The sequence below is a fragment of the Emydura macquarii genome, unplaced genomic scaffold (assembly GCF_026122565.2).
Source record: "Emydura macquarii macquarii isolate MOO-44397 ecotype Brisbane River unplaced genomic scaffold, CSIRO-AGI_Emac_v2 contig_2297, whole genome shotgun sequence".
NCBI lineage: Eukaryota > Metazoa > Chordata > Testudines > Chelidae > Emydura > Emydura macquarii.
This window is the reverse complement of record NW_027132434.1, coordinates 2,590,223-2,662,311: the sequence shown is the minus strand read 5'-3', so window position 1 is coordinate 2,662,311 and position 72,089 is coordinate 2,590,223. Positions and strand designations below refer to the sequence as shown.

Genomic DNA, 72,089 nt, shown 5'->3' with positions numbered 1-72,089 from the left:
ACCCTTTCTGTAACATCTCAGATGTGGACTCCAGGCAGGCATCACACCTCCCTAGAAATCAGGTCAGGTTAACAGATGGATGCCTGAGGCCTGGTCTACACTGCCGGAGAAATCCAGTGGCAATCGACAGGAATTACAGAAGCTACTCTGCGTAGCTTGCATAATTCCCGTCAACTTCATAAATTCTGTTTAGCACACCGTCCCCACTGTCCTGCACCACTGAGAAATGCGTACCTGTCCATGCAGCGCTACGCTTTTTGGGGAGGCGGTTTTATTAAATCGGACTTCTGGATTGATTGAGTGTGTCTTCACTGCTGCTCAGCTGAACTGGAAAAATCGATCTGAGAGCAGCAAATTTGCTGCTGTCAGTGTAGAGATACCCTCAGTCTCCCTCAGAAGGGAGACGCTGATCACCACCATCCTACGTGGTCTCCTCTTGGATGTAGTAACCATGAGTCTCCCAGCCTTGTGGACAGGTGGCTCTGAATGTTCAGCCATTGTGGTCTGCTCCTCACCTCCTGTTGCCAATACAACATACCGGTTCTTGATCTCAATGGACTGGGGATCTGGGGGGAAGTGAGCCAGTGTCTTGCCTGAGGTGGCCAGCAGCCAGTCTCCTCCCCTTAGAGCATCTGGTTCTCCTTCCTTCTCTGATGCCACTGTAATCTTCTCTAGTCAGCTAGCAACCTCCATTCTGGACATCTGCATGTGCATCCTGTTCATGAAATCCTTGTACTACCAGATCCTATGCAGAAAGAAAGGCAGTTTATAACACCCTGGCAGAGTTACTGAATTGGACATTTCTCTTTCCCCTGCAAATGCCGGTAGAGACAGGGACATTAACGCTAGATTTGATACATCTCTTATCTAAAGTGATCATGCTTTTCACTAAAGTGATTTTGGAATAAAGAAGGAGGGTTTTTTTTTACCTATATCAAGTGATTTAATTCCTGAATTAGAATGATGTTTAACATTGCTGTTATCCTGTTTGTAAAACACAATTTGAAAAGTTTGGTTTTGCAATGTATGAATGGACTTCTGTTTAAAAATTAGTTTTTTTGTGGAGGATGGAAAGTGAAGTAGCAGCAATTGCGAAAGATGTTGCAAAAGATCAACTTATTCATAATAGAAAGTCAGGCCAAATCTTTTGAAAGGGTTTTTAAAAAAAAATATATCGACTTCAAAGAAATGACTTGTGGCATCTGTAACATCTACCAAACAGTGCTAGTTGAAGCCAGCGAAGCACAGTCTACAGCAGTACAGTGCAAGTCATGCAATTATTGGAGTTTGCAGTCCCACTTTCTAGAACAACATATGGTCTGCAGCAAGGAAGCCAGGATATTTTAAAAGAGCTCCTACAGTGTTTCCAACTTTGATTTTACAGAAGTGTAGGAAAAGAAACAGACTCCATCAGGCTCTTGTATTTAAATCCATGTGTTGTCGTTTTGGTGATTGAAGAGGCCCCTGTTTTACTCTTACATATGCAGAGTGAATTCTGGATTTTTAAGCAACAGATGATAATATAAAGTCACAAAACACACCCTCCTCATTCACAGTTGGTGAAATGTGGATGTAGTGCTGAGCACTACAAGACTGGAGAGGGAAGTGACACAATATCATTAAAAAAAAAATCCATAAAAAAGTCTAACTCGCCAACCTGAGTAAATTGCCTTTATTTTCTTCTCCGCCAATAAAAGTTTACCACTTCAGTGTGTAACGAGTTCTTTTGTTACAGAAACAGAATTGTTGATAATGTACGGCCAGAATCTATTAGCACAGAATCCTGTGCTAGCATGAAGTCCCACTGGAGTCTGAGACTCTGCACTGGTACAGGGGTCCACCCATACAGATTCTGATGCAGAACTAGGGTTCAACTGATGTTCTTCCCCAAGCAGCAAACCAGAAGATGTCAGATAGTCTCAATAAGCAAACTCACATATACATGTGTTAATATTACTCATTACAGCGAGATAGAGTCCCACTTGGCCCAATTTCCTTCAAATTGTTTATCTAAAAAGTCATCCATTTCTCTTATTTTTGTCAACCACCTTCCTATGGTGGGTATTTGGTTTCATAACCTCAGGTCCTACTTTTGCAAACACGTGACTTAACTTGATAGGGCTATTCACATTCACAAGTATTTACGGGATCAGAGCCATACTGCTGACATACTTTATTGGCTGCAGTCACAAGGATTCTAAGTACATATCACTTTGTACTTATTTTAGTAAATCAGGATATTCCTTAACACTGTAATAGAAATTTGGAGATACATCCCTGAAATGATTCTTGAATCTATTGTCTAAACACTCAGTTTTTTATTCAGGACAGTCTCAGAAGATTGGAAGATCATTTTGAACATATTTGGACAGCATGAATTGTGTACCATTGTGGTAGTCCCAGTAAGATCACCAGGGTTCAACCAGCTTCAGGGTTCAGACCCCAAGGCATGCTAAAATTGTAGGCCGTAACAGAATTTTATTTAAATCTCTCTGAGGACTGTTTTATGCACAAAACATCTCTGGTTCTGCAGAGCATGCTGTGGCCAACTCTTGTGATTTTATTATAAATCGTATGATATTTGGTGTTTCTCTTAAGGCCTCTGCTCCTGGCACCAGATTATTATGTGCGAAACTTAACTTTAAAAAAAAAAATGGTTCTAGCTCTCATGATTGTGGAGAAAAGCCTGAAAACATTAATCCCAATGGTTCAAAAGCCAAAAGGCAAATAAAACTTTTTATTTTTAAAATCTCATGATTCATTAGAGCTTGACTCATGATTTTGAACCCATGGCAATACTGAGAGAATGAAACAATCACAGAGTCCTTTCAATCTAAATTCAGAGTCTCCCTCAGTGCTGAACCCTGTAGGCAAAGTCCTCTTAGCTTGAGGTCCTTGTAGAGTGTACATATCCTTGAGCGCAAAGGCCTCTTCTCCCTCCTAAACTTTTTCTTCTAAAGGCCAGCTTCCTTAGCAAGGCTCAGAGACCAGCCCCTCCTGCCAGGATTCATAATCCCTTTGGGATATGGCTGGTGTAGTTCGTCCATTGCAGGGAAGTTTATTAACTCATTCTTACCCTTGCTGGGACAGGTTACAGACATCTTATCAGAAGCTCTCACGAACATAGGATATTGAAAATCAAATTCTGAACACCAAATAAGCCCTATCAATAACATTAAACTTATTGCCAGTCAAAGACACAAAGATTATAACGTATGTTTTCTAGTTTCAGGTGTTTATCATTAGGTGAATTGTAACTTGGTTTCAATTGTAAGGCTTTTTTATTTATTTTTGCACCATTTGTTTTCTTTGACACCTTCAGTATTGAGCTCCTAGAAAGTGTGTGAAATCTTTCACAGACTTCAAGGCTGGAAAGGACCATTATGATCCTCTAGTCTGAGCACCTGCATAACACAGGTCACAGATTTCACCCATTAACTCCCTCATCAAGCATATATCTTGTGGCTGAGCAAGGACATCTTCAGAGTCTATTGGCCCCAAGCACAGTAATTTATAGACAGAGATTCTGGAAAGTTTGTTTCACTGAGGTCTTTTCAGGATTAAACTAAAAAACATAAGCCCTTAAAATATATGATAACTAAGGGAGAACATGATGGTTAATAAATATCTGAAGAGCAGGTGTGATGGTCCTTGCTCAAGGGAGGAGTTTCACCCAGTGGTCAGGGGCTTAGACCCATGAATTTCGGGGGAAGGGGAAGGCGGGTTGTTGGCAGGGAAACCCAGGCTCTCCCACTCCATTGGGCTCCAACCCAGGGCCCTGTGAAGGCTATCAGTGATTGACGGCCAGAGGTGCTGTCCCTGGGCCACTTCCTATCTCTCCCCACCCCACAATTTTCCCATAGTTGCCATCTGGGTTAAGGTGGCATGAAGGGTGTCCTCTCACCACAAGGCATCTTCTAGCAGCTGTGTATGATATGGTAACTCTCTTTCTCTCTGTGGCAAAAACTGCCTCCTCCCCGGCGTATGGCCCAGCCTTCTGAGTCAGATCAGTCCTAAGGCTTTCCAGTGCTCTGTAGTCCAAACAAACCAAAAAGAATTAACAAAATTCAGTGTTCATACGACAGGGAGAGGGAGAGGGAGAGGGGAATGCTTCCCTCTCAGGCTGTCTCTGTAGCAGGCCCTCTCTTCCCTCAGGGAGGAACCTTTGGGCAGTTTTTGAGGGAAAAGATTCTACCTTTTCCTCAGCTCTTCTCTGCTGGAGTTGCAAGTCTGCTCTCTTCCCTGGTTTGCCACCAACTGAGCTGCTCCCCTGCCTTTTAATTCCTCCTCCAGTTCATGCATTTCCTACAGGTGTGGCAGGGTGAGGTTGGCTGGGTGCACAGCAGTACCTTAATCCCTTGTGGCCCAGGGTGGGGTTTGTATACCCCATCACGGGGGTAAAAAATCAAGGAAGCAAGGGAGTTAGTATCATACAAGAGGATATAATGAGGAATAATGGGGTGAAGTTGAGAAAGGGAAAAATCAAAGAAGACTATGTGGGAATATTTCCTCACAGTGAGATCTATTCATTTGTGGAATAATCTCTCAAAAGAAAGGTCTCAAGGATCAGGTTTGTCAGGAAAGTAGGCATAGCACTTCATTAGCTGCACATACATTCAGCTCAGTCTGACTCTGCTCAGGCTTCTAGAAACATTCAGTTCATTCTGTGTTTGCTCAGAATTAACTGGCATCAGCAAAGTTATTCTCTTACTCACACTAAATCGTCTCATTAAAATAGTCATTCCCATTCTAGTAACTTAATACCTGTTTTGCAACATTTTTGAATGTTAGCTAACTCCCAGTTAATAAGTCAAGACAGTTTCTAACAGTGACTGAAGTCATATCTCTCCTCTGCAAATGACTGTAGAGACAGACATTAATACTAGATTTGATACAGCTGGTATACTTAAGTGAATTTGTATTAAAGTGGAGGTGTTTGTTTTTACCTATATCAACTGTCTCAATTCCTAAATTAGAAAGAGGTTTAACATTGTTGTTCCCCTGTTTTTTAAAAACACAGTCGGAAATGTTTGGTTTTGCAACATATGAATTGACTTGCAGGGATCCATTTAGTTTTGCATTGTTGCTATTTAACTGAAGGTAATAAAAGTGGAACCTGTTTATTAGTTGTCATAATAAGTCTTGAGAATGATTTCTATCTCAAAGCACTCTGACTCACTTCAAATATAATTAATCTGATTTTCAAAGATGTCTGTGCACTTTTGTGCCGATAAAAATGCACATACAGCTGCCTGACTGATTTTGTGCACAATTACTATAAATGCATGTGGAGATAAGGTAATTGTTCTTGCTAATGACCAATTACAGCTCTCTTGCTTGTGCAGATACCAGATGTGTGCAAAAAACCAACCCCTCCCCCTCTGTAATTACACATGAAGATTAGGTGTGCAGTTGCACACAACATTAAAAATCAGTCTTAAAGGATTGCTTCAACTCCCTTTGAAGTGAACAGCATCATTTCCACTGATTTAAATAAGAAGAAGAGGCCCTTAATCTAATAAAAAATTCTTATGAGTTTTCATAAGCTTTTTATACAAGATTTTATTTCACTTGCATTTCAAGTATATTTTGACCCTACGCCCACTGACAAGGCTCTGTGTCCAGCTGGGAGAACTAAGAGACCTCTATTCTGCATCCCCAGTTGCTGTCACTCAGTTTAACCAGCTCTAGCTGAAAATACTATTTCAGTCCAGAATCAGCTAGATACCAAAATATCCTAATATCCTTGCCAACTATTGCCCAGCCTCAAATTTCACCTTTCAGCGAAAGAGCATTCAAAAGTAGGTGACAGGCCAACTCCAACATCTGACATTTTCTGGTTCCTCTCACCCATCCATTCAGGACCAGACAGGGTGATGGCCACAAGTAAACATCGTGTGTCCTTCATGGCAATGGTCAGAGGCCAGACACCTCTGCTGATTCTGCTCAGTCTTCTGATCACCTTGGATATAGTTAATCACAAGACTGTTGGACTTGGTAGAAGTGGATGAAATTGCATTAGAGTGATTCTGCTCCATTCTTTCAGATCATTCCCAGAGGGTGATTATGGGCAGCTGTTCCTTCTCTTTGAAGGGGACTCAGTTGTGAAGCACCTTACAGCTCAAGCATGCTGCCTCATCACCAGTTCAACATTTATATGAAGTCCCTGAAGAGTTCATGAGACAATAGGATCTACACTATCATCAGTAAACTGATTATACTTAGCTCTTTGGCTCCATTTCCACCTGACCCAGACCCCCTGGTTATGAGGCTTACCCAATATTTACAGAAATTGAGATTTGGGTGAAAGGCAGCTTCCTGTAAGTCAACGCAGACAAGACAGAGATGATGCAAATCAGCAAAGATAAACACTTGTGGACCTGGCAACATCAATAACTCTTTCATCAGCTGAGGCCATCTGTCTGACTACTGTCAGTATGATCCACAGTCTTTGAATATTATTCCAATCATTGCTGCTCAGACTGTAGCATTAGACAGAAGAACTTTCTTTCATCCGTGACCAGTAAAGAATCTATGCCCATTCCTCTCACATCTCAACTTTGTCCTTTAGGCTGGGATCCACGAAGGGTCTTAGGTGTTACAATGCTGAGCATCATGGTGCCTAGAAAATCCAGGACCAACACTGCCATCCATAAAGCTGTGCTAGGTGCCTAGGCTCACTCTACAATGAATGTGGAGAGACAGGTGCCTCAGAATGATATCCACAAAAGCCAGTGCGCAAGGCAGGGAGCTGCTTCAGCTAGCCAATAAGAGATGCCAAGGTGAGGGGTGTGTTCTAAGCTCCTCCCCTCTCTCAGAGAAAGGTGCCTATGTCCAAGATGCAGAGAGGTGCCTCGTTGTGATTAGTGATCCACCAGGTGCCTTGAGTCAGGCATTTCTTGCAGGAAATGAGTTAGGCACCTGTCTTACTCCATACAAAGTGGCTGGAGGAGGACCCCATCTTATAATTTGTGGGGATCCCTCAGTCTCTCCTGTTGAAGCTGTTCCACTGTGGCTAAATAATGAAAGTGTGATTGGAACAGGGGGACTGGACCTAGGGTCTTCTATCTCCCAGGTGGTTCCCTAATCACTGGGTTACAGAATCATTCTCTCTCTTTCTCTCCGACTATTTAAATATTTATTCACAGTGGAACAATCCCTGGGCCAGAAACAAAGAGATTAGAAATGGTTCTGTAGCCCAGGGGTTAGAGCACCCCCTGAGGAGAAAGGAGATCCTGGATCCATTCCTCCTGCTCCAACCACTCTCTCATTATTTAGCCACAGCAGTACAGTTCAACAAGAGAGACTGAGGAATCCCTACAACAGAATATGCCATAGCCAATGGTTAAGATACTCATGTAAGAGTGGCAGATCCCTGTTCAAATCCCTTCGGCTCATCAAGTAGGGAACATGGGGGGAATTGAACTTGGGTCTCCCACATCCCTCATGAATGTATTAGCCACTGGCTAAAAATCCTCTTCAGTTTTGAATGGGACCCAATTCAGAAGCACCTACTAAATTGGACTCCACATGCAACTTGGGCAGATGAATGCATCTTCCCCTGGTCTGTGGATCGCTCTGGGGCTTATATGGGAGATAGGTGCCTGGACACCTAGAGGGAGGCGGCAGTGTGTGTGCCCAGAGGCAGAAACATAGGCCCTAGGGAACTTTTACTCTGAAAATCTTAGGCACCGAATGAGTTTTGGCATCTACAGCATTTGGCAGGAGTTTTGTGATTTGCAGAAAAACCAAAACTGGGACTTTGGCACCTAAGTCTGAGGTTTAGTGCCTGAGTACTTTTATGGATCTCACCCTTTGCTACCACTAGACTTGCACAAAGCTGTACTTTGAACTAATTGTGCAGAACACTCAGAATCTTAGGATAGGCATAAAAGCACATGACCACCTGCTTAGTGAGTTAAGCCAGTGGGAGGAATCATATTCTACAAATGGCGTAGAGGGCCTAAGGCTGCTATTCTAACACAAGCTACTCCAGCCCAGGCTTTGCAGCCCTTTGCCTTAGACCAGGAAAATCACTACTCAGACCCTGCTCTATACCTCCTCCATAAGGCTTGAACGCATCAGTAAGCAGGCTTTATTCATGTAAAGGGAATATGGAATACATAGGATCAGCAAGAGAAGTTTGGTTTAGTGTAGATGAAAGTAACATAGGACGTTTCCATGGTTTCACACACACACACACACACACACACACACACTTATTGAAAATCTTCCCCTTAAGTTATACCCAAATATTGAATAAGTTATTAGTAGAAATTGTATAACATCATCTTCGATTCTGAAATCCTTTGACTATCTAAAACAAAGAGAAACATTTTGTGGAAAAGTATACACTGCTAGACTGGATTAATTAAATGTTAGTAATTTTAGCTCAGGTTAAAACATCTGAGCCCTTAACTGGAGCAAGGGCATAGCATAAATCAACAAAGTACGTTTCTAATAGAATTTGGCCTTTGGAAATTCTTCTACATATTTTTCTGGATGATATTATTGTTTTTAGGGAGTTTATCTACTGCCTTGCTGGGAACAACTATCCACTTTAATAAAGTGCCTAAAATATCGTAATAAACACACAGCTTATATCAATAGCATCAGATTTCCCCACATAGTATTGGTGTGTGGTTTAATTAGATGAAAGGATTACAGGAAAAGTTTGTGTCATAATGATTTTTTTAAAGGCAAACCATAGATCAAAGTTCATAGCTGCCAAATATACAACTTTCAAAATGAGCTCAAGTGCTGCTATTAATCATGGCTGCTGGGGGATTTGATGACAAAGATTATGCTGCTGTAAAGGATACTGCTGTGCATCAGATTCTTGTAACTGTCATCAAATACTTTGCCAACCATTAACAGGTCAGGAAAGTTGTCCAATATTTACTGCAGGTGGCTCTGTCACTACATTTTGTTAAAAAGTCTATGCAACAGTGAATAATAGCTAACAACAACCTCCTGGGCAGGGATTCTGAAACTTTTTCACAGTGTGGACCACGGCTTAGAGAGTCCCCTCCCCTCCCATTTGTGACTATGCAGATCATCTCCTTCCCATTCATAATCACATAATATCTCTGTCGGCAGCTACAGCAATTGCTTTCATGGAACATAATATTAGGAAAATATTTAATGTATTTTAATGCAGCTTAGCAGCAGAAAACAATGAGGCAAGCCAGAACCATGTGGCCAGCCAGCTCTCTCTGACCCACCAGCAAGTGCTCTGTGGTGGGTCACCACTAGCCCTTACACTACACTTTGAGAATTGTTAAACTACAGACCTGTACACCGATGCTGCTGCTGCTGCTGCTGCATATGGAATGCGAGAATAGTGCACTTTAGAAATGGGGAATCATGCATAGTTTAACCCCCGAAACAGCGTAAAACAGATACCAGAGTTTCTATCTAGCTGTCAGTGGAAAGTAGATGTGAATGACACAATATGCTACAACAAATAACTAAAGATCTAACCATACTCTCAGATGGGAACACTCAACAACCATTGGGGGAGTTTACATCTGGGTCCAAACTTCACAGCTGTAGACAGCTATCAAAGGAGCTTGTTTGTATAATGGGGTGAACCAAAACCCTCTACCTGAACACCCTGGAACTTCAGGAAAGTTTGGAGATACATCTGGATGTGAATTATTCAATTCAGATCCATCTTTACTAACAATATCTTTAATAGATCAACAAAATAGATTTTAAAAGGTGTACTAAATTCTAGATCACTGCAAGTGTTTCAGTGATTAATTTACCAACTAATGACCATTCATTCTGCAGGCCACTTCTCTTCCTCGCACCACAATTCCTATTGCTTGAGTTCTTAAAATGTTTAATTCTGCAGAACATGAGGAAGGGCTCTACCAGACTGATTTATTTTTTAATAATGATCATGGTGACAGCATAAACATTATATGTAACATGAAAAACATTATAGCATTGATAACATAAATTATTTTAATATATTAATAAACAAAAACATATTATAACATTATATTACAACATTATAACCGCTAGCTAAAGCTGTTTACTCTCTATTTATACCTAGAATTTCATTTATACACTCTTTATTTAAACATTGTTTTCACATGCTTCTAACTTGCTGAAAAACTTTTTTTGGGACTAAAACTTTCAGCATTAGGTCTCAGCCCACAGGCAATTTTATTTTTCAGAAAGTTTGAGGAACTCCGCTCATCCTTTTTTGACCTATACATGCTTTCTTAGATGAACCTCCTCCATGCATATTTGTTTATCACTATCACAAAAATGACTAAATTGTATGGGGAAAAGTTCCAAGTTTGGCATAAAAGTAGTCCTCACTGAGAAAGAATCTCCCACCAAAGGTTTGGGTACTATTGTTGTGGGGAGGGATCTGCTAAGATTTATGAAGCCACTGCCATCTCCTAGGGCTAGATACTGACATACACTCACCTGTAGCACAAGAAGCCACCCTCATTAGCACATCCCTAATGAGCATGGGCTCCTTAATCTGGAGAATGCCTATTGCCTTAACAGTGAGGTGTTTATTACAAATTTTTTTAATTATGAAACGCAACTACACACCAAGAGCTGCATTAAAGAACTGCTGCTGCTGTCTATAGAAACACTAATAGCCGTATTATTTTTAAGGAATAACAAGGTGACAAACTTTAAAAACAAAACAAGAAATATCAAATCAAACAAAAGTTATACCAGGCGTGCTCTCTCTAGCTCCCTGATGCTCAGTAGAGGTCTGATTCTGCACTCACAGAAGTCAATAGCAAAGTTGTCATTGACTTCACTGGGGTAAGAGGAGACTTATAATGGCAGACTTCCAAGGGAAGCAAATTCCTGAATTGGGAGCCCTCACATAAATGCCTTCCTTCTGGTCCTTAGACTTTAAGAGTTTAACTGAGGCATTTTTCTTCATGAGAAATATATTAAACACAGTAAAGGGGTAGGTTGTTTTGTTTTTTTTTTTTTTTCATTAGGTTAGTGGAAAATATTGCCATAGGAACAGAAAAAATGCCTTTTTTAAACTTTTCTCCTTAAAATAAAAAAAAAAGCAGTGAAAATCTTACATGGACAGTTCTCTGAAATGAAATGCAAGTACAGCATCCATTGGCAATTCTGTGGATAGTCTATCCTTTTTCAGTATGAGCAAGATTCTGGTTTGAAAACTGCACCTATATGGTTTTTTTTTAAATGTGGCTGTATAAACTGTGCATAGCATCCATCGAAGAAGCATTGCACCCCAATTCTGGCCAAAAGAATGCTCCTGCTGAAAGTAATACAACCACAGCTATCACATACTAAAGGCACTTAGCAGAAAGGGGTATGATTTAGGTTTACCAGCTGTAGTACCCCTAAAAACAACTGGTGCAATCCGCATTGAAGTAAACGGCAAAACCCCATTGAGGCCAGGATTTCACTTCACATGCATTAAGCTTATCCATGTTCCTATATCCTAGCACCCAACTAAAACACTCTATTCCAGAGATAAACTAAGTTACTTTTAGGAACTCTTAGGTCATGTTTTATCCCTCTCTACCATCCACTGTTGCTCAAAATGCTTATCATTTTGGCTTGTGGGCTCCTCAGAGGGAGGGAGGGAGACATATATTTGGACAGTGACTACCAAATCGTAGGTACTACCATAATACAAGAAATAGCCTATTTTAAAAAATGTGTATGCTAGGATCCTTAGGTCCTATTTGCCTTTCTGTCCCCATTCTTTCAGCGCCTCCTGAGGAGGAAGTGAAGCCCAGCTGTTTGTGTTAAAGCTGGTGCATAATTTCTAACTGTTAAAAAGAGTCATCAAGGGAAAAACGTACCTAGGTGTGCAGACACAGGAGGGTTTTGTGTGCATCCTAGTGGACTGTAGGACGTCAAACATTTTGCAGCTATTAGCTCCCTAATTGCCATAATGCCTTTGTGTGGTAGGCATTGCCTCCTTTCCACAGCAATGCAAACTGAAGTACAAATAGACTAAGGCCAACATTTTTCAAGCTTGAGCATATATAATTAAGCAAATAAATACTTCATTTTAGGTACTTAACTTTGAAAATTTCAGCCTGTCACTTGATAAAGCCCACAGAAGGGAGTCTGTGTCAGAGACGGGATTAGACTAGGGTAAATTTTTTCAAAGTGAGTAAATCACTTAGGGATGGGAGTCACAAAGGTATTTAGGCACTTAACACCCATCAAACACTTTTGTGAATCCCATCCTTAGGAACCTAAGTCCCATTTTCTCAAGTGATTTAGGCACCTGGAAGGCAAAATTTAATTTAAAGATAATTGAACTTCAGTCATTTAGGCTCAGATCTTAAACAAAAAAACAAATGAACAAACAACCAAAAACAGCATTTAGGCTCCTTCCATTGATTTTGATAGCGAGACAAGGTGGGTGAGATAATATCTTTTATTGGACCAATTTATTTTGGTGAGAGAGACAAATTGTCGAGTTTACACAGAGCTCTTCTTCAGGTCTGTGTAAGCTCGTCTCTCTCTCACCCAGAGAAGATGGTCCAATGAAAGATATTACCTCACCCATGTCGTCTCTCTAATATCCTGGGACTAACATGGCTACAACAACACTTCATACTTTGATTTCAGTGGAAATTAAGAGCCTAAATACCTTTGTGGATCTGGGCCTTATGCACTTTTAAAAAGCTTACCCCTTATTTAGGCCCCTAAACCAAACTGTCACTCTTCGTAGCCAAAGGTCATGCTAGCTGTTCAGAGAAGTAGCTGGTTCAGCTGCAGGCTATTAGCTGATAGGAGGCTTATTCTATCCAGCATCATCTGTAGTAGCCTGGGAAGTTCTGACCCCTACAGCTGTGAACTTGATCTGGTGTCTTCTCAAATCTCAAAAGACTGATGGATAGGAGGAAGCTGTGACTAACCTTTGATCATCAATAAGCTTTCAACCTTCCTGGTCAGTTTGCATAGATTTACATTTTACTACATAATCTTTACAAGGAAAGAGCTAGAAACTTGTTCTTATATTAAGGCCTAGATTCTTATCTCTCAGATCAAGTAGGCACAGGCTTCACATTCAGCATGGCTTCGAGACATCCCTCATCTAGACCCAAATCTTCTTGCAATGAAAAGAGTATGTTGGAAGATTTAAGTTTTCAGTTGCCAGATTCCACTGGTTTCAGGGTCCTCAGGACCAGTCTCTCCCAGATATTTTTAAAGGCACTTCTGTAGCCAAGTGTCACTAAGTGGAACAAAAACTGACCACATAAGATTTTATTCTTGTTGGTTAATGCGTTTTCTTTCTTATTGTGTTAATTTGTTTAATTTGTTTAACATTGGTAAAAAGTATTTAAACCAGGCTGTGGAGATTTTATTCACCATTCACTCAATGACAGCCTCAAGGAACACTTGTTAGACGAGCATATCATCTCATTGTGGCATGATAATGTTTTGAAATACTTGTGTAACTGATTAATGTGATTGAAAACAAAGCAGGACATGTATGTTGATCTAGCACTAGCAGATTAAATAAATTACCATATAGTCAACTTTGTGACACATACGTAGAAAAATATTGTACCTGAGCCTTCATGTGAATAAATTCAGAGCCCAGCTGGCAAGCCAATACATTTTGTCAACAAAGTTTAAAAGGCAGCCTAAAAAGACTAGCAATTCTCACTCAGTTACACTTATTTAATTGAAACGCATACTTGGACTCCAAACTAAACCTAAATAAGCATGCTATAACACTTTGAGAGAATATTCAGAAGAGCAGAATGACAAATTCTTTTAATATCCAAGTTGCTACATAAATCAGTAAAGCAAGTTACGCTGCAGCATTTAAAAAAAATACCATACTCCTATAATATAAAGAGCAATTAGGTCCACTATATTTACATGGAAACTTTAATATGGTTATGAAATCTCAAGGCTCCTTCTAGTGATGAAAGAAGTTTGCACTCATGAATTTCTCATTGTATAATTTACTGGAATTAACTCCAATGTCATGAGGTTAAAGCTACTCCTTCCTCCCCTACTTGAAATGAAGAGTTAAGTTCTAAAACATGGGAACTGGTTCTGCAATTCTTATAGCGGAAATATTTTTACTATAATCAATATAAATTTTCCATTCATGTACTGCCAGATCTGGCACAACTTATGACTGAACCCTTCAGGGCTGATTCTCTGTTTCATTTTCTATAGTTGTTTGCAACAGTGCAAAGTGCCCTGTAAAACACCACCATTCTGATTTGGTAGCATTTTGCACCGACTTTGCACAAAATGGTACAAAATGGCACCACCATGCACAAAAGTATTTTCAGATGTGTTTGTTTGCATGCCTATTGCCTATTGATTAGCAGCATGGTACAACTATTTGATTATGGTCATTTTTAAAGCCTTTGAAATCAAAGTATTTTGGCATTTAGAATATGCAAAACAAACTTTGTGGCCAAAGTGAGAGCATAGAGAGAAATTCTGCAGGGTACTAAAGCTCTCACTGAAGCACTTGTAGCAAGCAAGTGTTAATTTCCTGGATTTGGTTGATAAAGAGAGGCTGAGCTCATCCCATCACCACATCTTTTGGAATAAGTTCAGGTATGTAGAGCTAACAGGGCACTGACACTAGCCAGTCAGCCTTGCAAGCCACTCATTCTTGTGTTCCAAAATAAAAATCTCACTGTTCTGCTATCACTATTGAATCTTCATGTGCTCAACATTTGTCATGGCCTTCACCTTCATATGACAAGGGGGCTTTACAGCAGCTAGTTAAATTTAAACACACAAGAAATTGAATGCTCCCAACTTGTTGTATAAGTCTGTGGACATTAGGGCTCCCCCATGTTAAGTTCCTTTGTTTTTGTTCAAGTTGTGGACAAAACCCCCCCTAAAAAACCTTAAGTTTCCAAATGTAATAAAAAGTGTTTAGATACACACTTTAATATAATTTCTGTGGCATTTTCATAAAATACAGATATATAATTACAGATATAATGCATATATAGCATTTACTATATTGATAAAAAGCTAGTCTTTACCATGACACACCAATAACTATTTACAATTTGAATTTTAAGGAAGAAATGTTTCAAGCAATATTGTGAGGTTATAAGATAAAAATAACTTGAAGAGAAAGCAACCAGTAAATAGTACTGAAAAATTCCCAAACAAATTACAATGCAAATATTATCTCCACACACATACACACACACAATCCTGCAGTCCTTATTACAGGAGTTTCTCCAGGTAAGGTCTTGAAGGATTTCACACACCAATCCTCTCTTCCCCGCAATCCCATTAAGATGACACCCACTGTACGGAGAATTCTCCTGCTTATCTCTTTAAAATATAAAGTACATAGAGCATTGCATCCATTTAAAGCTTTGCATAACGGCAGGATTTCAAATCTTTTGTTAGGACAGAGACTGCTGTACACAAGTGTCTTGCAGACTAAATTGTCATAGCTCCATTGACTTCACATTTGTTGAAGATCTGTCCCTTGCCAACTGTATTTTCCAGGCATTTTACAACTCTGTATTTGCTTATTTTAGTGTGAACTTTAAAGACAAAGCATGGAAGGGAGGAAGAAAAAAGACAGCATTGTACTGCTATTGTTCTTTACTAGAGGATCTGTCCAAAAGGACATGAGTAAGTTGAAATCCAAAGCTAGAGATGGCCTTACACCAACCCCCACAATCTATTTAAGGTACTTATATGGCCCCCAGTAGTGTGGCACCAGAGCGCCTCACAGTCTTTAATCATATTTATTCTCACAACTCCCTTGTGAGGTAGGGAAGCGCTATTATCCCATTTTATAGATGGGAAACTGAGGCACAGAGAGGCTAAGAGCTGGATTTTTAAAGGTATTTAGGTGTGTGTCTAGTGGGATTTTCAAAAGCATCTGTTAAGTGCTTAGATGCTTTTGAAAATCCCACTATGCACCTAAATACCTTTAAAAATTTGGCCCTACATGACTTGCCCAAGGTTACACAGAATGTCTGTAACAAAGGTGGAGAGAACTGAACTCAGGACTCCTCAGTTCCAGGCAAGCATCCGACACCACCTTGCTATCTGAGCTTTAGAGCCCAGCTCTGCAGGTCAGCTCCATCTTTAACTATATATATTTCTTCCCCATACCCGGCATCCCCAGTGAAAACATATTAGCTATAATCAGTACTTCTTAAAATGTGAGCAGCTAAGTTATTGCTAGAAAACAGACAATGGCCCTGAGAAATGCAATGAGCTATATTTATTGAAATCTAAAACCATAACACTAAGGCCTTGTTTTCATTTACACTATGTCACTTCACGCTGCTTTGGCCCTCAAGAGTCTTTCAATTACATTTGCACTCATGGTAGAGGACTTTATACAGCCAGAATGGTAGAAAAATATGAGGCACCCAATCTTTAAAGATTAAAATCTTTTCCATAGTTTGTAAGGTCTAAAATCTGACAAGTGCATAGATAAGAATGCATCTCCAAACATGCCACTGAGCAACTATATTGATCATGACTGGGCTGCACAGGTGTAAATAAGGGCAGAAGTTTGCCAATAATCTTCCCTTTGTGACATAAATGCACCTCATTTCACTGTAAACCATGGAATCTTGCTAGAAATGGATTTAGGTCTCGGTACGTACAGACCAGCTAAAATCAATTAGGGGAAATGAACTGTTGAAATTCCATGGAGAAGAGTGTTTGAGAAACAAAGCAGTAGCGACTGAAAGGAACAAGAAAGAAAGAAGACTCCCACTGGGATGGAAATAATAGGCTGTAGGTGCCATGCTAAAAACCTTAAGCACAGTACTATGGAGGTTGTCTAAAGCCATCTTGTTCCAAATTCCTCCTTATTAAATGGGTATCTGCTCCCAGTGCATTCTACTCCCAGTAGCACCCATGTAACTAAAGGCAGAAATTTGGTCTAAATTGGACCTACGTACCACCACAGACAATTTCTTTGTTAGGATGCTAAGGCAGGAGGAAAATTTGCCCACTAGAAGGGTAAAATTGATAATGGAATTTCTCAGCCTGTTACCTTAACTTAATGGGAAACATTTTAAAAGACTTAACCTTGTGTTTTCTTTTAAAATAAACAAACAAACAAAGATATGTTAAAATATTCTATTCTCCAGAAAAAAAAAATTAAAATAAAGAATTTCTATAGAAAACATTTATGGAAAAAAAGTATCAAGTCTTTTCTCTTGACAAAAATGAATCTCTGAAAAAATTCACTCTGCACAGAAGAATAAGACAAGCTGATCTTTCTGCTGATTGTTTTAGATTACTCTTATCACCACCATTCGCATTTGCATTATTTGTTTTTAAATGATGTGACAACATTAGGTGAATCTAGACTAACAAAGAAATATCCTAATAGGAATGCCACATCACTGACAGGCTAGAAATAGCATAGCATGAGAAGGAAAGCAATTCATTCAATTTACTTTGTAGATAATCCATTGCTAACCTTCTATTTTAGACTGTACTCAGCATACTTAACACTTGAAGTCCAAATAACTACTGTATCTCTTATAACAGAGAAGAAAATTGTACTGTGTGTTTGCTGCATCAGCTCAGCACTGGATGAACATTGCAGGAAAATTTGCTAGTTCTGTAGGAAATGTGTTTTGTTAGTATCGTTTAATTCAGACCCAAGTGTCATTTCATTCTTTAAAGAGGTAAGAAAAGGGGAGGAGGAAAGGGGAGGAAGTCCTGCTTAATTTGTTGCATATGTTCCAATGTGTTATACAACTAAGTGTACTACACCAGAAAACTAAACGGACTGTGCAGCAACAAACTCAGCAGAACTCAAAACAGAAAACAATCTGACCATGAGCAAGTCAAAAGACTCAGTGAAACTTCCTCTCATATTATATATACATTTTATAAGCTACATTGTGTCCTTTCATATTCCAAAAAGAAATACATCGTAGACACCAAACATACTGTACTTTTACTTAAAAGGCTTCATCAAACCATATGTGCAGACACTTGAGATGATGACAGTGTTAAGCTTCCTAGGGTCCTAGAGTCAAAGAAATTCTGCTGCCCCCCACTGCTAAGTAAGTGAACTCCTTCCACGGGGGGCAACATCTGCCGATCAGTCATGGTTCCACTTGGTGAGGACCCCAAGAAACTTCCTTGGGAAGAAACAATTTTCTCTGGACTGGCAGCCAGTTTGGGGGATGTGGAAAAGTTATATCCATACAAAGCACAGGGACTGTGTAGTCTAAACGTATTGTAAGAGCCTTGGTGGGCTTGATTAGTGGTAAAGGCATTGCTTGATGGGGATGGCATGATGTACTGAAGCTGTGGAGACATCCCTGAAATCTGCATAGATAAACCAGTCTGTGGGCAGCTGAATGCATCACCATCATTGCCCGTCATGGACATGTTCACAGTTGTGCTACTTGACACACCCACATAAGAGGGAGTCCTTGGGGGTGCAAAGGTCTCACTGGTTTGGTTTGTGAGCCTGTTGTAGGTTTCAGCCAGAGAAGTGCTGTATCTGTTAAGGGTTAAGCCTGAGCGGGCACAAGCTGTATAATCAGCTGGAGCAAGGCTACAGAGCTGGCTAGTGTTGGGACCCAGGTGGAAGGCAGGAGAAGAGCAAGGGGACCCAGGTAATAGGTGTGGGTGGGTAGATGGAACTCCATTGCCAGATCCCTGGAGTAAAGTAGAGGAGCCTGCATTTCCTGGAAGAGAATTTTAAAACATAAATAGTATACTGGAAAAGGTTAACGTCTTAGACTGTGCAATTAAAACCTGGTCTCTCCTGTTACTAATCTCTGACCCAATCAGTTTGGTACAAAGGTTTTGCGTAAATGATGTAAATATCAACTCTTCAAAATACCCTATCTAAATGTGGAATACAGGTTGCCCAATGTTACATCAAAGGTTGTTGTCCTGTCGCGCTGTTTACAGTTATTTTAGTAGACACTGGAAACAAATTGTCAGGGCTTAGACTAGGGTGCTGCAAACTTCAACTCAAAATGTATCTTAATTCAAAATTATGAACCCTAGTAGAGTTTGCCCGGGATTATTTATAACCGGCCTGCCCTTTGGAGTGCATTTATAACCTACTGCTCAGTGTGTGTTACACATTCCCCTCTGCGTTTGATCTACAGAAGATATGTGTCTGTTACAGCTAGGGAACTAGTCCTTTAGCTCAAGATGTAGAGGCTCAAGTGTTGAAATAGTTCCATGAAAATCAAGGCAGAACATTCTAAAGTATTTCCTCATTCTTAAATCCCGATCATACCGATATGTATATTCATGTCTATACTGTACAACTGGTTGTAATCAGAAAATCTGTGTTATTTCTGAACTAGGTCGGAAAATGAATTTAAAAAATTGCACTACTTAATACAACCCAAGAGAGCTCTCAAGACTCTGAAAGTCTCCCTACCTGCAGGGGAGCTTAGTGGGTATATCTCCCTCAGAAATGACCACATAAAGCTGATTTTGGCTTTCCATAGTTACCTAAGCCAATGGCCCTTAGATGGAAGGATTCTACCCCACTCAAGAAGCATTTATGGCAATTGGCTAACTTGGGAGTGATGTAAAGAGACACAAAGCAATTTTTTCCCAACACATTAACAGTTTTTCAAGACAGGTATACGAGTAAAAATACCAGATTACCAGTGAACTTTGTCTGCCTCCTCCTGTTCTGCCCACAGTCCACTGCATCGACTACCACCAGACACTATCAGACACTCAAAATGCCAATTTAAAATGTACCTATTTTTCTCTCAGGCTGTGTCAATGTGCCCCCAATGTGAAAACAAGGTCTAACAGTCAAGATGCCATTCAGCAAAAGGAAAGTCTCAGCTCTATAATGGAGATACCAGCCAAGGAAAAGGAGGGGTTAGAGCTAGGATTTTGCCAGGGACCTAGCTCCCATTCTCACCATGTGTGAACAGCAATTGTAACTTCCACAGTCTGTGTGACCCCAGACAAAGAGAGAGGAGAGGACCCAGAACTGTGGGTTGTCATGTGTGGGAAGCAGGAAGTTTATTAATCTGAGCGCCCTGCTCTCAAAACAGAACTGTTGCTTAAAAGTAAAAGGTAGAGTTGATCTGCCTCTTGGATAGATTAGCCTTGTAGGCAAATAGCATAAACTGCCTTTGGGGGCTTATGTACTGAAGTATCTCCATAGTATGAAGTCAGCTTTCTATTGCAAGCCTTTTCACACACACACACACCCCTCTTGCCTGGCCAAAACTCTGCCAACCCACCTGAACTTTCACATGTATGATATTATGTCAGCATAGAATTATTCTGGAAAGTTTGAGGCACGTAAAACTGTGTGTTTTAGAAATACAAGGATTTTTAAAAACAGAAATATGATCTCACTTCTTGAACACTTACCTAGCCTTTTTTAGCTTTGTGTAACTCAAAATGGCTTGGCACAGAAACTCCAATTTTGTGTTTGGCCATGGCAAGGATTGGTGCCTGTGACTGTTTTTTTAGAAGGTGGGGGAGGAAAGAGGCTAGTTATTAAAAGTAGTTTCTATGTGTACTATGGACTCTGGGGATTTCTTAATGCTTCATGATGTGGATGAGACTGCCACAGAGGTTGGGGGAGGGGGCACGATTGCAATCAGGCAAGCACATGGCATCTGTGGGAAGGTACTGAACGCAGCAAAAGAGGTCTGGTTTGGGTGCGGAGGGGATGAGACATACAGTTGAACGCACAGAGAGATGGTTTGGGGAGAAGAGACTTGAGCCCAGATAGTTATCTAGGGACTGATGCCTCTGCCCAAGAAGTTCTATTTTATGTGCCCCTCCTTCACATAGCTCTCCCAACCAGGGGAAGAAGTCGGAGGCAGGGAATCATGAAAAGGGGTGTGGCCTAGATAGCAGAACAGAGAAAGCCACATGAAGAGAAACAGTCTCCATCTCTTTGCAAAGTCTTCTGGAGTCTCTAGACAGATTGTAAACACCACAGGGATTCCTTGCTGAGCAGTTCTTATGTTTTTTCAAAATCTGAGGTGTTTCTCCAAGAGAAAACTGGAGTTAAATATGCCAATATCTATGAAATTCTTAAGCACCCTCCCCCATCCACCCTTTTTTTAAAGAAAACTAAAACCACACATATTAGAGAGTCTGGAAACGCATGGTGAAAGTCACCTATAAACTAACTATCCCTGAACCTCTGCCCAAGAGCAGTCAAAGACCAAGACACCATTCTGTCCTTAACAACTTACGTCTTCAGCTTCATTAGTAACATAAAAACCAAGAACTGATTTAACTTGATCCCCTTACTCTTGTAGAAAAACTAAATGTCTACTACAGCAGCATTTAAACTGAAGTTCCTTCACCTATACTGCACTATCACATGCTACACCTGCTCACTTTTTAATTATTGCCCTTCTGCAGTCATTGGAAAGAGTCAGCTTTCTACATCTTTTCTTCAAAGGGGACCACACTCAGGACAATTCTCCAGACATATGGAATTTCAAATGCAAATATTATGAGACTGCAAGATATACAGCTACAAACCTCTTAAGGGCTGGACCAAAAGACTGACAACTTATATAGAGAAAGTGGGAAGACATGCACAGCACAGACACTTACAACACAGACACACAAAAGTAGCCACAAAATACAGCCTTTAAAGTCTCTATCTAAACCTGATTTAGCAAAAGTCCTTCACCAGAATATATCCATTTTACAAATAAGGTGTAACAGTTGCACAAGAAACAAAGTGGAATGGAGCAAACTTAAAATAATTTGGGTGAACTTTATTATGCACTTCCATATTTATTTTAAATGTAGTCTTTACTTTGAAATTTCTGGCTAACATTTGTGGGTTTATTTGAGAGAATCACAGTGTTTCTCTTAGGGCTCCCCCACTTCTTAAAATATTCCCAATTTCAGCTCCAACTTAATGAAGGGTTGTTGTTGTTGTTTTTTTTGGGGGGGGGGAGGTTGGTTGGGGTTTTTTGTGTTTAGTAATATGCATATTAATCTTGATTTATGGATTTGGGATTTTTGAAGGCTTAATCCTTGGTGAAAAGCAAATTAAGTACTGGGAAAAATGTTCGAGTTAATGCATAGCTGCATCAGTAATAGTGTATGACTCCCTTTTATAATTACTGGAATAATGTTGTAGAATAGTAAATTTACCAAGCAATTCTGTATTGGAAGTTATAATAATAGATCTATTTTGTCCTATTCCCTGCAAATATGGTTAAATTAGCTTTCTATATCTGAAAATAAAAAGCTTCCATCTGCATTTGGATTTAAGCTTAGTTTTTCTGTAAGAGATACACAAATCTAGTTTTTCGTAAGGAGTGGTAGCAAATTTTATCTTTAGACATTTTGTTTTTTCAGGACTACAAATAAGATTATTACCTTGTTTGGGGATCCCAGGTATATCTTCAAATGTAAGTGTCCTCAGTGAAGGTCTCCAGAATGCGTAGGATTCTACTAAAGCTTCCAGTCCCATTCTAAATAGAACAAAAACACCACTATGTGAAAAAAAAATTTTGTATTTATACTATCACTTTTTTTAGTTAGTTCATATCTCAGTCTCACACACACACTAATGTTTCAGGAAAAAAATATTTTTAAAACAATGTTTCTCAGACTCTGGTCCATGGACCACCAGTTATCTGCAGTGAACATCCTGATGGTCACATTGAGATGGCTGGTCCCATAGTGCTGGCTCTTCTTGTTTCCAGCTGCTAAATCATTTAAAAAAAACAAATAAAAGTACCTTCAGTACTTTCCTAGTAGGACTTTTCCACATAAGTCTAATACCCAAAAGGATGATCTGCCATCTTACATTAGAAGGAAAGTGATCCATAAAACAACTTCTGTTAAAATGTGATTCAATGCTATCCTTGACTTAGAAAATTGTGCTTACAAGATGTTTGACTCATGGATATGCTGCTCTTTTTGAGATTGTTACTGGGCACTATTGGATAAAAATTTCTTTAAAAAATAGTTTCAATAGTTTTCTCTTAACCTGTATAAGTTTTTGGCTGACAAATAGAAATAATTGTCTAACCAGGCATCTCATTGGATGTGCCAGATAAATTTATCTAAATCAGTTTGATCCAATACCAATATACAGGTAAGGGTCATTCTTTTTGTACCATGAATTCACAAACAAAGCTACTACGTCAGCACACCGGTATAATTTTGCTGCTACTTTTGGTTGCTATACTCATAAGGCTTGTTAAGTGTCAACATCAAGCACATACCAAAAACAAATGCTTGCCTTTGAACAGTAACACTTTGTAAACTGGAAATATGCAAATGGTCTGATTTGAGACTATCAACATTCTCTTCTGATATTGCTTTTTTCACACTGCCATTCCAGCAGGATCACAGATATGTTGCAGGAAACGGTTATAAAGTATTTATTAGCTGAACCTGGACTAAAACATAGCCTTCATTTTCTGCATTAATGGTGATTTTTCACTTCTAGTTAAAGTGGAGATAAAAGCCACCTCCTGGAGGAGTGTAGCCAAGGCGATAATTTATACAAGATGCCTTCGAACAATTTCCACATTTTATCACCACCCTAATTTATGCTATTAAATGGCCTAGTTTATTTAACAAAACAGTTGTTTTTCCTGAAGTATTTAAAGAAAAGAAATTTGGGTACCTTCCTGTGTAAAAGTTTTTTATAGGGTCAAACCTAAGGCCTAAACTATTGAAGAATGAAACTATTCTCAGCACATAAATTCTGTTTCACTTTGCAAAGATACAGAGGGTGCTTTTAAAGGGCAAGGCTACTGATCTTTATAAAACAGCCTGTGAGACTGTAAATGACCTGAAAGGGAGCATTTTTTAATTAAACAGAATTGTTTTATGTGGTGTTATAGGGCAAGGTTATTGCAGCACAATATACAATTAAAAATGCACCCAAAAGGAGAATGCAATGATACCATAGTATTTTAAATTTTCGGTACAGACTCTAATGCCAGTGTAGAAGACATACTAAATAGAATGCTGTAGAAAATAAAGCCTTTCCATTTAGACTCTTCAAAGAAAAAACATTTGCTGCAAAAGGAGTTAAAAATATGAACCACATTTCCAAATGCATTTCACCAGGTCCCCAGTGTGTGTAAGTCAGCATAGCACTATTGATTTCAATGGAGCCACACTAAGTTGTAGCAGCTGAGGATCTAGCCCAATAAACATCCTTATTGCAATGAAAGGGATTTTTAGATTTTATTTAAAGCCGGAACAAAACCACTTACAAAGAGGACCTCTTCAGTGGAATGAGCTCACCATTCCATGCCACCAAGCCATCACACTCCCCTCATTCAAAATCACACTTTGCATTTAACGCCTATATAAAGAGAGTTTAATTATGGTTTTAAAAAACCCCAACACAACCAGGTCCCAATCCAGCAATAGGATCTGTGTTGTTTGGCTCCTGCGATTGCACAGAACCTGAGGAAAGTCAATGGCGACCTATCCATGCAATTGGATAGATGCAAGACTGGTCTCCAACTTATCCCCACCTCTGGATTCCAAAGTGCATCCCATCTTCTGCAGGAGTCTCTTGGAACATAAAGAGTGAAATCTGGCCCCACTGAAGTCAGTGGAAGTTTTGCTATTGACTTCAGTGGTGTGAAGATTTTCCCCCAAAGGTTTATGTGCAGGGACAATTTATTGTTGTGTATTTGACAGCACTGAGAATAGTGTGGGTGCTAAAGGAATATCAAATATACCATCAGATGGTCACTGAAGGAATTCAGAGGCATGCAGAGTGAATTTCTCTCTCTTATTAAATATATAACATGGAATTCAGCAAATTTAATTTGCTTCTTCCTTCACTAACTCTATCTGGAAGTTAATTGTTTACTCAATTCTAAGATAAAGGACTAAGTTCACCAAACCTTCCCCAGACCTGAAGAGCTATGTGTAAACTCAACAACTTGTCTCTTTCAACAACAGCAGTTGGTCCAATAAAAGATATGACCTCACTCACCTTGTCTCTCTAATATCCTGCTACCAACATGGCTACAACAACCCTGCAAACATAAGTTCACAACTGGCATATTCAGGCATCACTCCCTTCTGCCAACGGAGTGGGGCCTATTTCGACCCAAGGCTGAGTTTGGCCAATTGTTTCTAATCAGGAAGACTTTTAATCCTTGACAGCCGCAAATGCTTGGTGTAAGATTCTTTGTAGTGGAATCCTATCAGTCATCTCTCCCCTTCTATTATTAGTATTATTATTTGCATTACCATAGCATCTACGAGCCCTAGTCATAGGCCTGGACCCCAGAATGCTAGGTGCTATAATGGTTATTTCTTCCTCTTCCAATATCATGCATTTAAAAAAAAAAATTCTGATTTGCTCTCCAAAAGTGAATCTGAGCTCTTCTGCAATTTGATGTGAGCCCAAAATGCTAGTGCTTCACCCTTCTACTAAAATAGAAGCTCAATAAACTGGCAGGCACACACTGAACATTTTTACTGACACAGTTTGTTCTCTTCTTTGGAAGGTCAAGTCATAATAAGGCACTTGTAGAAAACAGGCTGCAAAGTGGTCACTGAAATTATGGCATCACGCACAATACAACTAAATGCTTTCTTTTTCAAGTGGAAGGGTTTAGAATGCAATTCATGAAAGAATCACCATTCAAACAGTGTGCAGGTTTTTTTCCATGTTCTATTTCCATAAGCTGCAGTGTGTATTAGGATATGAATCAAGCTAAACAGACAACCTTCAAGGTTGTATACTATTCTCTACATGCACAGAATTGAGGTGTAATTCTATAACTCTAGGGCTAGCACAGTTCTTACTAGTTTGAAAGGTCTGTAAGAACAGAAGCTCCTTTTTGGTAGTATCCATTCTTTAGATCCTTTAACAAACTGATTTTGTCCCTGTAGACAAACTCATTTTTCCAAAGCTTACCTGTTACGTCCAGAATCTCTAAATCCTTTGGCAAATGGATTCCTATCAATCTTCAATCGAGTGATCTTTAAAGATAATAAAAGAAAGTGATGGCAAAACTTTTACCAATTCAGTTTAAGTGATTATGCATAGCAAATATTTCCACCAAACTTGAGCTGTCATTGGAATTTTCAATTTTAACTCCATTTAAGGATTATAAAAATTCAAGTGGATCTTTCTTCCCATTTGCAGGTTGAATGTGCTTTTCTTTTTAACACAATTAATTAAGACCTAATCTTGCAATCATTCTCTGCACACATCCCCAAAGGAAGTCAATGGGTGTTTATTTTACACAAAGGCTGGTTGGGATTCTTGAAAGAAATTGTCTGGAAAATGTTGTTTCTTCAACTAAGACAGTACATAATTTCCTTGTCTGTGACAGAGTTACATAAAATATATACAGGCAGAGAAGGAGATGCAGAACGAGAAAGATTTCTGTTAGGCTACTATGCTCACAGGCACATACTATAAACAAATGTAACACAAGAATATAAAATACTTGTAATTTCTTTAAATCCACAGAATAGTTGCCAAACAATGCTAGCCCACCAATCAAATGACTCTCCCTCTTTAAATTTATATTGCATCATTAAATCATATTGATTTCTACTTTCTGAAGAAAGTAGGCCATTAATAAGCACAAACATTATAATTTGTATACACACACACACACACACACACTCATCAAAACATAATTCTGCTAAATTATTTGGAATGAATAAATTGTACTGTACAAAATATGATGTCATTGTGCGGTATACTTAAATAAAGTGCTTAGTGCAGCAGAGTAGGAGTCAAGTAACCTAGGTTTTAATTTTGCAGCTGATTGCGTGAACTTGAAAAAAGAGGTTTATGAGCCAATCTTGCTCCTTTAGAAGTCAATGAAAACTATTAATTACTAAATTAAAACTAATTTTGCCTTTTATAAATTGGGGTAGTAATACTTGACTAACTTTGGGGAATGCTTTGAAATCAATGAGTGTTAAGTACCTTTGGGATTTTCAGAAGTGCCTATATACCGATCTGCATTTTTAGGCACCTTTTTTTTAGGCACTATCTTTACAAATCTGGCCTTTGGTCTCTTTGGCCCAGATCCTCACAGGTATTTAGGCACCTAACTCCCATGGGTGCCCCTCAATCCCTAGCTGTTTAAAACAAGGATAGAATTTGTTATGCATTTGAATGAAATTGCAAGAATTTCAGGGCAGGAACCACCTCTTACTATGTTCAGTGCCTTGCACACTGGGACTCCAGTCTCAGTCATTGTCTCTACACATTACAGTAATACAAAAATATATTAAATATGTAAAGAGTATTAGTCAAATGTCATATTATTAAGTGGTAAAATAAAAGTTTCTCCTTTTCATCTCTTGTACTCTTCTGGCATGCTCTGAAAAGCAAGTACATATTACAAGAAAGCCAAAGTTACCTGTTGATTCTGGTAGGCTGTTACAGTAGTGAAAACAGTTTCAGGAAAGGAAAATGCTTTGACGCCTTCCCCTGAAGGAATGGGCTTGACTGGGGACAGATCATCTCCGCAGTCTTTATGAATGACATGGACGCGAGGCTGGTATTTATGCATAGAATGAAGGATAATCTACACAAACAAAAGCAAAGAAAACAAATTTATTAGAAAGAATGGCCTCTTTCATACTGAAAGCATTTTGGAAAAAGATTATGGCATGTGTTGTTTATCATGCAATCTACTGGAAATTAAGTTTTCTATAACTTGTGATGGGTCTCATTCCAGTAGTCTACTCACTATGTACTTACAACATTGCCATCCCTAAGCATTCAATTCAAGAGTCAGGAACCCAAAAACTCATGAGATTGGCTTAAAAATCATGGGTGAAATGCTGGCCTCACTGAAGTCAGTAGGAGTTTTGCCACTCACTTCAGTGGGGACTGGATTTCACCCTATGAGATTAAAAAAAAAATCAGTTTGCCTTCTGTATTTTGAAACTTTAAGAAAATCTTTAAATGCTCCATGTGTGGTGCTGGTGGGTTAGGCTGGTTGTTTTTTATGACCAGGAGGGCTAGAAACATACTTTTTTTTTTTTTTTTAATGAAAGCTGTGATTCTCATGACTCCAAGAGCAGCACCTATAAGAAAACCACCAAATATCACAATTGCAAATGTTAGCAATCGCGTATTGATAGTATGTAAACAGATACAAGGAACATTACTTACACAGGAATAATAAATACACCCCCCACAATATACACATCTGTCATTTTAGAAAAAAGAACAATTCTCTTTACTAAGGATGTAGGCCCCGATCCTAGAAAAATTTTATGACTACAGGGACTATTGACAGTGCATCAAATGAAGCATTGTTTGCAGGATTGCTGTGCTATTTCTACATTGTGGAGGAGGCTTAAAACATAGAAGATTTTTCCTTATGATTTATTCTATTTCATTAAAAGTAAATATACTTTTAAAAGAAGATTTCTTTAAAAAAAAAAAATCAGAAGCTTGACTACTTTTGGAAGGTCTAACCAATAAATAAATCACCAGTCCCATAGCTACTGTCTTGTACAAGCCCTAATCAAGATTCAAGAGCAATCTTCTTTAAATTTCCTGCTTCTTTAGCAGCCACAGCATGCTTATGCAATCAGTCAATACAACATGGAGCCTTTAACTTCACAAAGCCTAAATAATGCCAAATACCATGAAACCTCAATTATCCAAATGAAAATGGGGGACATTACATTAGCTTGCATAAACAAGGGTTGGCTAGGCAGAGTACTTTTTAATGCATTTAGTCTTGGCTGGGGGACATCATTCTGTTTTGGATAAGCAAAGTTCCCAGATAATCGAGGTTTTCATTAAATTGCAATTTGGTCATTTTGACAATGACATCAGAAAAGCTCTAGTAAATGACTTCAGGCAGTCCCCTATGGATGTTTTAATACAAGATGACTTTCCCAGCTTCTGTAGCCTTGCATTGAGCAAAAGGCCAGAGACTGGCTTTGTTGAAGTGAGTGTTTAAATATGTCTTCCAACAATCCTTCCAGAGTTTCTGTGTTGGAAAAACTCTGTAAAAGAAGAGTTAGGAGATCAATAAAAAAGAGCAGAAGTCTGATCTTGCATTCCTTGCACATTCTAAATATCTGATGATGTAAGAGAGAGCAATGGGTGAATTAAGAATGCAGGGTCAAGCTAAAACTATACACGAGAGCACCAGTTGCCCATTGTCCTGCACCCGCCTAGTCATCTACACCAGTGTAATTGGGTATAAATTGCTTTTCTACTATTCTGATTAGGCAGCAGTTTACCTCCCCCTTTCCCTCCTCCCAGCCTTTGTACTTGGTTAAATGACTACACAAGGTACAGGGCAATGGTGAAGTGGGCCCAAGAAATGTAAAAGGACATTGCTAATTTCAATAATAAATCATACCTCTCCCTAAGAATGTTTTACCCTCTATCATTGTTAGTAATACCTATAATTACTATCATGGATTAGAGAAAAGAAGCTCTATGTTTTCAGTTTGCTTCCTCTGTGCCTTTAATAGCCTTGATTAAGCTGGCTCTACATCATTGTCCACACCAGTTTCTCCTGTTTGTGTGGGTCTTTTGAAAAACAGGAAATATGCAAACTGCAAAAATGGCCAAGGAATTGACATTACCTTGAATTTATTTTTTTAAGTTGGCTGCCTCCCTTTAAAAATTCATTACACAGCATGACACAGTCAACGATACCCATCTCAGACCATTCCATTCTTTATTTAAGATAATTAAACTCAAATTGACATGGCAAAATGATCAGTATAGCAACGTATTGGTTCAGTTCCTGTAGGTCTAGGCCCTGCTCCACCTTACGAACAGGAGTAAGGAAGTCCAAGGCAGGCACGCCAGTTCTGGTGGCAGGGTGAGGGACAGGAAGCAGGCTCTGCAGAGCCATATATCCTCTGACTTCCACAGGTGGGCAGAAGGAGCGAGGAAGTGGGATAACATAGTGGCCCTGCAGTGCTTTCACAATGCATCTGCCAGCACAGCTGCACCTGCACCCAGCTGGCACGTGCTGCAGTGGAGACTGACGGGTTGCAGTTTACTCCCTCTTCAGAGCAGCAGGGAGACTGGGAAGGAGCTGGTGACTTGAGGAGTCCCAATCTCCCACCTAGGCTGCTCCAGAGATCATGCAGCACCACACACTGCAATTGCAAATTGACAGTCCAGTTCTTAGAAGCAAGTTGGCTTCCCACAGACTTTAATTATACTTACGGAATAGCTAATCTTAAATATTAATATCATATCATTAGGATTTTTTAAATAGCTATTATGTTAATAAGTATTTTGTTCACACTCTCTTCCCTTTTGTTCCCCTTAGGCTCATTGGTCTTGGACTGATGTCCCATTAATGTCTTCAGCTTCCTGACAATCCTATGTAAACAAATATTCCAATGGTACCATGAGAAAAGGCACAGCAACCTGTGATGGAAAGTGGAGATCAGTGCACCACACCATCATTTCTCTGGGGGCGCTATCATTTCTTGCAGCATTTAAGCTTTAATTTTAAATTACTTAGGTGTCTACCCCTATAGCGGTGAAGATACTGTTCTTAATGTGGAATGACACAACACAAACTGCAGACAGAAAGAACAAAACACCAGCACCAAAGAACAAATGTTGGTCCCTTCTATGGGTACAGCTGGCCCTAAACAGCAGGGAAGCCACTGTTACCACTCCATGGGCATGCACGCTATGGAGAAGAATTTTGCTGTAACTCCACTTTTCCATACACAGTGACAGTGCCGGGTATCAGCACTGTATGATGGATGCACAGCTACACAGGACATTTTTGTAGATGGGACTGTCTTTTTAAGGCATGTTTATGAAATGACTGACACCATGGAGCCCAATGACAGGACCCTTACGCATTACCATACGACAAATAATCAATAATAGTGTCACAATAGGGATCTTCACCCCCTTGGCCTGTTGCCCAGTGGCACAAGGAACACAGCCACTTTTCTCGTAGTTGCAAGGTTCCTTTTCCCATATCTTCAAAACCAAGCCAACCAACTAAACAGAAATCCTCTTTGACCCTTTGTACAAAGCCTGTTTATTCAGGCTTTATATGTGGGGAGAAACGTTTGGGGCTAAGATGTGAGACCTGGCCCCTACCACCTTCGCGAAGCCTAGCAGTGCAAATTTAAATGTCAACATTTTCAACTTTTCATTGCAGGTCATTTCAACAAAAAATCTACAGCTACTCCAAAACATGAGATGGAACTTGTGAACATGGGCAGGACAACAGCCTGCCTCCACCTGAAATCTGACCTCTGCATTAAAGAGGGGAGACAAGAGACAAGTTTAATTCAATTTAAATACTACAGATGGGACTCCATTTTGAGCTAGGGGCTAAAACAAATTACTCTGCATCAAAAGTAGTTATTGGAAAAGTGTGGGAAGAGTATCAAAAAATACTGAACTTTTTCCCATTGAAATCTTGACCAAAAAGGTGTAAAAATTTCAACCAGTCCTAATCAAAGAGGATTGATCCTACCTGGGAGCCTCTATTCCAGAGACTGAAGGGGGTGAGAGGTTAGTATAAGAAAGAGGGAGTATGGACGTGTGAAGAGTGCACCATTTTTGTCTATCTGTGTGAGTTGTAAAATGATTATTTCATTTTTGTCATCAGAAAGTCTCCAGTTAATTATACTGATGTCTTTGTAAGGGACGTCATTAAACCTCAGTGTCTCAGTGAAGATTACTTCCCTAAATAATTTTACTTACTTTAATTACTTCCCTAAATAAAGCAGTCTGCAACAAATTAACTGAGTGACTCACATTAAGTCCACAAGCATCACATTGAAAATGTATCTTTACAAACTTCAGCTGACCCTCTACTTGTTTTGCACGCAAAATTTACATGGGGGGGGGGGTCTATGTGCAAAATCACTTCGAGATCTGGTCCATGTGCCCATTTATACAACAGCACTATAAAAGTGTGAAGATGTAGACTCCTGATCAAAATGCTGTTGACGATATTAGCAAACAGGAGTGTTTACAGGAAATGTTCAAATGGCAAAGTGAGTGGCCCTAAAATTTTAAGAAATACAGCCATGTTCAGTTCTAAACAAAGGGCTAAAATTGGGACAGGGACTGTCACTTTGTACAGTGCCTTGCACAATGGGACCTTGACCAGACTGGCTATTAGTTGCTTCCACAACATAAATATTTACTAATGATACTAACTTGTCCTCAGTTCACGTATGTAGCCCCTATTCACATAAATGGGAGTTACACATACAGCTTGAGGATAATAGCGCACCTGGATTAGTATTTTAATGTGTCCCTTAAGAATGTATAATGTTGACTGGGGTATTTTGCCTATTTACTAAGTGTCATTGATTAGTTGCAACAACAAGCAGCTTTCTGACTGAATTATAGGTGAAGTGTGATGAGCCCTGCCGACAGGGCCAGCAAGTTAGTCATTGTAACGTTCAGTGTACATTAAAAGGCCCCCGCTCATCTCACACTATTATCACTCCGTGGAGGTCAGTGGAGTTAGGTTGCTGAAGGATCAGAATCAAGCCTCAGAATTCTAGAGGAGAAATTTGCATTTAAACTGGCCACATTTAGAATGAACACGAGTGATTGGAAAGAGCAAAAGAGCAAAATCAACAGGGTGTCAAAACGCAGAACTGGACACAACACATAAAACATGTCCAGAGGCAAAGGCTGAGGGCTAATTTCTGTCTCCCCTTACATCAACCACAAGACGTAAGTGGGGAGCAGAACTGTAGAAGCAAAGTGGAGATTCCTCCAACCCCTTCTGCCTGAGTAAAATGAAAATAAACTTTGCAAGAGTATAAAATCCACCAAATTAAGGATGTGAGGAAAATAGATTCAGACCTTGAATATAAAAAATATATTGAGGGGAGGTGTATAGGCCTGACTGCTAGCTCTTTTTATCTACCACCCGTCTCCTTCTCCATCCAGCAGAGAAAAGTAGGTCCTTCCCACTTATGTGAAACATAATTACTTCTTATATTCATCACAAAATATGCAATTATTCCTTTTCCATTATTGCAGGAGGCACTCAGAGGCTACGTAGCCAATTCAGCATTACATGCTACCTTAAAAGAAAAAATGTGCCCATTGAAAGAGACACTTTTCTGCTTTCTGGTTTTGCCGTTTCTGGTAATGATGAGTGTTTGCAATTTCCCAGATTTTAGAAATATGAATTTTGCAGTCAACCTTCTATTGTCTTTTTTTAAAAACTTAAATTTCCATTTTTTGTTTTGTTTTGGTAGGGGGGATATTGTAATTCTGAATCAGTTCAATGTCTCTTGAATCCTTGTAAAAGAATACTACTTGGCTGGCTTCCAAATTGAAACTCTTTAATAAATAAAGAGTTCTCCAGTAATTTTTAAGTTTCTCTGAACCATGAATAAGAGTGGGCTGCAAACCCTATATGGATTTCAGCTCAGGGGGAAGAAAGCCTGAAATGTGGCCTTACACAATAAAGTAATTTAGCTCTTTATACATCTTCAAGATTAAATCTTGTGTCCCAGTCCTGCAACTGATAGCACATGGGCAGATTGCTGTGCCACATGTAGTCACACTGAAGTCAATAGTCACAACAGTCTGCCAGAACACTTGGCTACGTCTATTCTTGGACGTAGGGGTGTGATACCCAGCTAACGTAGACATTCTCTTTATAGCTCTCACTGAGAGAGCACACTAAAAACTGTAGTGTAGTGGCGGTAGCACAGGGCAGCAGTGAGGGGTGGCATGGGATTGCTGCCTTCAGTACAAACTGTCTGGACCCCATGAGTAGGTACTTGGGGAAGCTAGGTCAGGCTGCCACTCACTGCTGTGTATGCTACCAAGGCTACACTACTATTTTTAGCACACTAGCTCAATGAGAGCTAATGCAAGTATGGCTACACAAGCTGGGAATCACACCACTAGCTCTAAGTGTAGACGTAGCCAATCAGTTGCAGAACTGGAGTCTTCCAGAATAAAGCAGTTTTTAAGCACTTTAAAAAAATGTAGGGTTCAGTTGGTGCAACCTTTGTTCACATTAATTGCAGTTACATAAGTAATCCCACTGAAGACGATGGAACTTCTCATGCTGTGTAACATTTATTCATCCCAGGACTGCAGAATCAGACTCACTGATCATAAATCCAGAGATAAACAGTGTAAATATTGGGTGGGGGAAGGGTTAAATCCTAAATAAAAATATTGTTAATTCAAAATCTTTTATGGACATATCTACAGTATAACAGCCATCTAACTCCTGCAATATCTGATAACATACTATGAAACTTTCTTGCAAACAAGTGGGAAAAAATAGTTGTTCGTACCTATGTAACGCAAAGGATAGGCAAAGAACTGAAAAAAGAGTGCAGAGATAAAGAACAAGGCTAATGGAGGCAGAGTTATTGGACCAGATTTATCCCTGGTGCAAATCCATTATTTAATCAGTTATGAATTTGCCCCATCACTTTACTCTCCCCTCCCATTTACGGACCTTCAGCATGGGCTGTACAAACCCACCTGGAACCCTGGTCTCACTGCTCCAGTAAGCAAGCTAACTAGATTCCAGCTAGCTCAGTAAGTCCACCCAGGCAGCAATCACACCCTGTGATTGCAGTATAGACATGCCCTAAGAGACATATTTTCTTTTGGAGAAAATGGGGTTGCTTGTAGAGTTTACAACTGGGCCCACATTCTCCCACCGTTCTGCAAGGAGCACTCCCATTTACTTCAATGGGAAATGGTCACAAAAGAATAGTAATAGCATCTTCACATATAGTAGTTGGGGCATTTGATTGTATCCCTTTTCGTGACAGAGGAATCATCCTGTTTAATAAGTCTGGCCACTTTAGAGTCAATGGAACCCACATCCGGTCTCCAACTTGCCACTCAAGTTCTTAAAACTCCAGGCACTTTGAGTTCAATGTTCCCTTTGAAAGAAAGCCAACATTTGCCATATATTACTGGATTTGTCAAAAATAAAGACTTCATCCTGTCTAAAAACAATTCTTGTTTTTTAATTATTTCCTAAGGTGTCAAGTACAACTATTTTAGGGATTTTTGGAAAGACACTGGCTTACATCTGTCATGTTTCAACAGTTTTCAAGAGAAAAGGAAATATGAATATAAACACATTTTGTCACATTAGATAATGTCATAACGAAACAATTCAGAGCTTGCAAACAGAACACTCATACTGCAGCAGTCTGCCAGTTTTTTCAGAAATAATGAGCCTCAGCTGTGAAAGGGTCTTGCTTCATAAGGTATGTAATAAATCATTATCAGAGTGAACCCAGCTCCCATGTTGTTCATTTTGGACTGCAATTATTAACACCGCATGGGATTTCACACAAATGTTTAGGTTTGAAAAAAACAGTTAAATATACTTTTTATTCACGTAAACTTATTACATATTACTAACATTTATTCTAACTACTTGTGAGTTTAAGTACACTTTTGGATACAAACTGAGTAGATAGATAGATAGATAGATAGATAGATAGATAGATATGGTGGTAAAATGTAAGATCAGTTCTGTACTTTTAGTTTAGTTAATTCAGCTTTGCACAATTCTACTTATCCAGTGGACTTATATTTTTGAGAGGCAAGTAAACTAGCATCCATTTTTAAAAAATCATCAATTAATTATCAAAGCAAAAAAGTGAGCCGATTTTGTATCTGTGCTGGTCAATTTTTATGACAGTTTGGCAAGGCTGAGTTCATTTTTGTCAGCAGGAAGATATACATCATAGAACCTTTAGGTGATGACTGATGAGCTAGTTCATAATATTGTAAGAGACAGGATACTCACATGTCCTTGATCATCCAGTTCGTTGTTCGTAAGTTTTAGTTTGTCAAAGCTGATCACTTGCCTCATCCAAGTTTCCCCTGAGGCGGGTGAATCAGGGTGAATATAAACACGAGGAGGTACTGGTGAATCAGCATTCCCAGCCACCATCCATTTAGAGCTATGGTAAACATACCTATAAAAAGAAGCCCAACATCTGTCAGAATGAAATTGGAAATAATTCATCAGGCTGATTCATACTGATATAGCAGGCCTTCGTATATATAGAACACGTCAGTCTACAAATGTTGAGGGACAGTAATTATAACCAGTGGGTCACAATAACCCACCGAGAAGTGATAATTTTGCCAACAGAAAAGAAAAAAAAAAAAGAAAGAGGAAAAAAACAACTTAAAAGAAGTGTATAAAAATGGTTAGGAAATTCAACTGAGATTTGAGGAGAAAGGACAAGTAAGCAATACAAACAGAGACACAGCATTTTGGGGACCCTTGTTCCCCATCACAACTGCACTGTTAAGAACGCTCTAAGAACTGCACTAAGAAACACAGCAGGCTTCTTTGCTGCAAATAACATGTCTAATTCACTTTCATTGCAATGTTCAATTTTCAGTTGCTGCATACAGTTGAGTTACAAAATATTAGCAAAAGTATCTACAATAGGTAAGACCAAATTCTGCTCTCATTTAGAGCCTGATCTAACTCCCATTAAAGCCAATTACAGTCTTTCCACTGACTACCAGTTATGCTGGGATAGATCTATTGATTTCAATGGCATCACTAGGGATGGGCTCCAGTATAACAGAGCAAAATCTGGCCCTTAATTGATACGACATAAACAATTCTTTACATGACTCACTTAGCATGTTATTTTTAACATGAAACAGTCCACAAATAAAACTATTCCAGATACAAGACATCTTGGACAATGAAAAAAGAATGAAATTAAAATGAGATTTCTGAGAGAACCAGATTGATCTTCTTGACAGTACCACAGAAATGTTTAAATAAAAAGACCACATCCTATTATGTTTCTTTAAAAAAAAAAAAAAAAACCAAATAGTCATTCTGCAGTAAAAGTAATTTATCCTTCAGAAAATATCTTAATCTGAATTAATCTATTTTGTAGGACAAGTTTTTTTAAAAAATCCCACTAATTAAAAACCATGTAAATAAATATGTCGATAGACATGCACCCTTTAGAAAAAGAGCAATGCCCTTAACAAAAAAACAAAAAAAGTTCAATTTAATTTTAAGAAACATTTTTCAACACTTTCACCAAGTATGTCTCTTTGTATGATTCTCCTCTTTAAGAGAAAAAAGAATATGCAACATTATCAATAGTGGAAACAAAATTATTCATTAAAGATATGTATTGATGTAAATCATGCCAAGCCATAAATATGAAATGATATATACTTTCTTATGATTCCTTCTTTTGGGGCAATATCCTTTACCTAAATCATGCAGTTAGTTATCTGTTTTAATATTTGTATCTGATTTTTCTTATTGTATTTAATTTGTAAATGAATTAGGTTTTATCATTTTCTTTACCTATTTTAAAGTGTGACCTTTACAAATTGTACTTCTACAAATATATTTAAAATATTTTAAAACAATGCCTAACCTTTCAGATAAAGTTTAATTTTGCTAAGTTTAAATATAATTATCCTGAGCTGTTAAAGTTTTGTCATTTACTTCAATAGGAGCAGGATTGGGCCCAGTGTACAACTGTTTTAGTATCTCTTAGCTATTCAGATGTTTGCAGGCAGTTTGTAGAGTAGCAAGCACAGAATTGGGATGAAAAGAATAATCAGTTAAAAGAATACATCCACTGCATAACAGGCTTGTTTATAGAAAAGTGAAATCAGGTGAAAATAGCACCACCATTTACCAGGAAGATAAAATAAACATAATACTAAATTATTAACAAAAATATGTTTGCCAATCATGAAAATACTGCACTTCATGTACATTTTTGTAACTTGACCTGAATTTGTTGTTTTGGAAAATTAATAGTAAGCAGTGCAAACAGCAAGGACTATTATAAATACATACATATTTAAAATGAAAGAGAAGAATTAATTGTTTAAACTACTAATATCTAATATTAATTTCCTCATTTTAATATCAGAATTTTAATGTTATTCAAGTGCTGACATTTATCTCGCTATCTATAAATATTAGAAACTGCATACTCACAATACTGTGTAAATTTATATTTCTGTTATGACCAGTTGAAAAAGTCTTAATTTGAACCCAATCAGCATTAAGATTTTCCATTTTAATTGAACTACTCTGACCCAGAGAAAATGGTTTTCTTCTCTACTATGATGCAATCCAAAACACAAACAAAAAAACAAAACAAAAAAACCATCCACTAGACAACTACTATACGAATTGTTCTCAGTGTTTATATTGTCACCCTGCTGAAAAATTCTCTATAAGCAAAACTAAAATTGTCAAAAATGTGCCTGTGGAAGAAAGAAATTACTGTTAATGATTTTAAGGTACACAAGAAAAGTAGTTCAGACCTAATGTTGGTATGGTGAGAAAAAAAGTATTCCCTAAGAGTAAGTGTGTTCAGCTTGATCTTCTTTCCCTATTAAGTTTCATAGTTCTACAATTAAACCTATAGTGAATTGGTTTACTGAATTCTTCTAACAATGGGTTGAAATAACCAAAACGATAATATGTAAGGGTCCAATCCTGCTTCCACTGAACCACTTGGTAAAAATCTTCTTTGACTTTAATGGCACATGAGATGAGGCCCTTGATTCATAAAGTTTCTAAACATGCTAATAGTAATTACTGTGGGCCTAAACCTGCAAACATTTAATCAGACCAGTAGTCCTAGAGGAGTGGGACTACTTACTTAGCCTGGGACTGCCCTGGTAAAAGTTTACACAAATATGACCCTGCTTTGAAGTGTTAAAGGTGCAATTACAATAACTGGCCAATCATTACTAAATATATTCTTTAAAATATGAAGTTTCACAGACAGAAATGCCATTAATTAATTCAAATCAAAACCACTAAACCTGTTACCCCTTTTTAATCTGAATCCATAACACAAGGAGTGGCATTTATCATAAATCCATTTGAACCATAATTCAAGAACTTTTAAATGCTTTACGTGTTAATGTAGTGCCACTAGAATACAGTATTTTAATACTTATTCATTCACAGGAAATAACTACAAAGTAACTCAAAATGGATTTATGTAGGCATATACTAGGAACAAAATACATTAAAAATGTCTCTTTGTGGGGCTAAATTGCAGTCTGAAAGCAAAAAACACCTGACTGCTCACCAATAGTACATATACAACATAAGCCAAATGTAGAACGTACTTCAATAAAAACTGCAGTTGTTCTTGGATACTTGGCAAAACAACTTATCTGTATGCTCTGAGATGAAAATAGGAATTTGGAAGAGCATTAAACTCTATATTCTGTTAATATGTATATGATTAAATATTCTCTTCCAACATCCCTATCTGTATGGTTTGCATCCCAAGCTTTGTGTTTTAAAATTACTGTACCTGTATCTTTTGTTATCCACTGGTACAATGTCCATAGCAATGTAATATTGCTGATGTGGGTCTAAACCTGAGATCTTCACTCTCATTGCGGGGAACATCCGCCTGAACATAGAAAAAGGGAGCTCATTTTAATATGAAATGGCCTTGGGAACAGTTGTACAGCAAAAGGAACCAGTTTGTGGGTTCTCTGCCCCCTCCCTAATACACAGAAGTCTGGAGAGTCTTTTTTTTTTATCTTTATGGCCGTGAAATGGTCCACTTGATAGGTCACATCAGAGTACTAAAGTGCATTTTAGCTGAACAATGCTTCATATGTTTTGTGATAAATTTTGAGTGCAAACATCACCACTTCATTTCAGCGTCATTGTTAGATAGTAAGTCATTTTGTTTTGAGACTTAGCTGCATTTTTATGCATATTTTATGCATGTAAAACATGATGTTTTACTAGACATATATTACAGGAGATATATAAGTAACAGCTCTTATAAAGCAAGATCATGACTTGCAGAAATTTTAATTGTCAGTTGAATTCTAACTGACAGCAGCAAATGGTGTGTCACTTATATATCAGCAAATTATACCATTAAGGACCTGGTGATACCAATATAAAACAACAAGAATGCAATTATAAAATGCAATGTGCCATGTTATAACAATATGTTCCTTATTGACACAGGACTTCCTGTCTGCAACATACTAATGGTGAAGGGCATGAGTTGCTCTATGTTTGAAAGGTATAGTAAAACTTCTTTATTGAAAGCAGAAACCAAAGTACAAAGTATGTTTATAAATAAGTTCATAATTTAGTGGTCAAAAATGAATTAACCAATGTGGAGATTTTAGATAAAAATTCATGTTTCAGTCAGTGTATGTTTGACATTTGCCTTTTATATCGAAGTTCATTCTGAAGGGCAAAAATAAGAAACTTTATAGCAACTAGTTCATTTCATATTAATGAAATTAATTACATAAATCCAAATGCCATCTGCCTTAAATTTCATTTTTTTGTTGTTGTTGTTGTTCTAAAACAATTAGAGAAATTAAAAGTCGTTTGTAGAAGGAAAAATATGTTATTTCCATAATTTTCTAAATAAACAGCAGGGTGAAACAGTCTTGGCTAACTGTTCTTACTGTTTTTTCAGTGCACCTGTAAGATAAAAAAGGAAAATCTTTGGACTGGACCGTCAAGACAAATGTTGCTTTGTGCTGGTTAAGACTGCATTTCAATCATTAATAAAGCCTTACTGAAAATGGAGAAGGTAGCATATGGATTCAATAAAATATGTTTTTGTAATTTCTAATAAGTTCAGATACTTTTATACTAGCCAGGTTTTTACCATGTGTATCCACTGGAAAGGGGGGAGAGGGGAGTTTATTTTAGAAGAACACAACATTCATAGACTTCATCCTAATGAACAGGAAACCTAAAACTCCACATGCTCCTGTGCCCATCTAAAATTATTGTGATCTACCTAGCTCATAAATCAATTTGCTTTATCCACTTTGATGTATTTGCAGATTTTAGATTGTGCCTGCCATGTGTATAGTTATTATAAATTAGCTGTCCAAAAGCGCATAAAAAATCTGGCTTCTGCAGCATCAGATTTTGTATTTGATTAACATGGCTGAACAAAGCTATATTATGGGACAATGTGTTTATCCACCTGAAGGAGAGCATATAGCATAAATCAAGAGGCGACTGTTAGGATAGCCTGTCTCATTTGTATTCAGTCTGATCTTCCTTTGTCAACGGACTCCTGAATTAATTGTAGCCATATTAAACTCCTAGAAACTCCAGCTTTTCCCTAGTTCCAAGAAACAACTGGGATACCAAGAAAAAGAAAAATGTGCCTGTTACGCAACTGTAAATTGGACGAGAGACAAGCCAGTTCATACTATTCATTTGTTGTATTTATGGGTGTGCGAGTGAAAAGACTAAGAAACTACCCCTTTCTTCGGGGACCCGCGTACAAAAGCGCTGCCTACGGGAATATGGGCCTGAACTCTTTCGTTTTCCCATCGCGATTTGATTTTTACGGGGTTGTGGCGTCTGATTTTCATTACCCCTAAGCGACTTCTCCCTCTGCTGTACTGCTGCGCCCATCCACAGGTGCGGAACCCGTGCGCTGGCTTTCCGCCTCTCCCCTGAAGTGTGCAGCAAAGCCCAGCGCAGAAGTTGCCCAGCGTTGCCCTAGTGCCTCGCATTTGCCCCGGAAGGGAGGGGGGTGGGTGGGACTGGATGTGTGCGCTCCGCGCCTTTACCTTCCCGCCTTGGTGATGATCATCTCGGTGCCGATCTCATGGAAGCGCTTCCACAACTCGGCTCCCTGCAGATCTACCCGGGGCGCTTGCGGGGTTGGCAGAGGGGAACCGGCCCTAGACCCCTTGGGGGAGCCGCCGGGGGACACTGGCGGAGAACCCCCCAGGAAAGTCTCCTCGCAGCTGCCTGGAAAGAGAGCCGAGAGGAAGGGAAGCAGGAGAGAGGGTGTCAGGCGGAGAGCAACCGATCGGCAGGGCCCGGGATCTCTGCAGCCACAGCTCCCAGGGGCTTTGGAGCTCCTCGCTCTTCCGTAGCCGGAGAAGAGCCTGGGAAGGGGCTGCTGGAGCCAGCCCTTGCCCCAAAAACACAGAGAAAGAGCAAGTCAAAAATCTCCCCCCGCCACCCGCTGCAGCTGAGCGAGAGGAAAGAAGCAGCGTGAGGCCTGGAGCATCTCCCGGGCCTCAGCATCGCGCCCACGCTGTCCCGACCCAGGGCGCGTCATTCCCAGCGTTTACACACAGCGCGGACACGGCTCGCTGGGCAGCTGGGTCCTGGCCCTCCCGTCTCTCCTGGTGCTGGCCCACCGCAGACATCCCTGGCCTGGGCAAGCGTGTGTCCCAGCGCGGGGTGACAAGTCAGCCGGGCTCATCTGCGAGCTTTGGCCGAAGACAGCCCCGGGGGCGCTTTAATGGAACAGACCCGCCCGCTGTGTTTTAAATAGCCGACACAGCCGGTCCTACACGGGGCACTGCCCGGACACCGCCAGGGCTAACCACACACATGCAGCGAGCTCCTGGCACGGATGAGGACAAATAGGTCGTCTTATCTTCCTGCTGCTGGGGCAGACAGAGGCAGGCCGTTTGCTCCGCTTTTGCAAGTGGTGCCTGCCTGGAAATGAAGCGGTGTCGCAACGCTAACTGCACATTTCGTTGGACACGGAGACGTCGGATTTTTACCTCGGCGGGGTTTGTCCTTCTGTCTCTGACACTAATGCAACGGTTTTTTAATCGACATGAATCCCCGTTGTGCCGCCCCTTGGCTCGTTTAAAGTCTAGTGTTCGGGTTAGGGTGTTAACCGCACATCAAATTGTCAAAAAGAGCAGGGAAGGCACTTTTACATTAAAGTTATTGCCCCGCACCAGGACATTGGTTTGCCAGGAACCGAGTGCCTGCAGAAGTTTAATTAACACATCTCCACCCTGAGAGATATTTTATTACCAGATCATTGGAGGAAGGGATTTTCCCCCCATGGTGTTAAAGAGAAAATAATAATTGGAGGGGGGGGGGGGGGGCAGAAGAGTGTTGGATCCGGAGCCAAACAAGCTTCAAAGGGGAGGAGGAGAAAGAAATGAAACTTGAAAAGCTCGGAGTCTGTCGGAAAGAGTCAGCCTCGAAAACAGCGTGGGCAGCCATAGGAAGAAGCCAGGAGCGACTAACCGGGCGCAGGGCGGTTTACAAGGAGCAAAGAGGAGCCACTCCGGAATTAGGCTCGGAAATAAAACCCACCCCCTCCGCCCCCTTCTCCGTGTGAGCGGACACGTTCCACGGGCCCCGGCCGACGCGTGGGGACAGCGGCTGCTTTGACAGCTTTGTGCGGGGCTGGGCGCCCAGCCTTGGTGGGATGGGAGCGGGGAGGAGACTCACCGGCCGGTCCCCGGGCGCCGCAGCTCAGCTCCATCTCGCCGCAGCCCCTGCCCGGCGCCGACACCGGCCCAGCCCGGGGCGGCGAAGGGGCGCTTTCGGCTCCCTCGCTGCTGGAGCCCTTTTCGCAGCCGCTGGCCCCTTCTTCCTCCTCCGCCGCCGGCTCCTCCTGGCCTGCCAGCTTTCGCCGCTTCGGCTGCTTGTGCTGCTGCCTCTCGGCGCCGATCAGCGCCTCCACCGAGAAGGCGTGAGCCTTGAGACTCATCGCGGTGCAGGGCGAGGCTCGCCGCTTCTCTGCCATCCCCGGCGCGCGCGCACCCCCCCTCCCCTACCGCCGCCGCCCCCTAGACCCGGCTCATAGACACACAACTACCCCCCCGCCCCCGGCACAAGCAGCGCCGCGGCGCCCAGCCTGGGGAGCCTGGCTCCCTGCCGCCCTCCCGATCACCCAGGCCAGGGGCGCGGGGCTTTCCGCGCCCTCCTTCTCCAGTCCAAGTGAGCAGCCAAGTGGGTCTAAACTTGTCCTGGTCGCAGAGGCGCTTCGTTCCGCCCCCTCCTGCGCCGAGCTCTGCCTCGTCTGACGGGCCGGAGAGGACTGACATGGGTAACAAACGCTCGGCGGACACAAATTAGGGCTTGTAATTGAAATGTGTTGCCTTGATCTGTCAGCACTTCCCGAGCAGGAGGCCGGTGGGAAAGAACTCGCTCATTAGTGTCAATAAAGTGACTGGCGCTGGGCGGAGCCAGAGAGGGGTGGGAGGGAGGGTTGTGTCAATCAAGCCCTGGACGGGCCAATCAGAAATTGGGGATTATCTCGAGCCGGGTCCTTCTTCCTTACAAGGTTATAAAAGAGCAGGGTGTGGGGGGACCGAGCGTGTTGCTCTGTGACTCCGCGGTTCGCTCCCCTCGTTCCCCCTTCGTGGTATGTCACAGCCCAGCCCCGCCTTCCCGCAGCGAAAGGTGTGAGGCTCCTTCCCTCGAAAGTGACAGCAGCGTAGACAAGTCCGGGTAGAGAATTCAAGAGGCTTTTATAGACCAAAATAGGTTCGTGCCCCTGCCCGGTTACAGCTCACATCAAATAAACTCGGCAATGAGCAGGCACGAAAAACAGGGACCCGTTGCTTTCTCTAGCTTGCAAAGTTCCCTTTTGGGAACACATGCAAGCCTTCGGGGAGGCTCGGCGCTGCATCCATGCCGAACAAGGGCGTGGAAAGACACCGGGTTTTATTAGCGCGGCGGAGTTCGTTTTGTTCTGCTCTGCGCTTTCTCGTGGCCAGGAGCTTTTCGTTCTGTGGTTCAGAACCTGATCACCTGATTTAGACTTAAAACTCCCCTCCAGAAATCTCCTTTGAAATGGAGAAAGCTGTCCCACGGCTTTAAATAGTGTCCATGGTATTCCCTTTCTACAGCAGGTCTTAGTGAGAAAAACCGGGTTTAAAAATATAACGGCGGGCTTTCTAATTATTCCGCTGCTCTGAAAATTGTGACTGTCTTATTCTGCGGTGAGGAAGGATGTTACTTAGGGATTCACTGAATTGTTATTAAAACAGTGGCTGACGTGGGTTTAAGCACAAACACTCAGAGCCTCCGTTAAAATAATCTATTGTAAACTGACGCTATAAAGGAAAAAGAAAAAGGTAATTAAAGGAAGATTTGTATGAGCACTGCCATATCCGGCCGCAATAACTTTAATAAAAATCATATCCGCAGGTGCGGACTATGGAAGGGATCTTTTACGGTTTGGGGTTTTTTCCTATGAAAAGAATACCAAACGCTACGGATCTGGGGCCAGCATTTATATGCTCTTTACTTTCCCAGTCAACTAACAAATAGCTCGCCTAAAATCTTCTTTAAAATACAGTTACATAATGTTTCCCCTGCCATATTCAAGAATTTCATATAGTTAAACAGAGGAAAAAAGACTTCTTATGTAATGAAGACTACGGGGAAACGCACGGTTTCATATAAGAGCGATCAAGGATTTATGGCACCGTTTTAAAAAATCGTATCAATATTATGTGGTTGTGTGAACACATTTACCTTTTGTATTTTGAATGTTCTCAGAGCTATTGTCTGAACTATTGAGTAGCAAATCTCATAGGTTCTAAATGTCCAGATACCAGGATTTTACATGTCACTGAAATGTAAATCCATCTGTAAACTCGATAAAGAGTGGGCTGAATCCCCAGAAACTGGAGAAAGGGGGAGGATTGCCTAGCAAATATCCTAGTGCTAAATTAGCCTTTCAAGTAATTTTAAGTGTTAAAACTTTAGAAACGCGTTAACTATATGACAATATAGATGTCCAAGACACATTTAATTAATCAAATAAGCAGAGGCACTATCCAGCCCCCCTACCCCCTTCCTTGGAGAAGACAGTAACTTAAAGCAAGTCACAAGTAGGAAAATCCCCCTCCAGTTGATGTGATTTTGAATCTATAGGATAATGTAAAATGGCTAGTGTCAGTCACTGAACAGTGCTGTGGAGTTGGTTTATCTTTACATTCAATCTGGGATATATTAACTGTTCCATAGTCTAGAATCTGTCTGCTCTGCCTATTCCAACTGAGATTGAATCTGAAGAAAATCAGATGTGCAGAGTGGATGAAAGTACTAAGCTAAAAGATCTTGCAAGAGTTTAAACGTCTTCAAGATGGAAATTAGATCAGTATATAAAGAGAGAAGGAAATGGATCTGTGCATGCGGCGGCTGAGGGGATATCCCTGTAATTAGGACCCTGCCCGCGGATCACCAAAGCACCTTCCCCATCTGCAGAGATCTCACCCTCATCCACCCGTCTGCAGAGATCCCATTCGAGGGGTCTGAAATGACAGGACTCACCCGGGCTCCCACCGAGGAAGCTGCGAGCCATTCATCGGACTCTGACTGGGAGGTATTTTTCAGATCATCACCCCCCTTATCGGCAGGCCCTATTTCAGGTACTGACCCACCAACGCATATCCTTTAGGCTGAAAATACCGAGATGTTTCCCACCCACCGTTATGACTTTGAGACGGGGAGCAGCCTGCCCGCTGGGTTTTCCTGGCAAACGTTGCGGAATGTCCTATAGGTCTGGTGAGAGTGACAGACAAGGGCAATACACAACAAACATCACAGACAACGGGTCTGTGTTTAAAATGCCCCTGTTGGTCTCAAAGTTGATATAGATGTTTGAAAATTGGCGAGAGCCCAGGTAACTTCCGCGGAGAGCAATGCCAAAGGGCAAGCTATGGGGACTGCCATGCGGGGTTAAGGTTCAATGTGACAATAACTGTCCAGAAATGTGCTAAATTAATCCAAACAGCCACCAGTTTAAGTGGCTACAACCGTCACCAGTGAAAACGGCTGCTCTGTATTCCCAATAACTATAGCGCGTCTGTTTAAGGAGCCTGGCATGCACTCCACGGAATCCGGTTTAGAAGAATAAGCGGGACATATTTCAAAACGAACCAATCAAAACCAACCAGTTACAGATGCCGTAGCCATACATGCCATGCCCAGGAGTTATTAACATAAAAGTTTCTGATCAACCCCAGTTCCCGTCTCGTTCTTCTAGGGTTAAATTATTGTCCTTTACCAGAGAGGAGTCTAACGTTTAGAGATGCACGGCTACAGTGTACTTACACTAATGAAGTGGTTATTGCTCTTAATCTGAGTGCTTTGACATCAGGTATATAAAAATCATCCAGTATTTCAGGGCGTTTACTTTTTCAGTTTTCTGTTGCATATCTGCGATGTGACTGGCTGTTTTCTTTCTTTTCTTTTTTTTTAATAGCTGGATTTATTTAAATGTGTTGAACGATCTGTGATCCATATGGCTGTAAAAAAAAATTTTTTTTTTTGAGGGGATGATGAAAAACACACCTTCATGGTGTCTCTCAGCATAAAGTTTATATTTCTAGACTTTAAATGTAGATGGGGTTTAAGTACTGTATTTCTTTATTCAGACTTATCACAAATTTAAACCTGAAAATATATTTAAACGACTTGACATTTCTTACACTGTCTGCATATTTTGAACACATATAGAGGTTTGTATGACTGCGGTTTGTCGTCATTCAAACCTTTTCTTTCTGCAAATGTATCTGAACATTAAACCCCGGGTATCATCAAAGAGGGCAAGAACATAAAAAACTGCAATTTCTTTTCTCTTTAAGGACCCGATTCCGTGTATCTTATACGGCCAGGGAATCCAGGATCGGGTCATAAGAAAGTTGTTTATATCATTTTATAAAAGTTTTCAAGAAAGTAGGCTCCTTCCCCCACAAAAGTTTTATATACAAATTTAAGCAGTTATTTTAGCTCAGCTGCTTTGTAATAGAATAAACGAAATATGACAAACTACAGAGGATTTATTGATTGATCCGAAATTCTCATGACATTGCAGTACATGAGACGTGGTACCATCACTATCACGTTTCTAGCTTGTTCTAAGAGAAGGAAAGTTAACACCTCAGTTAAGCCATCAGTACAGTATTCAGACAGAGAGAGGGAGGGGGAACAAAAAACTCTAGACTGAATCTCCCAGAGATCTGTATCACCTATAAAAACACGCTAAGGTAAGGTTAAGTACGTTTACATTTAAAACCGACAGGAAAACTCCCTTAATCCTCGTGGTTGTGCGGGGGTATTACAATTTTTCTGCAAATTACATGGGACTATATAGGCCCAACTGTGGAAATTAGGAAGGATTTCAAGCCTCGGTTCTGTTTAAATGCTCTTGCTGTTTAGAACCAAGTTGTTTTCACCCCTCTTATTAAGCTACCTCCTCTGTGTTTAATGTTAGCTTAAAAGAAAGAGGTAAACATAATAAATAAATACATACACACATAAATACATACATAAATTAAATAAAAAGATGTCTCCAGTGACTGAATTGCTGCTCTATGGTAAAACAAATACAATCGATCAATCAATAATGGGCCTAATCCAGCTCACATTGGAGATCAGGAGGGTTTTGTCATGGATTTCAGTGAAAACGGAATCTAGCAATATGTCTCATTTGGCTCAGTCGCTCACCTGTTATTCAGCCAAAAACTCCCATGGAACACAGTCACAGGCTTTGGGGTTTTGGTTTTGGGGTGTTTTTGTTGTTGTTGTTTTTTGGCTGAATAAGGAGGGCAGAATTGGGCCTATATTTGTTCCAGGGCCTGTCCCTGCTTCCAGTCAAGTCAAGGGCAAAACCTCCAGGGACAAAGTACATGCTCAATTCAGTGGGGTTTCACACGGTGTGAATCGGGACAACATTCACACTCCCTCGTCGTTGACTTCAGGCCGAACAGGATCCGTTCCCTAGTCTTTCAAGTAAATGGGTGCAATTTGCTTTGCGCCCGAAAGTGGGCTGGGCTCTTTGATTTGCCAAACGAGGAGTTAGGCAGGGGCACGATTCCCACTGATATTAATGGGAGTTTGTGTGGCTAAATCTCCTGGTCAGTTTCGAACATCTCACCCCCAATTTCTGAAAGGCTTTCGTTAGATTAGGGGTCGTTGAGATTTTCCCGAGTTGTTGTCCCCAAGTTTAGTCCATTGTTTAGTTCAGCTCAATAGCCGAAAAACGGAGCGCATAGAAATGTTGATACAATCCGTCAAATCCTTCTGTCTTTACTGATTCTACCCTCGGACGACACTTTCTGGTTTAGGACACGCATGAGTAAAGGCTAGGTTCTGATGTCAGTTACCCCGTGTAAACCTAGAGTAACTCCATCCACTACAGATTTCCATCCTGCAACAGATCAGAATTTAGCCCTGACTCACGACCTCAGGATTTGAGCCAGTATTATCTGCGATGGCTCTGGCGAATAAAATGCGATTCGTCAGCATCCAGTAACTTAAGAGTCAGTAATACAACCCGTGGAACTTCAGACGTTGTGTGTATAAAGTTTAGCAGGTTGGCCTCACCCATTTTATCATTGAAAGCTGGTCCCTCCAATGCTTTTCGCAACTGATCCGGCCCCCATGAATATACCTAAACGTTATATTTACGACACGACTATACACAGCAGCAGGTCTCATCTTAGACTGTTAGAAAGAAAGAAAAGGATGAAATCCAATAAATTAAACATGCAGCTATTATTGTTAGCTACCCAACACACTTGCTTCAGATGCTGCACGCCAAGATTTCAGAGTAACCTGAAACAATGAAACCTGTGGAAAGGAGCAGATTAGATTCCCTCGGGGAAACACAGCGAGGATCCAGCCTGTCTGATTTATTAAATAACCAGGTGTCCAGCGATTATTCAGTGCACAGGCAAACCTCCCGTTGATTTCAAAGAGGACTGCAAAATCCGGCTTCAAATCCATGGAAGTTTTGCTTGCATTATAGAATTGACCTATCTTCTCTCTTTCTGTTGCATCTGGACAATTGTTTTGCTTAGTCTCATGCTCTCTCAACACGCCGATCGACCTATTTTTAAATTAATTGTAAAATGGCCAGTCTCTCCGTATCTCTCCGTAGTTTCGGTTTTAAAAATGAGGAAAATCCATGTCTGCATGCTGCTGAGTATAAAAGCGGAAATAAACACGCGGTCACTTTTAATTAGTTTCCCTGACTGATGAAAATTTTAAGGAATTGCATTGAAGAATAAAAGATACGCTTTAAAGCCAGCAGCCAACATTGTCTTCATTGAGTTTTCAAGAATTTTAAAATACTACACCAATTTGGAATTATGCAGCCAAAAGCATTAATCATTTTAAAGGAAATCTATAGTCTTAAATATGACTTTGCCACTTACATTTCTTGTTAATTTCAGACAAATGATTTAAAAACCAGCCTTTTTTTATGACTCTAGCCACAAAATAAGAGAAAGCAAACATTAAATGAGGGCTGAGGAAACCTGAGGCTTAACTTTTTTATTGCGTTACTATAAATTTAAGTAATATTTTCACTATTGTCCCAGGAAAAAATATTAAAACATGTAGGGAATTAAATTAGGTGGTCTTAAATCACTATCGTTTAGGGCAGAGGTACTAATTGGAAATATTTATGTTTGTGATTTGGGATTTCAACAGTAAAAAGATACAGTGTATATCCCAGTTTTATCCTAACGTAGGCCCACAAGAACACTATAGAACAATTGTAAGTAACAATTTGGAGTTAAATAGCATTTTTAGGCAAGGCTTGTGTTTTTATGGTGACCCTCAGTCTTTAGTCAGGGCTAGCTCTCATATTACATGAAATGTACTTTAAGAAGCACTACCTGCTCTAGCTGTCCAGGAAAAACTGAATTATGGAACAAGGAAACATATGGCAGTTGCATATTGCATAAGTAAGGTACATATGAAAGTTATAAATTTCTTTTTTAAAGTAACCATTGTAAACGGATTTTTATAGGTTTCACAGTATGTTTTACATCTGTAATTTTAATTTTTGCAATATACCTTTTTAAAGATACCTATGTTTTCTGTCCCTCAGGGGAGGAAATGCAAAGAGACGTTTATGCGTTATAAATGCTACAAGAAAAACAAACAAGCAAGGTAAATAAATCGGCGAAGTTTTTAGTCCAGGCTCCCTTACAATGGAAAGGACACTATGCCATCTATTGGCAAAGGAGTTATTTACGAAGCAATAGGCATAGAAAAAAGTCTCTCTCTCTCTCTCTCTCTCTCTCTGATTTCCGTGCAATCATACTTTCTGCATTTTGCAAAAAAAATATCCATTTAGGTTAACAAACAAACAAAAAATCAGACAAACAAACCCGACCACCACCAACAACAAAAAAATAAGAGTGAATGTTGTGAATTTATACAGAACAAATTAGGTTATTATCTCCCGGATGGGGGAAGAGGGGGATTTGCCACTGGTTGCAAACTCTCTGCCTGAAGCGTTTGAACTGGGAAGGTTTAGTTTTTCGATCATTTTAATTTTAAACAATGTACAAGGGATTTTCTCTCTGAAGCCTAAATGTGAATTTAGGGTTAGCTAAAAGCCTTTAAATGGACTTTATAGAATAAGAAGACACAAAACAACCCGGAAGATTATTAGTGGGCACGGCCTTGCCATCTTTACTCAGACAAGATTTCCACTGACTTTAGCAGGCGTTTTTACTGCAGGATCGGGCCCCTTTTTTCTGGTCATACTGTGGGCATCAGATAGCTCGCCTGAAACGTGAGTCTGTTGTGAAATGCTGTATAAAAGAATAGGCGTAAGTGCAGGTAGGACAAAGATGAGGCCATACAATTCCATAAGCCTAGCAAGCCAGAGGTCACATCATTTGGTTTGTTGCCAGAGAATTATTTGAATTTCTCTGGAGTGAAGGAGAGATGCATTACATAAACACACTATTAAGCTAATACCATACTTTTATTCCTTCGGATTTTTAGAAGTAAGACTCTCATAAATCAAAAGAACAATATAAATATACGATATTCCTTTTTTCCAGTGGGGGAGGAGAGGATATTTCAACATCAGCTATAAATAAGCCAGAATAATTGTATTATGGAAAGAGGAAAGTTATAGTCTTCTGTTCCAAACGCAGATCAATTGTTGAAGGAAAGTCACTGCACTGTTCTCTGTTCGCCTGCCCTGAATTGGCTTTCTTCCTATTTCTCCCACTTGCCAAGGACTTGGGTTTTTCACTGTAATAGCTAGACTTATAGCGCAGTGGGAAATACGAGAGCTTTTTGGTTTTTGCTTTTCAACATTGTAATAAGCCTTTAACTGTACCGCAGACTGGGGCTATAAATGGTCTTCTTGTCCGAGTATGAAAAACGTCGGGGGAGAATTCTCATGAGCACCTGTATTCCTTTGCTTGAAAGGTTGCTCCCTTTCTCATAGAGAAAAAAATAAAATCGCCTCTATCTAAAACTAGATCCCTCAGGAGAGGAAATTATAGGTTCAGACCACGCACTCAGACACTTTTATCACTCTTCTCAGTGTAAACTTGTGACTAGATTATGTTCTACAAAGTTGTCTGACTTTCTTGAAAGGCCATTCTTGTGTTTATATGCGAGGGGAATACAAGGAGAATTGCAACCGACCATTGACTAACGCACGTTCACTAACTGATTTTTAATCTAGCATTTAATGCAGACTTTAGACCCAAACGTCTCTGTTAATTTCGCTTTGGACTCTCATTGTGAGATTTTCAGATCAGTCCTCTTTGCCTTTTTTCATAACCGAGGACAAACTAATTTATTGTATGTCTGAGAATACAATTAAAAAAAATAAAATAAAAAAGTCCGTATGACTTCGCTGAATATGCCTCCGAGTTTTGGTGCTTTATCTTTGATGCACAATTATTTTATGGCTGCTTACGTTCAAAATGTTCAGGGTGATTTTTTTAAATAAAATCTCTTAGGGAAGAACAATTGTGTAGTCTTTGAAAAGAACAAAAAAGAGAGCATTTGTATAATGACAGGCACACCGCTGCGAAATCTGGCTCAGCGAAGCTGATACAAATAGGTTTTTCACGTATCCGTGTACTAGAATCTAGGAAAATTCTTTAAAATCAAAGCCCCGCAATGAAACATTTTGCAATCGCCTTAAAACCTGTCCTGAGCTGCCTTCATTGAGCCGACAAGACAAAGCGCCGGTTGTTTCTCCGGTTTGTTTGTTTGTTTGTTTGTTTGTTTAGTCGAGTGCTTTGAGAAAGATTAAACCGGATAAGAATTAAGAGTGGGAAACATTTATCTAGGCGGAAACTGAATTCCGTCCTGTCAGCAATTTTGCAAGCAGCCCATCAAACAGATTTTTGCAACACACACAAATAAAAGTCCGTCGCTCTCTCTCTCTCTCCAGTAAAAGGAATCGAGAAATGCTGTTTGGGTCCAAGGGGAAAGTTTGATTTTTCATTTCACCTGAAAGAAGGCATTTGGCTCGTCAAAACTAAATTCCTTTACAATCAGCCAAGACCAAAATACTTTCATAGAAATTTATAGATCGTTTCCGTGGAGCTCGCTATCAAGTGTTGCATGCATAATACATCTTTTAAATATATTGCTCTTTCAGTGTGGTGAAAGGCAGACAGTTATTGAAAACGGGGCTAGCATTCTGCTTGTATAAGAAAGCATTAAGTAGGATGAGGCACCAAACAGCTCGGTATAAACTACAGTTACGTGTCGCGAACGATGTCCTTTAATGGAGCCACTTTATGGGTGATTTATTTATTTTGGGGTTTTTTTTTTGGTACAATCACTGGCGCCTTCATCAGTTTAAAAATAAACAAATGTATAAATCGACTACATTCTCTCCGTTATTTTTGCAGGACGCCTTCATTAATTTGTTTCCGTTGATAAATGCACAGGACATTTCTTTTCTTCCCAGTGTAAAGTGCACAGTAAGTGTGAAGTATATATATCATCTCCCGAGGAATTTGTCTTGAAAAGTCCTATCAGCCCCCTGGTGTTCAAAGACTGAAGGATGATTATTGATTAGTGCACTAGATCCCACTCTAAATTAAAGCAAGGAAAGCAAACTGAAGGTTTTTGGAGCGCTCATATAACGTTCAGAGTTTATTCCGCGGAATTCACACAAAGAAAATATATCAGAGCAAGAATATCGGACTGAAAGTCTGACTGTATAATGTTACATACATGCACGCACACGCTGTAAGTGTGATATATGCTATACATAAACCATTCAGGAACGCCAGCTTGAACCTTCTATTAAACCCGAATATCTTTTAAACTTGAAACAAATGGACTAGGAATAGCTCGCTTTTCGCTTCCCTATTATTTATGATCAAAATAGTGTTAGGGAAGTTTGGAATTTTGCCTCGGCCTCTTGATCATAGGACTATTCAATTCGGATCGAATCCTGCTGCCTTCTGTCAGGGTAGGAGAGTTTGTTTGGCTCTGGAAAGCGAATTGTTATGTTTGAAATGGGGCCGATTAGCGGACCAGAATTTGCAAACCCCATTGAAAGTAGGGGCGGCCAGTCTAGGATAAACCGGGATTTTACGGGGAAGGGGTTTTGTTCTGTCAATTTCTTTTCACGCAAGAAACAGCCCCTGGCTTACAGCTGGACCTGCTGCTGCTGCTGCCAGGGAAAAGGCTTGGCGCGGGAGGCAGGGCTAGCACAGAGGCAGATGCTGCATTCTCCAGGCGGTCTGTTCCCTTTGGCTGGGGAGGGAGTCAGCGGGAGCCTGTGTCGCTGCGCAGGGAGAGCGAGCAGGGTCTGTGCCCGCCTGCCACGCGTGTTCTCCTCGCTCTCACCCAATGAACCGGGCGTTGCACGGCTCTGCTCTTCGCTACCCATAGACAGCGCCAAAGCCTGGCCACCACGGTCTCCGATCAGTCCGCTCTTGTCTGGACCCTCAACACTATTTAACGCAGGGGGTCCCAGAGGAGCATGCATGGCGGGGGAGGGCGGAGGGGTCAGCGCGGGCTTCAGCCGCACGTTTTTATTCCTTGTTGCTGGGCTTCGGCCCCGCACCGAGCGCGAGGCGCCGCAGTCCCTAGGAAAGCGGCAGCCGGGACGCAGATGGCCACAGCTGTGCAGGGAGGGGAGGGAGCCCACCCTAGACTGACTCGGGGCAGGGAGGGAGAAGGGAGAGTCCCGCTCGGCTCCCAGGCTAGCCAGTGGACTGCTGGCACTAACTGAACCCAGAGCTCCCGAGCTAGCAAGCAGCAGCCGGACGCCTGCCGAGCCGGGCCACGTGCGGAGCGGGGCAAGTTTGTCTGAGCGCTGCAGGGGGATGGGATCCCAGGTGCTGTCTGTGCACCCTGCTCCCCCTAGAGGCGACCTGGGAGCTTGTGGCTGCCGCTGGGCAGGCGCCCCGCCCCTTCCGAGAGAGAGGTCTGAGCTGGATGCTTCGCGCTCGCGGCGCCGCCCCTAGGTCAGAGCGCGCCGGCCTCCCTCGCGCTCGCTTTTCTCCTGCTGCCACCAGTTTCTGTGGCTTCCCTTGATGGCAGCAGCCGGGCGCCATTGACATGCCGTGGCAATGCACTGGGCGCAACGCTTCTTGTGTTGAGTGGCGATGTTTGATCCACTGCTAGATCCCCGTAGCACAGCGCTGCCGAGGCAGTGAGAAGGGAAGGCTTGGTGGCAGAGGGTGGGGAAAGGAAATGGAGCACAGCTCCTCTGTATCTCCCTAGCTTGGGTAAGTAACCCTCTGCCACCTCTCCCCTCCAACTTAACTGGGGCTGGGAGGGAGAGCTCCCCCCCTCCTGGTCCCTTCACCACCGGAGGAGTCCGTGGTCATACTGGGTTAAACTTCAGGAGGGTGGCCTCGATTATAGGGGCAAGATTTATACCTGCCTTAGTTGATTTCTAGGGTTTGGGGCATTTGCACTGCCCTCTCCCCCCATTTGGACCCATGTTTTTACAAGTGCAAAAAAACCAGCGCGTTTATTTTGAAGTTGCCAGTTTGATCAGCAACGAGAGAAGCTGAGCCACTTTGCAACAAAAGAAGCTGAGCCTCTTCCTAGCTTAAATTATACTCCACTTTGTGTCGACATGTCTGCTTTGGGAGGCTATGAGCATGCAGGCCTTGGAAGGCCCTGGGATGGACTTTAAACCATGACATTATTTATATGCAAGGGAACTATTTTAAGCCATTTTAACGGGGTGTTTTAATTTTGTTATTTTTCTCTCCCTTTGAGCTCTGTACATTTGCACTTGTGGTAACCTAGCGCTTCATGGATGAAAAGATTAAAAAACAGTCCCAATAAATAGTTCAACCAATGCCTTTCCTAGGTGCCTTGGTCCTGTCCCCTCCCCTACAGATCCCATGCACTCTGTTTGCTGTTTGGGTGTTATTGGAGCAAGAGCTGCAGAGTGAATTGCATCACAGTTTCCTATGTGGGGTGGATTTTTGGCTCCTCAGGGCCTGCAGGCCCGGGTCCTCTGAAGGAAGCCAGGCAGGGAATCTGGCTCTGTATTACAGAAATAAAAAGTTGCTTTATTTACATACTTCATATATATATAGATGCCAAAATGTAGTATACATTACTGTTTCTATTTCTCCCTCTCCCTAGGTATATTTAACTCCCATTGACATTGATGGAAATTATGCACATGTCTAGAAAGGAGAACAGAGCCTTAGATCTTTTTCTCATGGTTTACATGAGATCAAAGGGAATCTAATGGACTTAATGAAGGGCCAGATGGGTTTTGTTTATACTCCGTAAGACAGTTCAAGAGAACGAGAAGGAATATTTGTACTTTAACTGGGCAGAGGAGGACACTTATTGAAGCATTTAATGGGCACAGAAGCAAGTATATCAAATCTTCAGAAGCAGGGAAGACTTGCTTATTTTTCACTTCTTAGCAGGCGTGGTGGTATGTCAGAGCTTTGTCCATCTTTGGAAAGCATTGGATGAAGGGCTTCCAGACTCTGAAATCATTCACCTTTGTCTCTTTGGAAGCACTTGTTTCTCTGTACCCAGAGAATTCTATATTTTTGCTCTTTAAGTCATATGATATGTGGGTTTTTCCAATTCATGGCAATTCATAAGCTTCTAGCAGGAGAAAGGTCTGTAAAGGCAGTAGAGTCTTTGATTTGGATCCTCACTGTGAACACTTACAGGAGATTTTGGCATAAAGGACACAGGAGGTTACAAACCTTCCTGGTTGTGTATGCAGAGCAACTCTCTAATTCCAGAGGATTCCAAGGGGGCTAGTGCTCTTTGCCTCTGCACCAGCCCTGGCCCCTTCTTCCCCAGCTATTTGGCTTTACTGGCTACAACTGCCCCCGGGCTCCTTGCAAAAGGAGACGGGGGTCTGGAGTATAGGTAATGCAGTCCCAGGTTGTATTACCTTTTTAACTTTAGCTTTGCAGGGCCATATGGATAGGGATGATATGCTTTGCTGACCCTCCTAGCCTCTGCCTCCTCCTCCAAGCCCCATGGAGTATCCTCTGCAGGGTCGTAAGAGGAGGGAATGATATAACAGGGGGTACTGAATGCCTTTCCATGTGTATGTATGGGGAATCTGTGCACAACCGTATCCCCTCCAAGTGCAGCTCTTGCAGAGGTGTGTATGTGGGGGCAACGTTGTTTTTATTGTTTGCATTACAGCATTGTCCTAGTGCATGATGAGATTGTTTGAGACAATTGAGCAACATGCCAGAAATCTCCTAACAATGTGATGTGTCCTGGCACTGCACGATTATTTTGTAATACCATTGGATGAAAAAGTAACTCCAGTGATGTGCCTTACGGCGCTAATTGTTGTCATAGCGCCTCTCTTGCTTTGGAAGGTTTATTAGCTGAAACAAAGGATTGGGCGGCCGCCTTGTTTTAATAGATGCAGCCAGAGTCTGACACCTTCAAATTACTTATGGGCTTATGCAAATTTGTCTAAGAATGATAGAAACTGTTCATGTTTATAATTTCCAATGTAAATGATATAAAGAAGCCCCTATAACTGCATAGCCCTATCTACTCTCTCTTCAATTCTGCCTGATAAAAAGATAGTGACACCACTGTCACCTGTTTTAGGCATGCTGATGTGCCTCTGATTCTGGGTGTGACTTCACATTTGTTTCCATTTGCTGTTTTTTATATGCACATGTGGCAAGTCAAGTTTTGGACATGTAAGCTCCAGTCTTGTGCCTTGTTTTGTTAATACTTTCTCTGGCTGTATTCCTTGTTAAAAAGGAACAACATTATTTTTTCATGGTTAAGGTCTAGCAGAAAAATCACGAGGACTTCCTTGCCCCTTTATATCTCTAGCATTTTTATTGAGTGACTGTGCAGTAATTTGTGTGGTTTAATAAGTAACTTGACAGTTAATAGGATACATCTGTACTAGATTTAAAAATAACTGGCTTCTTAGAAATATGGAAAACAATAACATTCTACCTCCTTTCAGCTCTCTGTTGAGAAATTCATACCTGGTTTAATTCCACTGAAAGATTCTTTTAAAGATACATATACATACACTACCTGCTATAACACCACCATTATAATACCCTCTTATGGATCCCAAAATTGTCATTATAATGAAGATTTATTATCTACTTTAAATAATCTACCAAGGTTTGCTGCTGCAGTTACAAAAAGCTAGCTAATTAAGAAACAAAGTATTTTTATGAGACTCACTTAGGTGCTAGTGTAAAAGGAACCTCAGATACTGAATTCTGCCAATAAACGGATAGCCTATGCCTCCATAATCCCTATGCAGATTGGGCCCCTGTCTCATGTATGGAAAGGAGAGGGAAAATCACATCTATGACATTGTCTCCTTTCCCCAGGCCTTTTAGAGGAAGCTCCATGGGATTAGGATCCATCTGGGGTGAAGGGATGGAGACTGGTGGCAAGGGCTATGAGCCACATCAGCACTCCACTGGCCCGGAGAAGATTACATGGCAAAAGTCTATAATTTCCTTTTCTGTGGTGCCTTCTCTATAGTGGGAAACCCTCCCTTTAACTAAAGGAGAGCTCACCAGCAACAGCCCCAGATAGGGGGACTTCCTGGTACTGTGAATCCATTGGAGCCGTTCTGCCAGGATGGGGGTGGAAGATAAGGGAGATGCTGGAGACACAGAACCAGACTGGATGGTTCAAGCATCCTGTGGATCCTAGGAAATGATGCTATGAGGTGGGAGAAACAGGATCCCCTTGTAGAGCTTCCCAATGTCTTAGCTTCTGGGGTAGGTGGTCATGTGGTCTGAAATCTTTACTGTAGTTCATTTAATTTTCCTTTTACAATGTTTTAAATGGATATGGGTAGATAACGCATGTTAAACAAGACAGACTTTTTTTAACAAACATCTAATATTTTACCAAAAAGTCAATATAGGATACTGAAGAATTGTCTTTATCAAACATTAGTAATTTCAGTTTATGTCATAGTGTTTTCAGTGTCAAAGAGCTGGCAGTGGGTACAGCTTCATCAAATATTTTTGAAAGCTGATAAACAAGTCCCTTTATAAACCCCTGCAAAAGGTTCCTTCATGCATTGACATGTGCCCATTAGGCTCAAAATGAAAGGCAAATCTGGAAAGTTACTCTAAATGTTTATATGTCAATTATTCAACTTGCTTTATGACACATCATTGTCAATATTTTATTGACAGCAAATATGGCTCCAAACATAGTTTATAAGGTTTAAATTTAAGACAACAGTATTGCCATTTTACTCCAGATTTGAAGTCTGTTAACTATCAGCATCTCTGCCTCAGACAAATACCACTAAGAGTTATTTACTGGCTGTGGCAGATACTAAATCTTTTCACTGTAATATTCAATTATGTAAGATCACAAATTCTCATTTTCAGTCATTTACAACAAAGGGTTATTTCCAGTTCGTAACACTTAAATCTTCAAAGCACTGTACAAATATTAGCTAATTAATGCTCATAAACATCTACCTCACAAGATATTAGGTATTGCTATCCCTATTTTACAGATGGCAAAACAGACACAGAAGGGTTGTGATTTGCCAAAAATTATTCAGTGAATTAATGGCAGCATCAGGATTAGAACTAATGACCTGCTGGTTCCTAGGTATGTAAGTAGACAATGGGTAAAACTTTTAAATTCACACAAGTGACTCTGGAGCCTATTGAAAGCCAATGGGACTTTGCTTTCCAGAGCTCCCAAGTCACTTAGCAGCTTTTGAAAATGTTTATAGGGTAGCTTTTCCCCAAGTGTATAACATCAATTGTTGTAAAAAGACATTGTATATATGAAGAGGAAAGCAGATATTCAAAGCTGAAAGCAGAGTTTCAAATAACTAGTCCATTAGTCTATATTGCAGGCCACTCCTTAAAGGTGGACCAGTTCTTGATAAGACAGTGCAAATGTGGGCCCATACAGTGTCACGACCAGGGCTTGGGCAGTCAGACCTAATGGTCAGAGCAGGAGGCAGGGTAAGGAGTCAAGCCAGGGGCCAGAGTTGAAGTCAGAAGTTGAGCCAAGAGTCAGAGCTGGAGTATAAAGCTAAAGGTCGGAGCCAGAGCTGGAGACCAGGGGCAAGGATCAGGGACAAGAGAGTCTGTAACTGCAGCAAGACAGGACCCACCATATTGCACAGACAACTTCCTGTCTCCATTTCTGACTTAAGTAGTGTGCCAGGGACTCCAAAGCTCCACCACTCATGTCCCTGTGGGCCAGACCTTTAGTGGCTCATAAAGCCTGTGGCTCCTAAGTCTCCACTTACTGGTGGAGAAACCAGGTAGTATTGTAGTAATCTCCTGAAAGTACATGGGGCTGGATTTCAGTCCCATGAATCCTTACACATTGGAGAAGGGGCCTGCAGCACTGTTTGATCAAGGTCAGTGCTGACACTGACTACAATTATGCAACTGCCAGCACCAGTAGATGGGCTTAATGTTTTTCCAATAAGATTTTTAATAAAAAAAGCAGCCCTTATTTGAAAGTGAAAAATTTTGCAAAAAAAAGCTGTCCACATTTTTAATTGAAACAGATATTTCAAGGTGTTAGCTAAACTAAAAACCTTGGTGTTTGTCCCATACTGGTCGATAGACATTTTTTATTTAAAGGTTTCACAACCTTTTTGAAAAACTAAGAATTGGAACTGTTTCAGCTCTGTGAAACAAAAAAACCAAACAGCTCTTCATGGTTTGTTTTTTTAAAAACAGTTCTGTAGTGCACAGCAATGGAAGAGGGGGAGGCAGAGGGGAGATGCTGAGTGTGGTTCCATTTGTTCTTCTGTCTGAAGTTATAGACAGCCATGTTAGGAGTGGAACTCAGCATAGGCTTGAGAGGCGGAGCATTGGGAGGAGATGGCTAGGCCGTTCAGGGCTAAAGAGTCTCCTTGTGAAGGGAGAAGCTCCAGCCCCCTCATGAATTTCAGCTCTGGAGGAGGGGGTATCCCCTTTTGATTGATTGCCTGTCTCATTTGCCCGCCTTCTAGAGAAGAACTACCAATTAGAGCTTCTGTGAGGCAGGCAGAACTCCCCCTAACACCTCCTCTCAAGAGCATTTGAGCTGGGGAGGGAAGACACTGTTCTCATAGGAGGGGAGCTGGGAGGAGGGTGCTGAAAGGGCCTGAAGCTGAGGGCAGCTGTGCTCCCTCCTCCCATCTGGTGAGCAGTGGGTCCCTCTTCTGCTCTCTGCTCCACGTCCCCTCCCTGCAACACCAGCCCAGGCCTGGAAAGCGGGAGAGAGTGTCCTGGTGAACTGCCTCTAAAGCTGCAGGAGGAGCAGAGGAGCTGCTGGAGGACAAAACTGATGTGGGGGAAGGAGGTAGAATGTGGAAGTATAATTAATTGCTGTGCTGGATGAGGAGAACACAATTAATTATTTAGAATTCTGGGAGGTGGGGAGAAGCTGGAAGCTCCTCACCTTTAGGAAACCAATGAGAGCATGTGCAGTGGGAAGCCAATATCACCTCAATATAAGTAGAGGAGAGTTGGCAACCATACACACACACACACACACACACACACACACACACAGAGGATGGGCAGGGGATGTCAAAAAAGCAGAAGGCAGATCAAAACTGGATTTTAAAAAAATTATGATTTTTGTGCCAATTTCACGATTTTGGGGGGGCCTGACTCAATTTTTGAACTTTTGAGGTTGGCAATACTGAGGCTGGAGCTGGTTAGAGCTGAGGTGGGGAAATAGGTCATCAGAGAAGGAGAACTTGGAGAGAGAGTGGATTGCAGGGAGAGAGACTTACTTGCCAAAAAGGCTGACAATCAGAAGAGAACACCTCAGTGAGAGAAGGGAGACAGAGAGTGAGCTTGGCACTTGAGTGAGAGATTCAAGCAGAGACTTTGACAGGAAGGAACTCAAAGGGAGAGGAAACTTTGTGGCAAAAGAAAGCTTAGCAGGTTTGCAATCCTTATGGGAGGACCAGATGTCAAATCTTGGTCCTCCTCTCAAGATCTTTTTATTTTTTAGTGTGATTTTTTGGCTCTGAGCTGTGGAACGAGACATTAACTGGCTACAAATACTGTGGATTGTGTCTTCACTTCAAAACACTCAGAGGGATGGAGTAACTGTTTGCACTGCAGTTTTAAATATTTTTTGTTCATAGTTAGAAATACTCAGTGGTTTCAGTACAACACAATCTTAAGTGAGTGTGCATAGCTAAGAAGATCAAGATAATGGTGAATTAAAGAATAAAAAAGGCCTCCTTTACGTGGGTGAAACTACCAGAAGACTAGCCTTCTAGGCCAAAACCTATTAAATCTGAAGGAAAAAGCAACTTTCAGATGGCCTTGTGCCTACACTTGGAAATTTAATTGAATTTGGAGTAGACTTATAGACCTAGAGACCCACAGCATGAGATTAATTATTTGCTGTAATGATGGCAAAGGCAAGCAATAAATTGGCCAATTGATCCAGCCAACAGGATAAAAGAACCTAACCGTGGTGGTCAGGATAAATCAGGTAAAATCCCTCAATGGTGGAAAGCCACTCGGGGGCGAGGGAGCAAGATTCTCTGAAAGTTGTTGTTAAATATTCTTTTAGCTTGAGCATTTAATGCTCAAAAGGCCCAGTCCTTACTTAATTCCGTTTTCACAGGAAGACGGGTATGGGAGCTTTGCCAACTATATGTAATTCATTGCAAAATCCTTGAAAATCCTGTTTTTAAAATATGTATGCAACAAAAAAGTTATTTCACAGATTTTTACTCAGCAGCCAGCTTTTAAGATAAACAAATCCATTCTCAGAAATAAAAAAGGATGAAATAGATCCAGATCCTCAAATCTGTAGGTATAAATTGGCAGATTTCCACTGAAGTCAATGCAACTCTGCTGATCTAAACCAGCTGAAGATCTGGTCCAGTGAAAGTAAGCTTTCTTTTAGATTATAAACTCTTTGGTCTGGGACTATAATTCATTATCTGTTTGTAAAGCACCTAGCGCAATGGTGGAACCTAGCTGAGACCTCTAGGCACTTCCCAAAATAAACAATAAATAGTAACAGTGTAATCCTGAGATTTGGCTTGCTAAATGTTATGTCAATTGAAATTAGTGAATTTAGTATTGTTCAGAGTATGAAGAAGGAATGCTCACTGACAAGTAATTAGTTCTCTGAGAAGCCAAGGCATACAGTCCCTAGATTAAGAGGAATCTATAAAAATTCACATATTAAAAGCTTTGGGAAACAAATTAAACAAAAAAAGTTAGATATTCCTTTTAATTCTTAAGATAAAAAATGGCTGTGTTCAAAAGGATATTATGCTATAAAACATATACTTAAGCCATCTTTAGCAGGCTCAAAAGACCCCATGGCATATTGTGAGTTTAGTGGTTTCTCTACTGTTATCATACTTTCAGTGCTGATAATCAAAACACTATGGAACTTTTTAAAAAAATCCCTAGAATCACAGACTTGTGAAAACTGAAGAAACAATTATAATTTCTTCTAAATCTATTCTGGATGTGAAGGGGTGATCACAAATGGGATAAGACTGCAATGATTCTAACACTTCTGGTTATTCTAGAGATAGATATTGCTGGAGAACTAGGAAGAACCTCCCCAGAGGGTCCAGTTCATCATATGACAATGGGAGCATTCCCCTTAAAGAACAAGCAAATGAGAGCTGTTGACAATATACAGATAAAATATTCTCTCTTGCGTTGGTAGTTTCATGGTGACCTTCACAATATTGCTGAGCAAATAATTGATTTTTGGGTTTGGTAGCTGAACAGAAAAATCCCAATGAAAATTTGTTTTGCATTGACCCAAAATGGAATTTTGTTTTTTCTTTTTGAAAGAAACAAAAAAAACCAAAAACATTTCATATAAGGTTGAGTGAAATGTTTCATTCCATCTGATTTTTTTTAATGTTTTGGTTTTTAAAAAGCACTCACAACAAAAACAAACAAACTTAAAATAAATCTAGCTAAATTTTGAATAAAAAAGTCCAAATGTTTTGTTTCAAATGTCAGAATGAAATGCAGGTACTTTTAAGTTGTTTTGTTTTTCCATTTTTGTTTGGTTGAAACTATTTGCCAAATATGACCCATCTTCACAAAAATCTGCATTTTTTGGTGAATAAACTATTTGTCAGAAAAATATCACTCAGTTCTATCTCACTGCCATGAATTCATATAATAGAATTTTTGCCAACAAATTTCTCTTGATTGTGAAGAAAACAGATTAATTGTCAGCAGATTACAAAGGTAGATTTTTCAGAGACCCAAAGTAGTTAGGCGCCTAACTCGCATTGAAAAGTTATCAGTGGTCTTCTTCATCTTGATAATTTATGTATGATTGACTCTATTGATCAATAAGAGTCTGTTGCAGGGGAATAGAGACAGGCGTGCAAACCTTTTGGACAAGGACTGTGTTTAGCACTCTTTGTAAGTATCTATCTCAATGAGACCTTGATTAGGATCTCTGACTGCTACTACCATATCATAATAACAGGACATGTTTTATGAGAGCTCTGTTGTATGCACTCGAAAAAGCAACAACTTATGGAAAGGAATGTGAAGTTTCTGGCTGAAGTCTTGTGCAGGATTTCAGTGGATGCTGCCATGATCGGGGTCAGATCCTTAGACACTGTAAATCAGCATAATTCCACTGAAGTCGATTGAGTAGCATTGATTTACACCATCTGCAGATCTGGTCCCAGAGGCATAAAAACAGTGACCAAGTTCTTTCTTTGCCCTATGGTGTCCCACCCACATCATGCTCAGTACAGCAGCTTTCTTTCAGAAGCCAGGCAAAGTTAGCAGGAAGCTAAAAACTCTATTAAAGCACTAAATCACTGCATGAAAAGTTTGATGGCACGGGAAATTCACTGGGCCCAATTTTCCTCCCACTAACACTGATGTAAAGTGGATGTAGTTTTCCTGAAGTCGAAGGTACACATGGGGAAGTAGGAACAGAAGCAAGCCATCTGCCTCTGTTGAAACTAAATTAAAAATTCTGACAGCTCAAAGAAAGGGTGTGTGTGTGCACGCACATGTGGTGGATGGGGAGGGGTGAGGGATTTGAAAGGGAACAAAACAAAAAACTTCAGAGCCATGAGGCGGCAATTGTGGCCATAGTAAGCCATGTTTGCAGACATCAGTTAACAGTATTATAACCCAATCTATCACTCTGTTTGTAGCATGGGATTTTCCTATTTCTTTTGGTGGTGAGGTTGCATTTCTTCACTGTTGGACACTGATGCATGACTGCAACATTAAGAAGGCTATAACCTTTGCCAAAGAGAAAAGGCTTTGTTTAGATCATAAGCTCTTCAAGGCAAGAATGGTCTTTGTTATATGGATACAAAGTTCCCTAGTTTCCAGTTGTGCCCTCTAAGCACTACTCCAATACAAATAAGGGACAATCATTGTCCAAAGTTATACTCTAAGGCCCGGTCTACACTTACCTGGTGATTCGGCGGCAGGCAACAGGAGTTACGCAAGCTACGCAGAGTAGCTTGCGTAACTCCCATCGACTGCTGTGCTTCCCTTCTGCGCGGTGTCTTCACTGCACTGCGCCAACAGGAACCGCGTTCCCTTCGACACAGCGCTACGCCACTTGAGGGGGTGGTTTTAATGTGTCGACTTCTGGATCGATTGAGCGGGTCTTCACTGACCGCTCAGTCGATCCTGATAGGTCGATCTGACAGCGGTGACTTTGTCGCCATCAGTGTAGATGTACCCTAACACTGACTAGTTCAACTCTTCAGCATATTGTGAGGATGTTGGGGAGCTTTCCACAGAGGGATGAGTCATAACTTTACTGTTAAGCATTATGGGAGATCCTTAAAACGTTTCATGTACAACAAGAATATCCTTTCTTGCATCAGATGAACTTTACTATATTAAATGGATGAATGCTCTGTGTTCACGAAGAAACAGTTTCCCATGGAGGAAGAGTGGAAATGTCTACATTATTTACAGGTTATCCAACTATCTAGCTACATATGTGTGTGTTATATTTTATGTGTGTTCCAATAATAGATATGCTGTATAAAGCTGGTTATAAAAGAAGAAAGATTTAATAGGTACCCAATATAAAACTCAAATTCTAATTTGCCAGCCCTGTTTTACCTTAAATTATAACTAACAATTATAAGAAACATCTGTGTCCAAGGAATATATTCAAATAGATCTTCACATTTTTAAACTGTTCCTATAACTAGTTCCCCTCCTCCCCCACCGTGGAAAAAAAATGAACAGCTACCCTGCCAAAATAAATCCATTAGATCATGGATTAAATAGGTCTTCAAAAACTAGTAGAGATGAGAAGTAATATCCTCCCCCTTCATGGAGAAGGTTTTCGGAAACAAATTCTGTTTCTTAGAGCATAGATATTATGTAGTCTTTGGCAGCAATCCTTTCAAAAATTTTGCTGGCACTCTTTGAATGTGGACTGGTATAATCTGACTTTAATAGCTTCCAGGAACTATAATGTGTTAGTTCCCATTTTTAACAAATGAAGAGTCATTGCCTATGATATTACAGAAAATGAGCTTGCCACCAGGAATTTAAAAGGGGGTATTTGTTTTTTTCTTTATCAGTCACTGGCGCGTTATTTTCCTCTTGGTTTAATCTTTACGCCTTCCTAGAACCTAATGAATAAAGGTACATGATAAATGAAGAGAAAGGTAATCATTACTCTCTCTCTTAAAAAGACTATTCATGAGAAACTTTGTTCTGATATTGAAAGCTGAGAGATACAATACAACTGAATGAAATGTTAACATATGGACTGTAATGGTGATGTGGTTTTAATTCTCTTGGTATTTTGGGTATTTAAATGATCAAATTACTTTTATGCTTAGGAAGTTCCCACTAAACCATTTCCCACTGATTTCATATCTAGAGTCTGATTATTCTGTTTTAATATTCATGTAGTAGCAATATTTGTTATTAACACATTTTTATCAATGACTTACTTTTATTTTCTTATGTTTATCATTTTTCCATTTTCATAATTTCCACTGAAATTGTTCTAATGAGCATTTTTTAAAACAGAGTCTGGTCATTGGTAAGAGTAACTGAGAAAAGACAACCCAGTCCCCAGATCCTTGTCTTATTCCTTCTCTTTAAATACAAGATGAAATCTTGCAAAGCAAAAATAATTTGTTTTGCCCAACTACAATGAAGAGGTCATAAATGTCATCCTCATTGAGTGAATCATGCAAGAGGAACAGGCTGATTATAGAGTAACAGATATAAGGCCTGATCCTTACTTTGACAAGTATCCCATTGTTTGAGTATGGATTGTAGGATTAGGCCCAAAGGATGTATCTTGGTCACTAGCCAGCAATGAAAACCAGAGTGAAGAGAAATTATTTTCCCATTTGCAATGCTGAGGCAGCAGTCTTTGGATTCAGATTAGGAACCTGAGTCTCCACCATTTTCCATGTTTATTCCAGTCTGTTCCCCCAACTACTGGCATGTGAGAGGGCAAGAGGAAGAGTGTAAAATAATTGCTGTTATTAAGGGTTCTCTTTCAATGCTTTCTGCAAAATCTATTTAATATAGAATTACTCACCTATCCTATTACTGGTCAACTGCAGTACTCCTTCCTTCCTTCATTTCCCATTTTGTATGTGTGCAACTATTTGTTCCTTCCCAAGTGAAGTACTTTGCACATGGACGGCAGGTATCATAGGCCTGGGGAAGCTTAGCCTTCCCAAAGAGCCAGGCAAAACTCCACCTACGCTCCACCCCAAGGCCCCTATCCCTCCTGCTGCATCCTGCTCTTCCCCCATGGCCCCAGCCCAGGCAGGTGGGCAGTGCAGCAGCTCTTCCCACCCTTGCTCAGCCTCTCCCCTGAAGCAGGCAGGGACTGGGACTAGGGTTGGCCAGCTGTTGGTCTGGGACTAGGGGTGGCTGGGGCTAGTGCTTAGGCTGCCTGGAGCTGGGGCAACCTGGACAGTACTCTGGGGATGGAGTCACCCAGCACTGGGGCCACCTGGCTGGCATTCCAAGGCCTGGAGTTCTGGGGCTGGGGCCGCACCTGGCCGGCCAATGCTCAGGGGCTGGAGCTGCCCAGTGCTTGTGTTGCCTGGGACTGGGGCCAGTGGCTTGGGCTAGCTGATAGGCCGGGACTCGGGGCAGGCTGGAGGCTTAGGCCGGCTGGTGGGCTGGTACTTGGGCTGCCTGGGGCGGGCCGGCTGGGCTGGTGGCTTGGGTCAGCTGGGGTGGGGCTCCTCTAGCCACACTAGGGGATCTGTGGAGGGAGGGTGTGGAAGGGGCGTGGCCTCAGGTGGATGGGGTGGGGCCATAAGCTAGCCTTCCCAAACGGGGTGGGGATCACGCACAGCCCATGACTTTGCATTTGTCCTTATTGAATTTCATCCTATTTACTTCAGACCATTTCTTCAGTTTGTCCGAATCATTTTGTATTTTAATCCTATCCTCCAAGGCACTTGCAACCCTTCCCAGCTTTGTATCATCCACAAACTTTATAAGTGTACTCTCTATTCCATTATCTAAATCATTGATGAAGATATTGAACAGAAATGGACCCAGAATTGATCTCTGTGGGACCCTACTCGACATGCTCTTCCAGCTTGACTATGAACCACTGATAACTACCCTCTGGGAATGGTTTTCCAATCAGTTATGCACCCATCTTATAGTAGCTCCATTGATGTTGTATTTCCCTAATTTGTTTAAAAGAAGGTTATGAGAGGAAGTATCAAAAGCCTTACTAAAGTCAAGATATACCACATCTACCGCTTCCCCCATATGCACAACCCTTGTTATCTTGTCAAAGAAAGCTATCATGTTGGTTTGACATGATTTATTCTTGACAAATCAATGCTGACTGTTATTTATCACCTTATCTGCCCTGGTTTAGACCAGGGTTAGGGTTTTGAGGTCAAAACAGTACCAGCCTTCAGGCTCACATCTGATGATGACAAAATATACCAGACTGTTCTCATGAGATTTAGGCCCTAAGTGTCAGAAATCTTGTAAGATCAGCAGACCTTAAGAGGCTTCTGCCATCCTGAAATCTTGCATGAATAGTTGGTTTGACAAGATTTCCAGAAAATATACACCTTTCAGTTCTTAATCACACTTGAAACCAAAAATAGGAGGAGATTCGAATCCGAACCAACTATGAAATTCAGGGTTCTGGGTTTGTCCCAGTGCTGTTTTAATTTATGCATTTTGGTATCATGATGGGGCAATCTAGAATAACTGGAAACTATTGGATAGGTATGCTGTGAGACATCACAGGACTCCTAGTTCTTTCTCATGATATACAAGAATAACAGATGTCACCATATGCCTTTGCTGACTAGACTGACGCATGAAAATGATTGATACATAACTTCCAATCACATCTTGATAGTTTGCATAACTCTATTTGTACAGTAGGGCTACAATTTATTAGCAAGCTGCCCTCATTTTGGTGGTTGCCTTGTGACAAATTATTGTTTAATAAACCATGTGAGCTTATGTGGTTTGTATTGTGTGACAGTATATTAGTTTAAGAACTATATATCAGACATAGACTGTTTTCTTATTCCATAGTAATTGGTTACTACTGAGATGAAATCTAAATTTATTAATGATGATGATATCTATGCTTCAAGTTCCATTATAAGAGCAATATTTACTACTGCATTTTCAGAAGTGCTTCTGCTTCCAAAAGTTGGGAAGAGTCTATCCATTGATTTGCATGGGATTAAAAAATGTAAACGGAAAATCAACTGTCTTCTATGGAACAATTAAAATGAAGGTTCAGACCTTCACTTCTAAAAGTGGTTCAAATGTATCTCATTGTATGCAATAGTTTATGATATGCCAATAGAAGGACCAGTTGGACCAAACTCTTCTCTCTCTTACACGCTGTAATGAGGGTGCTCTACTCACCACTAGCTTGGCACCTCTTCCTGGCCACTCTGGGGATTAGCTCTCCAGGTTGATGCACCTTCCCACAGTTGCATGCTATCACTCCATCTCTCTCTAGTGCTCAGCCTCTCTCTCACTCCAGGAACCACAGTCCTCCTCATGACTTGGCCCTCTGGCCAGGTCACTCAGCATCCCCCCCTTCTGGGGTACAATCCTCCAAAGTCTCTTGTCTCTCCCACGGTAACCCAGGCAGTCTTCCCTACTGGCAGGCTGGAAAATCCACTCTGAGTTCCAGTCTAGGGATCTGCAACCCAGCAGTTCTGGGCTTTACTCTCCCAGCCCTCATTGCTCCTTCTGTGGACTGCTTCCTACAACTCCTTGTTCCCCCCAGATCCAAACCCTCTTCCCAGAAAGTAACTGCCACCTGCCTTCCTACAGCCTTTCCCAGCAGCCCTTGTCTGTTGCCAGCTTCCTGGTTTTATAGGCCCACCCTGTTCCTGCACAGCTGAATCTGCTTGCAATCAGTCCCTGCTCTGTGGCTCTTCCTTCATTTACAGCCTGTGGAATTAATAGGCCTACCTGGCCACCTTAACCTCTTCCAGTCCTGTGTGGACTCACCCACACAACATTACAGCTAAGTGGCCCACCAAAATTTAAAATAGTCAGATTTTCCCCAGAGCCGTCATACAGTTTCAGCTGATTTGTTTCTAAAAATGGACTTTTGATTCATTTCACTATTAAAAGGACTTATTTGTTAAACTCCAAAAGTGATCACTCTGCTATGGAAGACAGATATCAAGGCAGTTTCTGCCACAGAAAGTTTACTATCTAGTGGGTTTTATCACGTTTAGATCTGTGGGGAGAGATACTGTTTGGATAAACAGGCATGAGTGATGAATACCTAGTACCAGATCCTCAGCTTTTGTAAACTGGTATAGTTCCATTGGAGTCAATGGAACAATACCAATTTACACTGGTACAGAGAAGCCTGTGAGGATACTTCAGGATGGCATTTTACAATAATCTCTTAGAACAGGAAGGCATCAGGTAAGTATGGGTCTGCACAGTAATTTTTAAAATTCTAAAAAATCTTCCTATTACAAATGACCATTGGCATGGATCCTCAGATGCAATATAGCCACTTTGCATCAAACTGCTGATGTAACAATTTATCTGTTTCAGGGGAGATCCTTGCAGTGCAAGGACGATCCTGCAGTGGCTTAGACAATCCTGCAGAGGCGTAGCTCTGTTTCTTCTATGCCACTCCGCCCATCTACTTTCCACCCCTCTGCCAGTTTAGCAGGGAAAGAGGGTGTGGCTACAGAAATAGAAGTTTGTTTGGGATTCACCTAAACCATGCTGTAATTTTGGCCACCTCTGGTTGGAAAAGGCCAGTGATTCAGAGATGCCCTCAGCAGAGAGGACTGACTTGCACAGAACAGCATCAGGATCAGCATATTAAAGCATCCTTGCACACCATCCAATGACATGTACTCTGGGCATTTTGGTGATATTAGAGAATGTGTCACATAATTTAAGTATTAGTTTTCTGTCACATATCTACATATTGATTCTAAATGTTACCTTTCGTACCACTAAGCAAGTACTTAAACATCCAACAATTTCAAAGTCAAGGGACTGTATGAAATCCTTGAATTATTTAGCAGATTAAAAGTTATTTTATTTTCAATTTACCAAAGTTGCTACTTTCTGGGTGCTTGACATGGGTCATGCTAGTGTGTTTGCAGGCATAGGACTGATGATCTTAAGATCACTGCTGGTGAGTACCAGGCCATGGACTTTGCTTAAAATATAAGAGGCAAGCTTCATTTCCCCCCTATATTTGGTTTTGGCTATCCCCCTCCTTACCAGCTATTGACCACGCCACAAGACAGGCAAAGCCATATTAAATATGTTAGGAAGAGATGGGGTCCAGCTGATCAAGAAGGGGAGGAGCATCTTCATGCACCATCTCGCCAACCTAATGAGGAGAGCTTTCCACTAGGTTCAAAGAGAGCAGGTGATAAAAGCCCACAGCTAAGCATAAAAAACCTTAACAGAAGGCTAGATGTTAGGGGGTTGGGACATGGAAAATCTCTATAGGGTCATAGGAGCGACAAGAGGGAAATCATTGGAGAAATCTGCTCAACATCTTAGCTATCTGTATACAATGCAATGAACATGGAGAATAAACAGGAAGAACTGGAAGTATTAGCACCTATGCTAAATTGGTGTCCCAGAGACTTGGCGGGATAAATCTCATGACTGGCAGATTTGTATAGAAAGATACAGCTTGTTCAGGAAGGACAGGGCAGGGAAA

The 72,089-nt window shown here is 40.8% G+C and overlaps 1 protein-coding gene and 1 long non-coding RNA gene across 2 annotated transcripts; one reads left to right on the top strand and one right to left on the bottom strand.

Moving 5' to 3' along the window:
• Positions 1-13,774: 13,774 nt before the first annotated feature.
• TBX18 (T-box transcription factor 18) lies at positions 13,775-43,446 on the bottom strand. The gene is made up of 8 exons (XM_067560736.1): positions 43,149-43,446; positions 41,507-41,690; positions 39,244-39,345; positions 35,706-35,877; positions 27,330-27,497; positions 25,862-25,926; positions 22,333-22,427; positions 13,775-18,668 (listed from the first exon to the last, which is right to left on the bottom strand). Exons 1-8 carry the CDS (start codon positions 43,444-43,446, stop codon positions 17,944-17,946), a joined length of 1,809 nt encoding a protein of 602 aa, XP_067416837.1. The 3' UTR covers positions 13,775-17,943.
• Positions 39,933-41,337, top strand: LOC137161462 (uncharacterized). Its single transcript, XR_010922080.1, has 3 exons — positions 39,933-39,978; positions 40,387-40,503; positions 41,034-41,337. It is a non-coding gene; the product is annotated as an uncharacterized lncRNA (long non-coding RNA).
• Positions 43,447-72,089: the final 28,643 nt, after the last annotated feature.

What these genes read in the sequence shown, in the direction of transcription:
- TBX18 (XM_067560736.1), bottom strand. Translation starts at nt 43,446, where the DNA reads ATGGCAGAGAAGCGGCGAGCCTCGCCCTGCACCGCGATGAGTCTCAAG. An exon ending in GTGGATAACAAAAGATACAG is followed by an intron (nt 35,878 to 39,243) that starts GTACAGTAATTT and finishes TTCTTTTTATAG; the next exon opens with GTATGTTTACCATAGCTCTA. An exon ending in AGAGATTCTGGACGTAACAG is followed by an intron (nt 22,428 to 25,861) that starts GTAAGCTTTGGA and finishes TGTTCTATTTAG; the next exon opens with AATGGGACTGGAAGCTTTAG.